General features: G+C 41.6%; 1 pseudogene; it reads left to right on the plus strand.

Moving 5' to 3' along the window:
• The first annotated feature begins 15,695 nt into the window (after nt 1–15,695).
• On the plus strand, nt 15,696–35,521 carry LOC149274281 (retinoic acid-induced protein 3 pseudogene; annotated as a pseudogene).
• Nucleotides 35,522–72,089: the final 36,568 nt, after the last annotated feature.

Here is a 72,089-nt window from a genome sequence, read left to right on the forward strand (position 1 = left end):
GATCCATGAACTTGTAACAGTTGTGGCAACTGAGAATGTTGATATAGTGGCTGTTACTGAGACATGGTATAATGAGAAAAATGACTGGGACATATCAATACCGGGGTACTCTTTATATAGAAAAGACAGAAAGGGCAAGAAAGGGGGAGTAGTGGCCCTATATGTGAAAAATAACATAAAATCTAACTTAATACAAGTTGGTGAGGAGAATTTAGAGTCGGTTTGGGTTACAGTACAATTTGGCAAAAGTAAAGTAACTCGCAAAGGTGTGATTTATAGACCCCCAGGACAAGTAGAAGAACTAGATAATCTACTAGTGGAGGAAATAACTAAAATGACAGTGAAGGGGGATGTTATAATCATGGGTGACTTTAATCTGCGTGGTGTGAGCTGGTTGTACCCGGAGTGCGGATATTCTAAACTCCTTACTGGGATTATCTTTAAAACAGGTAGTTTAGGAACCAACTCGTAAGGAGGCCATATTGGATTTAGTGTTCACAAATGGAGATTTGTTAACAGATATTTCTGTAGGTGAAAGTTTGGGATCTAGTGATCATCAGTCTATGTGGTTTAATATACGAACAGTAACTGAGTCACACCACACAAGAACAAAAGTTTTAGATTTTAGAAAAGCTGACTTTTCTAAAATGAGAATATGTATAGAGGAGTCATTATCAGACTGGGACAATTTAAATGGCGTTCAGGAGAAATGGGATTTTGTAAAAGCTGTATTATTGAAGATAACAGAAAATTGTATTAGGCTGAGTAAGAGTAAGAGTAAAAGTAAAAAATTAAAGAAACCGCTGTGGTACTCTGCAGAAGTGGCCAAAATCGTAAAAGACAAGAAGTTAGCCTTTAGTAGATACAAAAAATACCCAAAGTGAGGAAGATAGACAGATCTATAAAATTAGGCAGAAAGAGGCAAAGAAAGTTATAATATCTGCCAAATCACAAGCAGAAGAGCGAATTGCTGAGATGGAAAAATTTAGATATATAAATGAGAAAAGGAAAGTGAAACAAGGATTAGTTAGACTAAAAACAAAAGGAATATATGTAGAAGAGGATAAAGGTTTAGCTGACTGCCTCAATGAATATTTCTGTTCAGTTTTTACAGATGAAAATGAGGGATTGGGACCTCAGTTGGGAAAAAAGACTGAATCATTTGAAATATGTGAGTTTATCGAGGCGGAGGTTCTACTTCAGTTGTCTAAGGTAAAGACAAATAAGTCGATGGGGCCTGATGGGATACACCCCAAGTTATTAAAAGAGCTTGGGGGAGTACTAGCAAAACCGTTAACTGATATATTTAACGAATCATTGGTAACGGGAGTTGTCCCTGGGGATTGGAAAGTAGCGAATGTTGTGCCCATTCACAAAAAAGGCAGTAGGCAGGAGTCGGGCAACTACAGGCCAGTAAGGCTTACATCTGTAGTGGGGAAATTAATGGAAACAATGTTAAAGGAAAGGATTGTTGAACATCTGAAGTCACATGGGTTTCAAGATCAAAAACAACATGGGTTTTCCTCAGGAAGATCATGCCAAACAAATCTTATTGATTTTTTTGATTGGGTCACTAAAGTAATTGATCAAGGTGGTGCAGTAGACATTGTGTATCTGGATTTCAGTAAGGCCTTTGACACTGTCCCACATAGAAGACTTATAAATAAACTGCAATCTCTGGGTTTAGATCCCAATGTTGTTGAATGGATTAAGGAGTGGCTGAGTGACAGACAACAGAGGTTGTAGTCAATGGCGTATATTCAGAACAAGGTCTTGTTACCAGTGGGATACCTCAGGGATCTGTACTTGGACCCATTCTCTTTAATATTTTTATTAGTGATATTGCAGATGGCCTTGATGGAAAGGTATGTTTATTTGCTGAGGACACAAACATTTGCAACAGGGTTGATGTTACTGGAGGAAGAAGCCAAATGGCAAACGATCTAGGTAAACTGGAAAAATGGTCAGAGCTGTGGCAATTGGCATTTAATGTAGATAAATGCAAAGTAATGCACCTGGGGCATAAAAACCCAAGGGCAGAGTATAGAATATTTGATACTGTCCTAACCTCAACGTGTGAGGAAAGGGATTTAGGGGTAATTATTTCTGAGGATTTAAAGGTAGACAGACAATGCAGTAGAGCAGCAGGTAATGCTAGCAGAATGCTTGGTTGTATAGCAAGAGGTATTAGCAGTAGAAAGAGGGAAGTGCTCATGCCGTTGTACAGATCACTGGTGAGACCTCACTTGGAGTATTGTGTACCGTACTGGAGACTGTATCTCCAGAAGGATATAGAAATGTTGGCGAAAGTGCAGAGAAGGGCTACTAAAATGGTTTATGGATTACAAGATACCAGGACAGGTTAAAGGATCTTAACCTATATAGCCTGGAAAAAAGACGTGACAGGGGGGATATGATAGAAACATTTAAATACTTAAGGGGAATCAACAGGGTAAAGGAAGATAGTTTATTTAAAAGGAGAAATACTACCACAACAAGAGGACACCAAATATAATGGAAGCAGCAGAAGATCAATTATTAAAGCAAATAAACAAGGCAGCTAATCACGATGAGGTGGTTATTATGGGGGACTTTAACTATCCCGACATAAACTGGGAAACCGAGACCTGTGAATCTCATAAAGGAAACCGGTTTCTGACTATAAGTAAGGATAATTATCTGTCCCAAATGGTACAGGACCCGACCAGAGGGGGCGCCCTACTGGACTTAATATTAACCAACAGACCTGACAGAGTAACTAATGTGCAGGTCAGGGGACATCTAGGAAATAGTGATCACAATATGATGCATTATAACTTGTCCTTCAATAAGGGAACTCTTAGAGGAGCCACAAGAACTATGCACTTTAGGAGGGCAAAGTTTGATCAACTAAGAGAAGCCCTTAACACTGTAAATTGGGAAAATGTCCTCAAAAACAAGAGTACAGACGCTCAATGGGAGATTTTTAAGAATATCTTAAATTCTCACTGTGAAAGGTACATACCGTATGGGAATAAAAGAGTCAGGAACAAGAGAAAACCAATGTGGATAAATAAAAATGTAAAGGGGGCAATAAATGGCAAAAAAAAGGCATTTAAGCTACTAAAACAGGAAGGCAGTGAGGAAGCACTAAAAAGCTATCGGGAAAAAAATAAAATATGTAAAAATCAGATAAAAGCAGCAAAATTGGAGACAGAAAGACTCATTGCCAAAGAGAGTAAAACAAACCCCAAAATGTTCTTTAACTATATAAATAGTAAAAAGGTTAACAATGAAAGCGTTGGCCCCTTAAAAAGTAATGAAGGAGAAGTTATAGACGGGGATCAGGAAAAAGCTAATCTATTAAATATATTCTTCTCTGCTGTATTCACAGAGGAAAATGAAATGCCAGGTAATATACAGCAGGATGAGATAAATGCCCCAGTACATGTCGCCTGTCTAACCCAGGAAGAAGTGCAGTGCCGCCTAAAAAAAATCAAAATAGACAAATCACCAGGTCCAGATGGCATTCACCCCCGCGTTCTAAGGGAGTTAAGTAATGTAATAGACAGACCCCTATTTCTAATATTCAAGGACTCTATAGTGACAGGGTCTGTTCCCCAGGACTGGCGCATAGCAAATGTTGTGCCAATATTCAAAAAGGGGACAAAAAGTGACCCGGGGAATTATAGGCCTGTTAGTTTAACTTCTGTTGTGTGTAAACTGTTTGAGGGTTTCCTAAGAGATGCTATTTTGGAGTATCTCAATGAAAATAAGTGTATGACTCCATATCAGCATGGGTTTACAAGGGATCGGTCCTGTCAAACTAACCTGATCAGCTTTTATGAGGAGGTGAGCTCAAGACTGGATCGGGGTGAATCGCTGGATGTCGTATATCTTGATTTTTCCAAAGCATTTGATACGGTGCCACATAAAAGGCTCGTACATAAAATGAGAATGCTTGGGCTGGGGGAGAATGTGTGTATGTGGGTAAGTAACTGGCTCAGTGATAGGAAACAGAGGGTGGTTATTAATGGTACATACTCTGAGTGGGTGACTGTTGCTAGTGGGGTACCACAGGGGTCAGTTTTGGGTCCTATTCTTTTTAATATATTTATTAATGACCTTGTAGAGGGATTGCATAGTAAAGTATCAATCTTTGCAGACGATACTAAGCTCTGTAACGTGGTTAACACAATAGAGGACAGCGCACGATTACAAATGGATCTGCATAGGTTGGAGGCTTGGGCTGGGATGTGGCAGATGAGGTTCAACACAGATAAATGTAAGGTTATGCACATGGGGAAGAAAAATCCAGGCTGGGAATATGTATTAAATGGGAAAACACTGGGGACGACTGACATGGAAAAGGACTTAGGAGTTTTAGTTAACAGTAAATTTACCTGTAGCGACCAGTGTCAGGCAGCTGCTGTTAGGCAAATAAAATCATGGGGTGCATCAAAAGGGGCATAGATGCCCACGACAAGGAAATAATTCTACCCCTGTACAAGTCACTAGTCAGACCACACATGGAATACTGTGTACAGTACTGGGCACCAGTGTACAAGAAAGATATAGTGGAGCTGGAGAGGGTTCAAAGACGGGCAACCAGAGTAATAAGGGGAATGGGAGGACTACAGTACCCAGAAAGATTATCAGAATTGGGGTTATTTAGTTTGGAAAAAAGACGGCTTAGGGGGGACTTAATAACTATGTATAAATATATAAGGGGACAGTACAGAGATCACTCCCAGGACCTATTTATACCCAGGACTGTATCTATAACAAGGGGACATCCTCTACGGCTGGAGGAAAGAAGGTTTCTACACCAGCACAGACGGGGGTTCTTTACAGTAAGAGCGGTGAGATTATGGAACTCTCTGCCAGAGGAAGTGGTGATGGTAAACTCAATAAAAGAGTTCAAAAGGAGCCTGGACGTGTTTCTTGAAAGCAATAATATTACAAGTTATGGATATTAGATTAATAGGGACAGAACGTTGATCCAGGGATTTATTCTGATTGCCATATTTGGAGTCGGGAAGGAATTTTCCCCCTGGTATGGGGCAATTGGCATCTGCTTCATAAGGGTTTTTTGCCTTCCTCTGGATCAACACAGTAGGGACACAATATGTATATAGGTTGAACTTGATGGACTTTGGTCTTTTTTCAACCTTATGAACTATGTTACTATGTTACTATGTTACTATGACATAACCATAAACTAGAGGGGCAAAGGTTTAATGGTAACATCAGAAAATATTACTTTACGACAAGGGTAGTGGACGCATGGAATAGCCTTCCAGCAGAAGTGGTAGATGTTAATACAGTAAAGTCATGTAAGCAAGCATGGGATAGGCATAAGGCCAAGCAAGATATAGGATAAGGGCAAGTACTAAAGGAAAGTACTCAGAGGTTGGGCAGACTGGATGGGCCTACTGGTTCTTATCTGCCGTCACTTTCTATGTTTCTATGGGTAAAACGTTGCGTCAGAATTTCTGGGGCACTACCAGCTGACACTTGGGCCCACTGTTGTCGTCTGAGTCATCAGAACAGAGGTATAGTAACACCTTCTCCCACTCCACTCTTGTCTTCCCTAACCCTCCGGGGTCAGTCTCTGCCCTATCCCAGTACACTTGCAAGGTCAGATCGGTCAGATCTCCTGAGCAAAGTCAGTTGGGGATAGCCATGAGGGGGTAGGGAAATCTGGTATCGGGGTTCGGTTCTGAGGTATCAATACTTGCCTGGGTCTCGTCCTCGTGGGTCCTTTCTACTTTCCATGCACCTGATAGGCAGAGGTCAGGTGGCCCAAATAATTTTGAAGCAGCACTTGGATTACCCCCACTACTACATCACAAGCTCCAACACCCCAATCCAAGTTAACATGAGCAGTAGGAATTTTCAGTTCTTTGCCTCCAGTGACTGGTGTGCTCTCCCATGGACATCTGTGGCTGGTCCAGAGTGATAGTAGCTCCGGTGTCCCATAATCCTTGGGTCGACATGCGATGCACCCACTCCATAAAAGGCTGTCCTTCCTGCCAGTGTAAACCTCAGAATTTTAACCAGTGGACTTCTGTGGTGATGCTGTATCGTGCTTCCGGGAAAGCCTCATACACCTCGAGTGCCCTCTCCGATAATCGACTCACCAGGAGCGTGACTTTTTACCTATACTTTTAAGGGGTTTTTTTACAGATTTTACAAGGAAATATCTTATGGCCTCAATAACAATCCCATGTGGTAATTCTAAGAATTTTCAGTAAATTATAAAAAGTTTCAGTAGTTGAAATAACTGTAAGAATACATTTGTATTGATTATCTGTAATGAATCCCAAGTAAATGTGTATGATGCTGGGAGATATATTTTATAGTGGGATCCCCAGACAACACTTTATAATGATGAGTGTCTTTAAAATGCTGAATCACAACAGAAGTTTGGTCTGATACTTCTATCAGGGCTTGGAGTTTGAAATGCGTTAATTTAAGTCCCATATTTTGATTTTTTTCAATTTCAGAAGTAACTAATTGGAGAAATAAATCTACTTCTAAAGATTCTGACATTAATGGTGTATTCCAGATTGTTCGGCTAGACCTGAAGGACCTAATAATCATCCTAAATTATTCCTAGGTATTTCACCAAAGAAGTTTATGGGCAAAGAAATGCAAATCCTTAACCCATTTAAATGTAGGGCATGGGACACTTGAGATAAGTGTTTTGTCAACAGTGAGATATGTGATTTTTTTTTTTTTAAGGAGAAAAAATTATAAATTATGAATTTTGTGAAATTGCATTAATTGTCTTTGTTCACAGCCTTTTTTTCCATGATGGTGTAGGTGAATGGCTGACCTGGTCTCGCTGACCATTTGTTTCGAAAACAGGAACATATTTAAATGTATTTTTAAAATAGGTGTAGGATCCAAATCATGATCTGACTCTGATGTATAATTAGAGATAGTCTTTTTCGACCCAAATTTTGGTGTTGAAGTATATGAACATTTTCTAACTGGATACGTACATTTTCTATAAATCTGTCCTTTCATAAAAAAATGTATGGTCCCATAACAATTTATTATGTTTGGGTTCCTTTAATTGATGTTTAACATTCTCAATATGCTTCAATAGATTATTTTCACATAAGAAAATTATCCTCTGGTCTTAACCTTTTTATTCCTCAGAAGATTTATCTAGACATTCTCTTTAATGACTTTCAATGTTTTGTTCTTCCAGGGAAACTAAGTCTATAAGACAAAAGGAGCAATCCAACGTATAGTCTCCCATTCTTTTTCAAAACTTTCACTGCCTATATGATGAGGTGGACAAATATAAACCTCCGGGTACAATGTTGTGCTTATAATAGCTGTCCAAACTACAATCTCCCGCTATGTAGGTAGATATTTCATATGGAGTTTTTTTTATTCTTAAGATGTAATATGACATCATTAGAGGTAGAGTCCACAACATCTGAATAGACATGGGGTAACCCGTGAAATAAAATAAAAAAACAAAGTTGATTGGACTCTCTGTGCTAAATGTAATTTTTAATAAATTAAAACCTCTAATAGATTACACAAAATATATATCCGCTATAAACAATTAGTATAATAAACAGATGCAAGCATAAAAATTATTAAAACCACACTGGTATAAACTAAAATGGGTATCTAACTAAAGGACTGCCACCTCCATCTAGTGAGTTACAATAATTAAGGGATTTCTACACTCACTATTAGCAAAAGTGAAAAATAAATAATCCACAAGTGAACCTAAAAGAGAGGCACAGTAGACACTCTTTCCCAAAAGGAAGGGGGAAAGACTGCCTACCACAGCTGCACTGCAACAAAGCAATGTGCGATATTGGTGTTCAAGAAAGTTCCACAGATAAGACAAACAAGGGGCTAATGCTCGGGGGAAAAAAACCAAAAAACTTGTATGTAGACCCATATACTAATGCTCACACACCCATACTTACACACTCACGCAAGCACACACATACAACACTTATGAAAGGGTAGAAGCACAGTATATTTACATTTAAGACAGTAAAGGTTGTCTCCAATGATTCCCTATGAATGGAGAAAATAAAGAGGAAGAAAAATAAGAAATTCAAGCTACAGATGAAAATCTGAAAAAGTGGTAACCACCTGCTTTTTTAAGATGCATTCCATATTAGTACATAATAATATAAAATCTAAGAATGTTGGGAAAAAATTACTATGTGGAACAACACTTTTAAATGGAACACAAACAAGAAAAATTATTATATATAGATGTAAGCTTTAGTATAGGAATAATCTGGAATGAGTTCCTCTTCGAGCAGAGCTGCGCACTGTACATCTCTTTCTATTGTGATCCTTGCTTATGCTTCTTGGTCCTGTTTACAAATTATAATGTATTTCCTAATATTTTAAGGAGCTGTTATACAGGTTAAGGTGTGTTTCTGCCCTTCCCTCCTATCATATTTATAAAACACTCCCTCTGTATCACTGAAACTTATACGCCTCTGTCTACAGTTGACATCTTTGTTCAGAAAACACAAGCAAAAGCAAGGTAAGACAAGATTAAAACTAAGAGATGTTTAATTTTAAAAAATGTAGACAAATCTTACATTTACTTTACATATAGTTCATTGTCCTTTTTATTCGGATGAAAACCGGCAATGGTGTTAACTCTATTTGAAAATTTTAAAAGAAACATACATCAGTCAAGTGAGTAAGATTTAAATATTTGGTGTCTTTCTGCTAATGCACCAAAAATGCACATTATAAATGTTTTCAATAAAATGTTTTACAAATATTTTAAGAAATACAAAAATAGAAGACTAGACTCACATTGTTTTTTAGCACAATAAAGTAACCCTTTTAAGTACATGACAATTTTGTAAAGATTTTCAATGAAATAACATGTGGTTACTTGAGTTTGTAATCAACTGTTAACCCTAAACATTTTAAACTACAGCAGCAACATCTGAAACTCATTCTTCTCATTAAAAAAATAACCATACTAAATAGACTAAAGATTCAAAAATCAATAATGTTTGGCAGGATCTGTTCTTCACAAAAAAATGTATCCATCATATCTGGCACATGCTGAACCCAAACACCTGGACAGCAAATTGAGTTAAGGGTTAGCAATTAACCCTTTTCTTTAATTATGGATTAAAAAAAATCCTTAATATTTTGTCTGCTTCTGTCTCACTTTGCAATACATCCAGCCAATGATTGGAGAAAGATAAAAAAAATGTCAGAGAGTATACAGGGTAATGATGATGAGATCTGTTCTGTATTCTGATATATTTATTTTTGTTGCATAATGTCTGCAATATAGAATTTATTTTATAGTGATAGTTATTATACTGTATGGATACACCTTGTAGGTAATTATACTTAGTGCTGCCAAGCTTCTGGAGGCAGAAAAGTGGGGAAGAAAAAAATCTCAGAGGATCTCTTATATAACTGTAAAGCATACTCTCTAACTAGCCTAAAATTAAAAAAGGGGAGAGATAATAAGAGGTAGAAGGGATATTGAGAAGAGGAAGAAGTGTGGAAAATATGGAGAAAGGGGAGAGATACAGTGAAATCAGAGGAGACTTAAAGAAAAATGGAAGTGATGAGATAAAAAGAGTAGATATGAGAAAAGGTGGATCAAAGAAAATAAGACATAAAAGAGAAAAGGGAGAAGTAGGGAGAAAAGGCAGAGAAAAAGAGGATGGCAATAAAGAGGAGAGAGAAAGAGTAGGGAAGACACACAGAAAGGAGAGGGAAAAGAAAAAAATGTGATGTAAAGAGGAGTGATGGAGAGAGGAAGAAAGAGAAAGGGGAGAGACAAATAGGATGAGCGATAAAGAGTAAGGTATAAACATAAAGAGACCAAAAAGAAACAAATTAAGTAAAGAGAAAAGAGGAAGCATGATAAAGAGGAAGGGGGTGAGCTGAGGTAGAAATAAATGTTAGAGACAATGAGAACGAGGAGGATTAAAAGGAGACCTGAGACTCTGAGAGGAGACCACTGTAGGTGCAATCTTGGTGCTGGGGCACACTGTTATGCTCTTAAATAGATATGGCCCAATTGATCATTAGGACATTAGTACAGACTAAAATTATTGCATTGTTTGAGACAGCATTAATTGATTTTGGTTGTGGCATGCTTTAACATTGCTTCAATGTTCACGCATTTTTTCCCGGCCATATCAAGCACTCTTGAGAGGAGCAGAGGTCCCAGGGAGTCTCTGCTTTTATTAATAAGGCCCCATTTCTTGAATTATTAAGAAGAGTAGGGAAAATGAGGAGAGGTTAAAATTAAAGGGGTAGACCAACAGACTAAAATGCAGGGACTTGCAAGTTGGCTAAATATGTGAATTTGCAGCAGCCAAAAGTTGAACTCTCCTGTAAAATGTGATATTATGTAATGGATATGTCAGTGTCAATGTAACCAAAAAAAATGTGAAAAATAAATATATATATGTGTGTGTATATTTTTTTTGTGGCTGTTTCAAATTACATAGTAACATAGTAACATAGTTCATAAGGTTGAAAAAAGACCAAAGTACATCAAGTTCAACCTATATACATATTGTGTCCCTACTGTGTTGACACTGATATCATCCATTACATGATTGATATATATATATACCGTATTGGCTCGAATATAGGCCGCACTTTTTCCCCCCACTTTAAGTCTTTAAAGTGGGGGTGCGGCCTATATTCGGGGTCTAGCGCCCTACGCCCGGGACATGCAGTCCCGGGCGCCGGGCAGGCAGTGGGGTTAGGATACAGATCCCCCGCAGCGGTGCAGGGGACCTGCATCCTACTCTCTGATATGCTCAGACAGCCTCCCCTGCCAGCACTTCCCACGGGGGCGGTGCCGGCACGGGAGGTTGTCTAAGCGCATCGTGCGGACGGTCACCGGCTGCGGAGGCTGTTTACCCGCATCGCCGCAGCCGGTGACCGTCCGCATGATGCGTTTTACCTCTGCCCCCAAGACTTACCAGAGCAGACTCCCGGGTGTCTTGCGGGGCTGGCGGGGGACATCTACGCAATACGCGTATACAATTTCCGGCACATCCGCTTATTTTAAAGCCTTGGTCTAGTCTCAGGATATTTTTTCCCTGGTTCCAACACATGGGCAATTTTGACTTAGCTGCCGAATGCCAGAATGTTGCATTTGCAACGTGACTTGCATCTAGGCATCTATTTACAACCAGATGAGCCTGTTTTGGTTATTTGGGTATGTGATTTACCTGTCATTGATATTACATCATTTGACACTGTCCTAAGTTTACCCTTAGAACTTTTTAGAATATTTAGGATGTTGCAGCTGCTGGGGATAGAGCTCTATGAGCCTCGCATCCCTTAACTTTGAACTGCTGCTGGGAATATGCTACTGGCACCTTGCATTCCTGCACCTCCAACAGCCATTGGGGATGAGGCTATTCTGCCCCACATCCCTGCTCCTCAGACAACTTGTGAAGAAGGGGCTTTTCTGTCTTGCATCTCTTCAGGAGTAAGATTTGGCCCATAGGTGAGCCCAACAACCTCCAGCTGAATGCATCAATACATTGTGGGTGAAGTCCAACCATTGGTGATTGCCACCAGTGTAAGGGGAATGAGGGCGACCAAACCATCCCTGGCCAGTATTGCCACTTTCCTGATACCGAAAGTGTTTATTGGAACAGCCAAAAAGCTACATAGAAACAGAGAAAGGGACTGCAGATAAGAACCATTAGGCCCATCCAGTCTGCCCAACCTCTGAGTACTTTCCTTAGTAGCTGGCCTTATCCTATATCTTGCTTGGCCTTATGCCTATCCCATGCTTGCTTAAATGTCTCTACTGTATTAACATCTACCACTTCTGCTGGGAGGCTATTCCATGCGTCCACTATCCTTTCCATAAAGTAATATTTTCTGATGTTACCATTAAACCTTTGCCCCTCTAGTTTATGGTTATGTCCTCTTGTTGTGGTAGTATTTCTCCTTTTAAGTAAACTCTCTTCCTTTATCTTGTTGGTTCCCTTTAACCCCTTTAACCCCAAGGTTTTTTGGTACCTCAAGTCCCGGAGCACTTTTGCCATTTCTGTGCTATGTCGGTTCAGCGATTATTCTCTTTTCCTGTGAATAGTGTACCCATGTAAACTATATATTGTTTTTTCAAGGAGAGATTTTCCATACTTTCCCAGCACTTGAAATTTTTATGGTTATGGCTTAACGGGTTTGGGGGTTGTGAACTGGGGCAGGAGGGTTATGCTGGGTAGATGTGGTGTTAGGGCAATGGGATATAAGTTTTTTTTTTTCTTCTTTTTTTCTTATTCTTTTTTTATATATATATTTTTTTATTTTATTTTTTGATATATATATATATTTTTTAAAACAATGGTTAGAGGTCTTCTTAGGGACCTCTTGAACATGTTATTAATGCCAGTGATGTCACAGTGACATCACTTAGCTCAGTTTATTGTTTTTTTTAATTATTATTTATTGTTGTTTTTTTTTAAATCACTAACCTTTTTTTTTTTTTTTCTCCGTTTCATTTTTCAGCATGGGAGGAGAGGAGGGTGAGAAACATGGTGTGCGATTTCCCCCTGCACACTTTGATCTCTATGCAAGTCCCCACAGACGCATGGTGTAAGTGCTGGCAGCAGCTGAGGTTACCAGACAGGAGGATCCAGGTCCCCTGCAGCACTGCGGGGGATCTGGATCTTAGTCTCATAGTCAGACCTCATTTGAGGTCTGATTAGAAGACGACCTCGATTATAAGACAAGGGGTATTTTTCTTCTGCTTGATGAACGCAGACAACCCCCGCTACTGCTTGTACTTCCGCCTTAGCTTCTATGACGCAGCACCGGCGTTACATGACCTTCCGGTGCTCATAGAAGTTCCGGTGGAACACCTGCTGCCCCCACCAGACACCAGGGAGTGTTGTATGGGTGGCATAAGGCTTTTCTGGAGGCAGAGTGCCCCATGATATGCCTTTTAACCCCTGTATGCCACTCTGCCTCCAGAAATTCCCTTTAACTCCCTATATGCCAATCTGCCTCCAGAAATGCCTTATACCCCCTTATATGCCACTCTGTCCCATGATATGCCTTTTAACCCCTATATGCTATCGGAGCAGTGCACGCCCACCAACATCAGCATGTCATCTCCTCCCACAGACCATCACCAGACAATTTTTGGTGTCCCACATTGCCAGGTTGTTGCATCTGTGTCCAATACAAGATTCCACAGACCAAGCCTTAAGGTATGCTTCACGCCCCTACCAGTACCTGGACTTCTCTATCTGTAAATTTATTTATTAATCTTCAGCAATCTACTCACAATACAATAATGATGTAGTGGTGGTTGTACACAGGTTTTCCAAACAAGTGCATTTCACCATCTTGCCCAAACTCCCCTCTGCATCTAGCATCTGTTTTTTTATTCTATTGTCCGACATTATGCTTTGCCCAAACAAAGTGTATTTGGACATGATTATCAATTTGTACCACACGTCTGCATATATAATATATATAATGCCAGTAATAACAACATGGCTTCCACCTCCTCTACGATCATGGCCACATATGACTTTCTTCACATCCATTTTAGCTTTAGACTTCACCAATGCTGTTATTACACAACAAAAATGGAAGGCAGCCCTCTAGTGCACTTTATTTTTACAAATCTTTGTACATATCACTACAAGGGACCAGGAACCAGACAGACACAAAAAGGTAAAATGCAAAACACCTTTATTAAGCTACCAGGCAGAATAGCAGAATCTTGAACCAAAAGCAAAGTCCAAATGACAAGCCGGAGTCAGTAACAAGAGACAGTAATTAGATGAGCCCAGTCAGGAATACGGAGGTCAACAAAGTCAGGGTGCAGAAGCCAGGAGAGTAGTCTTACGAAGCTGGGAACGCGGGAACATGCATTGGAAACAAACACAAAGTCTTTTTGACTTTGTGTTTGTTTCCAATGCATGTTCCCGTGTTCTAGCAGCTAAAATAGCCTGTAAGGAGTTGCCTCATAATAATCAGGTGAGTAACAGGTGGTAACCGAGAAGTCAGCTCGCTAATCAACAGCTGAGTCACCCTAACACAAACAAGTCTGCTTGTTTAGTCCTTGGCTAAGGAACCATGACAGTTAGTCTCTCTTTATCCACACAGAACTGTAGTAGTATATTTAATTATATTTAATGGGGACTGCCTTAATATCTTACATTGTTCAATGTATACCTAGCACTATATGTCCTTCTGAGGCAGTATCCCAAGCCACCCATCAAGACCTACCTAAGCAGCGCCTGTACTCTTTGACAAATAGCAGACAAAGCAGGCTGTGCCTCAGAAGGACAGTGCCGGGTATATATAGTGAAAGGTGTAAGATATTGAGAATGTGCCAAGTAGCATAAACCTTCATAATGTATATGGGATAGTTACCAGTGAAGCTGCAATACGTAAATAGCTGCACAGTGGAATTATTTTTTCAATAATCATTATGATAACATTATAATCACTGTTTCTCTTACCTGCTGAACAAGGCCTGATTCATCTATTTATCTGAGTTATACTTCTGGTTTACGTTGCCAAAAGATCTCAGGATAGTTATCCTTCCTGATGGCAGCCTGTCCAGATTTAAAAGCTTGGTCCACATTTATTGGTAATTTGACCTATTCATATTCAGCAATGGAAACTATAGGGTATTACATTATGAATCTCAATAAAATCACTTTTTTAATTTCTACTCACACGGTTTCTATATTGTTGATACAACTAAAATAATCTAAATATTTTTACTGGGCAGCAAATATAGGTTTCCCATATAACAATAGGGAAACACGATGCCATAAAGTCTGCACTTATAATTACATCTAATTCCATAAATTCCTTAAAGAAAAGCAGCAATTAAAAATCCTTTCAAATATGTACAATTTAAGGGTTATGGCTACCAAAAAAAGCCCAATGGGAAAAGAGAGGTGACCCACAGTCAAGAGTGGCTGGGGAGTCACAGTGAGACAGTGTGCAGTTATTTGGGTTCTTGAAAGAAGTGTAGAGCAGGTAGAAATAGGGGAGGTTAGGTTGGATTTGATGCCCTGTGAAAATGGAAGGAGAAGAATACAGATAAAAGGTTGTAGTGGAAGTTACTGTTTCTATGTGAGTTTGATAAAGCGTAGAGAAAAAGGAAGAGGAAGTTGGGGTAAGTTGGGTGATGTAAAAAAAAAGATTCATCATAAGGACACAGGAGGGTTTTTATGATGGAAGTAATCACTTGTAGATTTGAGGAGAAAGGGGGGACAAAAAAACAATAGATAGGAAACAGTGTTAGAAGGTTAAAGCTACTAAAATATCGTAAGTAATACTTGGCGATACCAAAGGGCGAATGTTTTCCAGTTTTCTGATTTTTTTTTTTTTTTTTTCCCTCCAGTTTAAATTAATTTGTTCTCAGGTCTTTTGCTTTATGCAGTTTCTATTTTAATGTTTGTTGTCAACGACCTCTGGGTTTTTTTCATTAACACCTTTCTTTCATTATAGCGTTTCTTTAATTAGTGTTTAATAAAAGTGAATTTTTATTACGTAATAGTTATATCTCCTACATTTTACATTTTAAGGTACATTAGGAAATACCCATTTCTAAACTGCAAAGCTTTTATCATGATCTTGTAATAAATTGTACATAGTGTCTTGGAATTTATATTGTATTTAAAACATATTTTCTTGACAGGTTTGTTCTACCTTGGACAATAATCAGCATGTCTTGTAATGTTGCCCCAAACTTTACATTTCTATGTGATGCACAAGCGGCTTGGGGAATCATAATGGAGACATTGGCTGCAGCTGGGGCTATCTTCACCATCATGCTTATGTTAGCACTTGTCGTTATGGTACCTCGCATCTGTGACAGTGCCAAGAGGGCTCTAGTTCCCATCCAGCTTATCTTTCTCCTCGGTACACTGGGGATTTTCGGCCTGACATTTGCCTTCATCATTCAACTGAATTCACAGACCTGTCCTACACGCTTTTTCCTGTTTGGAGTCCTGTTTGCAATTTGCTTCTCCTGCCTTTTAGTTCACGCAAGCAAATTGGTGAGACTGGTTCGAGGTGGCCTTGGAATGTCATGGTGGGTCATGCTTGCCACCGTCATTGTTCTGTCACTTGTTCAGATAATTATTGCTATTCTGTATGTAGCAATCTATCTGACAAGAAATGCAAGTAACTGCGCAGGAAATAGTAAGCACAATACTGATTTTGTGCTCATATTGATATACGTCTTTGTGCTCATGGCAATTACTTTTACAGTGTCGATGTTCAGTTTGTGTGGTCCTTTCAGCTACTGGAAGAGGCATGGTCTCCATATATATATAACAATATTTATTTCTATGGGCATTTGGGTAGCCTGGATTGTTATGCTGCTAAACGGCAATATAACTTTAGGTAACCCACAAACATGGGATGACCCAGTTAGAGCCATAGCATTGGTAGCAAACGGTTGGGTCTTTCTGATTCTATACATTGTGCCAGAGCTTTGCCTTTTAACCAGATGCCAACCTAACCATTCCAAAGATGTGAGCCAAGACCAACCACGCCTTCTTCGACAAACTGTTGGAGTGGACAACCAAGTATTTGCTCAAGAAGACTCTAACCTTGGTAAGTTTCTATACGTGCATATATATTATAGACCTGCCATAATTTGTTTTTACATGAATTTTATTTTTTTCTTTTGCTTAAAAACACGTTTATTTCAGGAACATAATTTAGAATCCACAGGACGCTAAACAAATTTAAAAGAAAACTGTAAAAAAAAAAAAACACCCTGCACAGTCAAGTTCAAACAAAGGTATGTTAGGTTAACCCTTTCACTGACAACATATGGCCTGCAGCATACAAAAAGTCACAAAATTAGACATACTCCAAAATCTTGTGGTACGCCTTCCCAGAAGAATGGGATTGGGGAGCTGCTTTTAAATGCTCTAAGTTTTAGAATAGGAGGTCCAACAAGATCATTTAGGTATGAGGTGGTCAGATAGTGTAGATTTGAGTGCTACCTGCACGGAAGGGTTAGTTGAAGCCAAAGGGTTATATACAGTAGGTTGCCCTAGGCATACAGTATACTGTATACAGTATATAGTGAGAAGAGAAGAGACAGAAACCTGGGAAAAACAGCTGTTAGCATTTAACACAGCGAAAGACCATTAACAAACATAGGACATAAACCACGAGTGAGCCAGAGTGTGAATGTCAAGAGACTGCAAGCGGAAGATTTGGTCAATGGTATCAAATGCAGAAGACAGATCAAGGAAGATGAGAAGAGATAAATGCTATTTGTTTTGTTTTTTTGCTGTATGGAGATTTTTGTAGCATAGGGCAAGCCTATTTACATTGTCAATATTAATGAGTTTCTATTCAAATGTCTCAGTGAGAAGTGTTAATCTACTCCAAGGCTGACCACTCTTCACTACTGTTGTGACCCTGCAAGATTTACATTGGAATGCTTACCTTCCAATGCAGAACCAGAGGCATATCTATACTTGGTTTCCCTGGCCCTTGTTTTGTGAAAGAGATCACTTAATACTTTAGTAAAGACATTTTAAGTTGAGAAGGTGGTGAGAAAACCAAATAGCACTGGGTCCTAGAGAGGATGCAATCTAAGTTGGTAAGAAGGTGAGAGTAGACTAGGTGCTCAAGAAGCTTAAAGGTAAATAGTAATGGTGATACAGGTCAGTTACTGAAGAGAGATATGTTATAAATTACATTAAATAATTTAATAGCAAAATTAATTATACGCTTAATTGTGTTTTACTTGATTGGTGAGTTAATTAGAACTGCATTTACCAAAATGTGGGAACAAATAACTATTTTCATGATTCAACCATAATAGCCAATCAATTAATGAAATAGATTGTATCAAAAAAATCACCAAATCACTATTTGTATCTATCAAAAACATTTAAACTGGTTAACCAATGTCACCAAAAACCACCTAGGATCCTGCTCAACCTATACTAACCACAATGAAAAAAAAGAGGAAAAAATGAAAATCAAGGGGAATCTCACTCAAAAACTAAAACTAATATTCTAATACGCAAATTTCAATGTGGTAGCGCCACTTCAAAACAACAGTTCATCAGTGCAGAGTTAATTAATTCCTTTGTTAATTCATAAAGCACATTTGCTTTAGGTTGTGTCAGTGTTGCATGAAGACTGCATAAGTCTCAAACTGTGTCAGACTGAGCCACACGCGTAACAGAAATCTCAGAGAAGTGTAAAATACTGCATTACCAGTCCCATTTGCCCACCAACAAAATTTTTTAAAAAGCTGCAGTGTCACTGTGAGTCTCATCAGGGAGCATCCAAAATTCATTGATGCAGGGAATGATCTCACCTAAGAAGCCAGTTCACTTGGTATGTGGAAGACATTAGAGATCCTATTGCGTGTTGTTCTATCTGAGTCATTATCATACCTGGGAACTCTCTGGGTTTTGCCTGGAGACTCTGAGTAAAGGGCCACTTCTCCAAGTCACTATGGGGAAATGCGGGATCAAAAGAGCACGTTGTAGCACACCCCACTACATGCCCACTTCCCCTTCAGCAATGGCATGTGTCCCACAACATCAGTGGGACTTCCCATTTCCCAGGAATGGTCAGGATGCAATCACTGTATAAATGAATAACAATTATGCTTCCCAACAGTAGGGAGATAGGTGGCAATGCTGTCATTCGTAGGCCCCCTAATCGTGCTATGTGATTCCGCTACGTTCCTGCTTTCCAAAATTTTAATAGTAGATGAGGGAAATGTTTTCTCTCTCTGTAAAATTGTATGTTTACTACTCTAACAGTTTTGCCACTCATAGTGAATTAGAGTTGTATGTGGAATGGTGCTAAAAATGATGCAGGTGTAAATTAGCTGACCTAGTGTTCTTAGTGTTAGCTGACTTATGAGAAGAATGTTTATTTGAGTAATACACAAATGTTTTGTTAGTAATGAAAAAAACTAGATATTGGTGTGACTCAGACAGACACACCTAACCATTCAGGCTTATCCAGTTTAACCTTGTATTTTTAAACAGGCAGGGACCTGCAATATTGTAATTTTAGTGTCATACCTGATGTGCAAGATCTACTATTTAAGAATATGTATCTGTTTAAATCACATTTCCGATTGTGGGTATACAATTAGGCAACTTCCAACTTAGTCTGGAAAAAAAAATTTAACCCTTTAAACCAAGACCAAGGCTGTTTTACATGTTTTTACACTTAAGGACCAAATCATGTACACTGGAGTACACAAGTAACACTAACCCTAACACTAAAAGTCCTTTCTAAGTAACGCTAACTCTAAAAAACTAAATAAAAAAAACTTTTAAGGGTAAAAAAATGAACACAAGGTTAAAAATGAACCCTTAAGGGTGAACAAAATCAGTAGTCTAAACATTACTGATAAGATCAATGTGATCATTAAAAAATATATTATTTTTTTTTGTGTGTTGTGTGTACCTTTTTACTTACACTGACTTTCTCCAGTCCCTTTCCAGCTCATGACAGAGAGTGTCAGAGATTAGAGACATTGCTCCTTAGTGCTGCCTTTGTCTGTGGAGGATTTTCTGTGCATGTTATTGGTTAAAAAATGATTGTATGTGCAGAGCTTCCTCATAGTAAGGACTTGCTTTTCTGTAAGTGACTTGCTTTCTGTAAGTGGCCGGTTTGAGCGCTGCAGCAAGGTAAGCTAGATATAATTTCAATAAATAGTCACGTCCCTCCATAAAGTATGAGCAAGCTTGGAGATCTCACTCCATGTATGCATGCTTGGAACAGCAGTTCCTGGGTCCATATCGCTGTGGCAAGTGTAAGCAATTGGTCTCTCAGGAAGCTGAGATTGGAGCTCTGAAGAGGCATATTGAAACACTGAGAGAGACTGCCAATCTTGAGAGGAGTCTCTTGCTCACTAAGCAGAGTTTAGATGGGGTCCCTAGCAACGAGGGAGGAGATCAGTCCGAAGGGAGCCAGGCACATAGCTGGGTGACAGACGTGGATACAGTGGGGGAGGGAAGAGGAAGAGGGAAGCCAGTGTACAGGGGATCCAGAATGAAGGGAAGCCCAGGCAGGTCATGGTTGTAGGGGATTCTATAATTAAGGGGACAGACAGGGTAATCTGTGGCTCTGATCGCAGCAACGGAATGGTTTGCTGTCTCCCAGGTGCCCAGGTTCGGTATGTTGCAGACAGTGGATAGATTAGTGGGTGTGAGGATCCAGCTGTCTTGGTGCACATCGGCACCAATGACATAGTAAGAAGAAGATGGAGAGTCCTAAATGGTAATTTTAGGGAGTAAGATAAAAAAAGGACCTCCAAGGTAGTATTCTATGAGATATTATTTGTGCCAAGAGCTACACCAGAAAGCGGGAAATTAGGCCGCTAAATGCATGGCTGAAGTCTTTGTGTAAGAAAGAGGGCTTTGGGTTTTTAGAGCACTGGGCTGATTTTGCCTTGGGGTACGATCTCATAATCGCTATGGCTTGCACCTGAATGTGCTTGGGGAGAAAATTACTAGACGGTTGGAGGAGATTTTAAACTAGGAATGGGGAAGGGGGAATACCGTATTTGCTCGATAATAAGACGACCCTGAATATAAGACTACCCTATAGGAAAAAAGTTTTACTAGTAAATATTAATTCATGTAAACAATTTTTTCTTATTTAATAAATGCTATGATTGAAAAAAATATATATTTTTTATTTGCCAACCTGCCCCCCCCCAGTTATGCACATCTGCCCCCAGGCTTGCCACTCTTCCCCCAGAAATGCCTTATACCCCCTTATTTGCCACTCTGCCCCATGATGTGCCTTTTAACCCTCTATATGCCACTTTGCCTCCAGAAATGTCTTATACCCCCTTATTTGCCACTCTGCCCCATGATATGCCTTTTAACCCCCTATATGCCCCTCTGCCCCAGAGTGGCATATAGGGGGTTAAAAGGCATATCATGGGGCTGAGTGGTATATAGGGGGTTAAAATGCATTTCTGGAGTTATATATATATATAACTGCTAACAGCAATCACACTCCTATCAAGCCAAGGCAGCCAGTACATGCTGGAACCTGGGGATGATAGTAGTGTGATTACAGCCTCCCTATGCCATGCTACCATCACCACACCCCTTACACATCCATGCTATCACACACACACTCATTCACAAACATTTAAATACTCATTCATTCCATTAATCACACATACTTGCTCAAAAACCCTCCCCCACCCCCTTACCTGAACTGCAGATCTCCCACTCGCAGACTTCTGCAGGGGCCCGGCTGTGCGAGCAACTTCTCTGGCCCCGCCCCCAGAGGAAGGAGGGGGGAGGTAGATTATTTGAGGAGTTATGTGCTAGCTTCCTGTTCTGCTGCTGCTAGTAGCAGAGACGCTGCTCGTGACCAAAACCCGGTAAGCAGCATGGCCCCAGCAGACATTTTTTTGATGTCTGATTAGAAGACGACCTTGATTATAAGACGATGGGTATTTTTCAGAGCATTTGCTCTGGAAAAACCTCGTCTTATAATCAAGCAAATACGGTAAATACCGGGCTAGACAGTATAGAAAGGAAAAGTGCTTTAGTTAGTAACCAGGTGGGTGGACCTGGGGCTTGGTTTGTACATATAATAGGAAGAACCATATATTCTGTCCCCCGAGACAAGGACAGAAAGCACTTGCAGCATGTGTAAATAACAAGCTAAAGGTCATGTCTATAAATGCTCACAGTTAAGGGAATAATATCCATGAACTTGTAACAGTAGTGGCAACTGAGAATGTTGATATAGTGGCTGTTACTGAGACATGGTATAATGAGAAAAAATGACTGGGGAATCGCAATACCGGGGTAGTACTTATATAGAAAAGACAGAAAGGTCAAGAAAGGGGGAGGGGTGGCCCTATATGTGAAAAATGACATAAAATCTAACCTAACACAAGTTGGTGAGGAGACCATAGAGTAAGTTTGGGTTACATTACAATTAGGTAAAAGTACAGTAACTTGTGTAGGTGCGATTTATAGACCCCCAGGACAAGTACAAGAACTAGATAATCTATTTATTGAGGACATGGCTAAAAAGTAAAGGGAAAGTTATAATCATGGGTGACTTTAATCTTCCTGATATGAACTGAAAAACCAAAGTAGCTGGTTGTGCCCGGAGTGCAGATCCTCTAAACTCCCTGATGGGACTTTTTCTAAAATGTGAATATGTCCTAAGGGAGTCTCAGACTGGTGCCATTTAAATGGAGTCCAGGAAAAATGGGATTATTTAAAAATTGAATTATTGTAGATAACAAAAAACTGTAGTAGGCTGATCAGTAAAAGCAAACAATTAAAGAAACCACTGTAGTTCTCCGCAGAAGAGGCCAAAATAGTAAAAGACAAGAAGTTAGCCTTTAGTAAATACAAAAAAATACAAAGAGTGAGGAAGATAGACATATCTGTAAAATTAGGCAGAAAGAAGCAAAGCAAGTTATAAGAGCTGCTAAATCACACGCAGAAGAGAGATTACCCTGTTGGTAAAAAAAAAGGGAGATAAAACATTTAGATCTATATATATGAGAAAAGGAAAGCAAAACAAGGAGTGGTAAGATTAAAAACAAAAGAAGGAAGGTATGTAGAAGAGGATAAAAGTCTAGCTGACTGTCTCAACAAATATTTCTGTTCAGTTTTTACAGATGAAATTAAAGGAAAGGAACCTCAGTTAGGAAAAAAGTGTCATTTGATACATGTGAGTTTATCAATGCGGAGGTTCTATTTCAGTTGTCTAAGGTAAAGACAAATAAGTAGATGGGGCCTGATGGGATACATCCCAAGTTATGACAAGAGCTTGGTGGTATACTAGCAAAACCACTAATGGATTTATGTAAAAAATTATATGTAACGGGAGTCATCCCATTGGATTGGAAATTAGCAAATGTTGTGCCCATTCACAAAAAAAGGCAGTTGTTAGGAGTCAGGCAACTGCAGGCCAGTAAGTCTTTCCTCTGTAGTGGGGAAATTAATGGAAACTATGTTAAAGGACAGGATTATTATTATTATTTATTGTTTTATATAGTGCCATCCAATTCCGTAGCGCTGTACAATGGGTAGACAGGACATAACAAGTAGTATGTAATTTAACAAATTGATTTACACAGACAACAGGTGAGGAGTGCCCTGCTCAAACGAGTTTACAATCTAGAGGGATTTAGGGCGTATTACACAACAGATAAAAGGTAAAAGTGCCAAAGTAAGGGATGGACCAGCCACACTAGTTTAAGTATTGCATTAGAGGGACTAGGAGAGGTGAGCTAAGGGAATATGGGGGGGGGTTAATGTGCAATATTATAAGTGTCCTTAAAGAAGTGGGTCTTGAGGGATTTTTTGAAGGACCAAAGGCAGGGGGAGAGACGGATAGACTGGGGGAGGACATTCCAGAGGATAGGGGCAGCCCTGGAGAAATCTTGTAAGCGTGCATGAGAACTAGAAATCAGAGGAGAGGATAGAAGGAGATCACTGGATGAGCGGAGATACCGGTTAGGAGTGTATTTAGAGAGTGAGGAGATGTAGGTAGGGGAACCGCTGTGAAGGGCTTTGAAAGTAAGAGTAAGGCTTTTGAAATGAATCCTGAAGTGCACAGGCAGCCAGTGAGAAGACTAATAATCAGGGCATGGACAAGAGCCTTAGTGGCATGCTGTTTTAGGAAGGGACGGATGCGGGCAATGTTTTTAAGATGGAGACGACAGTTTTTAGGTGACACCAAGACAGCGTGCATGAGTAGACGGGGAGATGATGGCACCATTAACAATGAGGGAACTTGATGGGGGGAATCCTAGCATTGGAGGGAGGGAAGATGAGAAGTTCTGTTTTGGAGAGGTTAAGTTTCAAGAAACGTGCAGACATCCAGGTAGAGACGCAATGCAGTTAGTTACACAGTTAAGACGGAGGGAGAGAGATCAGGGGAGGATAGATAGATAGATAGATAGATAGATAGATAGATCTGGGTGTCATCAGCATACAGGTGGTATTGGAAGCTAAAGGATGAGATCAGTTTGTCAAGTGAGGAAGTGTAAAGAGAGAACAGAAGGGGTCCTAGAACAGAGCCTTGGGGTACCCCAACTGAGAGAGGGAGGGGAAGTGTTACTGGAGACGGAGACGCTGAAGGTACGATAAGAGAGGTAGGAAGTAAACCAGGAGAGAGCAGTGTCATGGAGGCCGATATCATGAAGCAAGGAGAAGAGGGTGGTCCACAGTGTCAAAAGCAGCAGAAAGGTCCAGTAGGATTAGCATTGAGTAGTGGCCCAGTGATTTAGCAGTGAGTAACTCTTAGTAACTGTCACGGACCGGGTTATCAGGTCTGATAGAAGCCCAGGTGCAGGGGATACGAGGGGCTCTGTCTGTACCTGTCATAAATCAACTCACCCTCTCCCCGGTTCCAGCATCGGCAGGTCTCGGCGTCGGGTTTCCTTTCAGCCTCTGCTCGCTGACACAGACACGAGCAGAGGCTGCGTGCAGGCACGCCCCCTCCACTGCCGGCAGAGAGCAGCAGGGAGGAGGACGCGGTCCCAGGTTGCTATGGAGACGCGTCCACTCCCTGCTACTGCTGATAGACGCCGGCAACGTAGGAGTTGTGTCTCTCAGTATGACGTCATTTTGGCGCCAAATTCAAATTATAAAAGCCCCTTCCACTGAGAGATCATTGCTCAAGTATCAAGCTATTACTGCCTCTGTACCTAAGCGGTCCTGATTGATTCTACTAGTGTACCAGATCCTTCCTTCTGATTTTTGACCTACGTTCCTTGCTGCCTGCCTCGACCATTGCGTGTGACCTGACCTTGTTTTTGGATTATCGTTTTTGTACCTCGCCACGGACTTTGTGGTTGCCATCTGCTATTAGGAACCATCTACCTTTTCGGCTCACGGGTCAGCCGTGATAGTACCCCACAATGCATGATGGCTTGGGGTTGGTATAGACAGGTGCAGGAAATAAATCACAGACTGAAGATGCTGACAATAGTTGTATTGCAGATGGTACAACAACATATAAACAAGGAAAGTCTCTTGGCTGGAAGCCCTCTGGATGGGGCCCACATGGCTGGAAGCCCTCTGGATGGGGCACACACGGCAGGTTGCCCACTTGCAGGGCACTCGACTTGGGAGTCCACTAGTGGGGCGCTGGCCACAACTCAGGATCAATACAGGAACCAAAACAGGAGCAGATCAGGAACCAAAACAGGCAGTCCGCTAACATTAATGTCAAGGCCCAGACTGAAGGGCTGGGCAGGTTTATAAAGGCTGTGATCTCCAGGTGCACCTTGTTTCCTGGTTATGGCAATCAGGTCTGAGTGCAGCTGGACCTGATAATCAGTCTGAGTGGTTCAGAGTGACAAGGGTGGCCACTAGTGGTTGGAAACGGAAATGAGCAACTCAAAGTTTGAACAAGTCCAGCAAGCGAAGGGTGAAACGTTACAGTAACTTTAGTGAGGGCGGTCTCAGTAGAGTGTCAAGGGTGAAAACCAGATTGAAGAGGGTCAAGCAGGGAGTTGGAATAGAGAGATGGGATGGTAATTGGAGAGATCAGTTAGGTCAAGGGAGGACTTTTTCAAGATAGGAGTAATGGTAGCATGCTTGAAGGAGGATGGGACAGATCCAGTAGTGAAGGAGCAGTTGAAGATATGAGCTAGAGTAGGGGCAAGGGTAGATGAAAGAGACTGGGTGAGATGGGAAGGGATCGGGTCAATAGGGCATGTGGTTGGACAAGACAGCAGAGAAATTAGTTAATGTAGTGAAAGGAGAAGAGGTCAGCGGGTAGGGGGACGCGTAGTCAGAGGAAGGGTGAGGGCATGGCGGTGAATGTGCAGATATGTTTGAATTTTATTATTGAAGTATGTGGCAAGGTCAGATGCATTAAGGTTAGTGGAAGGGATAGTTGGGATTTGAAAGTATTAAAGAGTCATTTAGGGTTAGACAGGGAGGAGATGAGGGAGGTGAAGTAGGTTTCTTTAGCAAGGTTAAGAGCAGAGTAGTAGGAACGTAGCATTAATTTATAGTGCAGAAAGTCGGACATGGTATGAGACTTGTAGGTGTTGGGTTACAGTCTTGTGCCAGGTTTGGAAGCATGAACGTTGTGAGGAGCGAGTAGTAACTGGTGCTACATGCTCAAGAGAGTGGAGTTATAGACAGAGGTAGCGTTGTTAGGGCACGTCATGTTTGACATAGGAGAGAGGAGAGGGAGTAAATTGATTGAGAAGTTCTGAAGGTTAATAGAGCTGAGGTCTCTGGTTATGCAGGGTTGGGGTGCAATGAAGTGAGTAGGAGGCAAGGTTAAATAGCAGGAAATCAAATGGTGGTCAGAGAGGAAGGGGAATTAGAAAGGTTAGTGAGAGAGCACATGGTAGAAAAAATAAGGTCCAAGGTTTGACCATCATCATGAGTAGGGGAGTTAATACATCAAAAGAGGAGGTAATTGAAAGAAATTTTTAAGCCATGGGACTCAATGAGATGTCATCTGGGATGTTGAAATCCCCAAGGACAACAGAAGGAATATGAGAGGAGAGGAAGACATGAGGAGAAGTGATCAAGAAAGATGTTAGCCGGGCCAGGGGGCGGTATATAACAGCAATACGTATAGAGATGGGATGAAATAGTCGGATAGCATGGATTTCTAATGAAGAGAAAGAGAGTGATGGGGCCCTGTCATCAGGTTTGGGAGTGTGAGTGAGGTGTAGGCCAGCATAGGAGAGAGCAGCAGTGTTAGAAGGGGATATCCAGGTTTCAGTTAGAGCAAGGAGGTGTAAGGAACTAGAGACAAAGTGGTCATGTAGGGCTGTTAGTTTGTTACAGACAGAACGTGCATTCCAGAGTGCAAAGGTAAATGTGGGGTAGGAGGAGCGGCAGGGTATGTGGACAAGATTATTGAGGTTTCTGGAATGCTGACTGGGAGAGGATGGGGGAGAGAGCAACAAATGAGGCCCAGGGTTTGGGGAAATATCACCAGCTGCTAAAAGAAGTAGAAGAGAGAGTGAGAGGAGGTAGGAATAGGACTTGTGTGAACGGAGAGATTGCAGGGAGTGAGGGGAGGTGGGGGAAAGGAAGGTGGTGATGTTGAAAAGTGCTTGGGATGTGAGAAGGGGAGAAGAAAGTAATGATGGTGCAATACAGACATAGTGTGGGGGTGCTGGTGGCTGGAGAGAGATAACTGATTTACTAACAAAAGAGAAAGGAGGAACAAGAGGATTGTGAACATGGTATGTGGCGAAGAATGGTGATGGGAATGGAATGGAGGTGGAGCAAACACAATAAGCAGCAAAACTTGACAGTTAAGACAGTTCAATGGAATATTGCTTGCAGGGAGTCTCCCAGGTCTTCTCCATCCTTCCTTGGTGACCTCCCTTGGTCAACTCCCAGTTAGTGGCACTTAGTAAAAATTGCCACACAGATGGAAAGTGGCACACACGTGGAATGTGGCCTGTGCCTCTAAAAGGCTTGTGTCTCCAATGTCACTACTGATATAGGGATGACAAACAAAGGGATGATACAGATGCAAAGAGTGGAATACCTGAACAAATAATTAAACAGGGCAGTCAGCAGTGGCGTCTCCAGGTTTCATATTTAGGGGGGGCACATGGGGGGCCAGGGACCAAAGTAGGGGGGCCAATTATAAAACGGTACATATACACTAATATATATATATATATATATATATACACACACACACACACGTTAGACGTGCATTTTTAACTACATAATATGCACTTATCTCTTTGAAGTAAAGACTGTGATTAAAATATGATTTCAAAATAACAGCTAAAGTGACAGTTATTTTTCATTCTTTAATATTAGCCCCTGCTGACAATATATATAAATAGACCCTGCTGCAGATATATAGAAATATTACACCCTGCTTCCGATATATATTAATATTAACCCCTGCTGTGGATATATATTAATATTAGCCCCTGCTGCGGATACATACTTATATTATACCCTGCTGCCGATATACATAGAAATTATACCCTGCTGCCAACATATATTAATATTAGCCCCTACTGCCGATATATAGTATTAGTCCCTGCAGCCAATATATATAAATATTAGCCCCTGCAGCCAATATTTATTGATAATAGGCCCTGCAGCCAATATATATTAATATTAGACCCTGCTGCCAATATATTTGCCACACTGACTGCAGATCAGGGGAAGACAGTGAGAGTCAGTGCAGTGTTCCCTCCTTCTGACTGCACCATGACATTGAGAGGTCCTCTCCCCTGTAATCATCCCCAGAGTCCCTTTGTCCCCTCATTCACTAAACCATAGCGCTCTTTTACTTACACCCTGTAGTTCAGGTATAGATCAAATAAACAACACATGGAAACAGCACATGCAACTGAATGAGATTAAAAAAAAACTTGTATTTGCAGGTATACATAAATAATGTATGGAAACATAGCATTGCAGGTATAAAAAAACAGAACACACAAACCCAGCATTGCAGGTATATATCAACTGGAAATCACATGTACACTCAGCACTGAAGGTTTAGATCAAATAATCAACACATGGAAACAGCACTCCAGGTATTGATCAACTGAATAAGACATGCAAATCCTATATTTGCAGGTAAACATTAATAATGTATGGAAATATAGCCGATACAGATGAACAGAATGACACAAAACCCAGCTTTGCAGATATAAATCAATTGGAAATTACATATAAACTCTGCATTAAAGGTATAGATAAAACCCCCTAAATCACAGGCATAGATCACTGGTCACACACCCCAAAGCCAGCCCTGGTGTCCACACTGCCCACATAGAACCTGACCAGCACCTAAGTTACACATTATGTCAACTTTGTCCCCAAACAGCTGAACGTACGCCGTTTTTGTCCCATAAAGACCTCTCCCTCCCAATCTATCCTATCTACCCCCTCTCCCTCCCAATCTATCCTATCTACCACATCTGCCTCTCTATCTACCACATCTGCCTCCCAATCTATCCTATGTACCCCCCTCTCCCTCCCAATCTATCCTATGTACCCCCCTCTCCCTCCCAATCAATCCTAACTATCCCCTCTCCCTCCCAATCTATCCCATCCACCCCCCTCTCCCTCCCAATCTATCCCATCCACCCCCCTCTCCCTCTCCCTCCCAATCTATCCCATCTACCCCCCTCTCCCTCTCCCTCCCAATCTATCCCATCTACCCCCCTCTCCCTCCCAATCTATCCCATCTACCCCCCTCTCCCTCCCAATCTATCCCATCTACCCCCCTCTCCCTCCCAATCTATCCTATCTACCCCCTCTCCCTCCCAATCTATCCTTATCTACCCCTTCTCACTTCCTATCTACCCCTTCTCACTTCCTATCTACCTCTTCTGACTCTCTAACCCCCTCCTAACTTTCTAACCCCCCCTTTGAAGTTCACTTACCTTGGGCTTGTCCAGCGGTGAGATCGCGAGGTCTCTGTATCCCTGGTTCTGCCGGCTTCACTGCTGGGCGCTGGATATGACGACATATACCGGCGCTCGGCTTGAAATGCCGGCACTGTGAACCAGGAAGAGGCCTCGCGGTCGCGGAGAAGAGTGAGAGGCGCCGAACGGTTGCTGAGAACTTATTCCTCAGCAACCGCTCGGCGCCTCTCACTCTCTCCTCCGGGTCTATTAAAAAAAAAGAAAAAAAGACGGCGTTTCAATTGGGGGGGCACACCGGGGGGCACAGCATGATGTAGGGGGGGCCATGGCCCCCTCTGGCCCCCCCCGCCGACACCACTGGCAGTCAGCAATGAGGGTGATTACAGACAGGGTAAGGCAAAAAGTGGAATACCTGAACAAATGAATTAAACAGGGCAGTCAGCAATGAGGGTGATCACTAGACTTGGGCGCCAGCAAAGTCTTCGTGTTTGTTTTGGTGTTCATCTTCGGGGGAAAAAAAATCTTCGTATTCTACGAATACCCAACCGTTCCTGTCTTCTGTTCGGGCAAATATTTGTGGACATTCTTCTTGTTTGTTTTTATCTTCATTTTCTCCCAGTTTCCTAGCAGGGGTTAATACGGGGTTAAGAAACACATTGCAGCAGCAGCAGCAGCCTTGGCGCCATGATTTAAAGGTCTGTGTGTGCAACTGTATTGGTCGCCAGCAGGGGGCTCATCTGGCATCAACGAATGAAGTGCAGAACTCCAGATGCACTTCATTCGTTGATGACAGGCGAGGTCCCTGCCGAGGACCAATACAGTCGCACACATGGACCTTAGTTTAAATCATGGTGCAATCCGAGGTTCCCCCGAAGTGTACATTGCCCTACTGAAATCCCTGTTCCTCCCAGGCCAAGTTGCTTAGAGCAGTTGTCTGAAACTTAGACAAACGCTCTGAGCAACTTGGCCTTGGAGAAACAGGGATTATTTATTTATCATATAACATCAATAGATATATTGCCAAGTTCCTCAAGTCTCAGACAACTGCTCGGAGCAACTTGGCCCTCAGTTTAGGGCAATGTGTATTGTGTACACCTCGGATTGCACCATGAAGGTACGTGTGTGCGACTGTATTGGTCGTTTCGGCAGGGGGCTCGCCTGCCATCAACGAATTAAGTGCATTCTACGGTTCTGCAATTCATTAATTGATGCCAGACAAGCCCCCTGCCGGCGACCAATACAGTCGCACACACTTACCTTCATGGCGCCAAAGCATCTGCTGCTGCTCCGATATGTTTCTTAACCCCGTATTAACCCCTGCTACGAAACCGGGAGAAATGAAGATAAAACGAGCATGAAGAATGTCCACGAATATTCGCCCCAAGAGAAGACAGGACCAGGCGAATATTCGCGGAATACAAAGATTTCTTTTTTTCGAAGACGAAGACCCCCCCGGCGCCCAAGTCTATTTTAGACCACTTTTACATACTTGCCTAAGATTTGCTACTTATTTACAATGGCATACCTTCCAACAAACCAAATTTGACGGGACAGGACCGGAAAAAAACAGGACTGTCCCGAAAAGTAGGGTCTATTGGCAGGTATGCGGATGGAAAAATGTGGGACAAGAACTAAAAATAGCTTAGGGTTAATGTACGGTTATGTTTAAGAGTAGTAGTAGTGCACTGGTTTGGTTAAAGATGTATTTTTTCTAAATAATAATGTAATTTTAAATTGAATGGGTGTTATTAAAAATAAGAGGTACATTTCTTATATTTATTTTATTATATTATAAAACTTGTTTTATTTTATTTATTTTTACCTACATTTGCATACTTACCCACAAGGACATACTTGCTTTTCAAAGTTGACGGGATGCAAACAACAGGATTGTAGGGAAATTTGAAACTGTTGGAAGGTATTTGTTAGAAGAAAGAGGACCAAAAAACTCCAAATATCATCTTAGGGTTATAGGGTGAAGTGTGAGTTATAGTGTTAATTGTAGACTAGTGAGTGTAGAAGTAAAGATCAGGGCAAATAACAGGAAAGAGCCTTGTGAATTGTGTATATGTGTGTGTAATGTTTGGTTGGTTGTGAATCAGATGGAAAAATATGAAATGAAAGGAATGAAAAGGCTTGATTTGCTGAGAAAAAGTAGATGATTGAAAAATGGAAAAGGTAAATGAGTGGGCAATTGGCGACCCACTCACCTGTTTCACCCCAGAGCAAAGCATCCAAACACTGTCAGTCAGGCCACACACTCTTCTTTTCATCCGATTAGGTAAGAGCACTACTCTCCTTTCTGTTGCTAGCTCTCTCAGATGGTCCAACTCATCCCAAAACGCAGCTGCTCCACTCAGCTGCGTTGTGCTGCTTGTGGCACTGCTGCTGATGCTGCTGCTAGGAGTAGCAGACAACATAATTTCTTCCTCCTCCTGCACCTCTCCTCGGACAGCATTCCCATTTTATGCTGCCAGTCACGCACCCTTTGAACCAATTGCTCACGGTAGCTACTGAGAACATTGGATTTGATTGCTATCTTTCCCTTAATCGTTGGATCGCAAAGACATTCTAGCATAATTTCATGCGTTTGCGAAGGCGTACTTTTAGCAGATCCTTCAGCTTCCTGACTATGGCTGCTACATCAGGATGTAGAGTGCCACCTTGAACAGCCTCACGGTTTTCAAGGAACATATTCATCTTGCTGTCTAGATGCGAGAACACTGGGATTACCTGGGCCAGACTGGCAGTGTATAGCTTAAATTTTCTGTGGCATCCCTGAATGGTTTAAGGACTGCCACTAGCTAGGCAATCACTGTCCAATCCTCCCTATTCAATGGAGATGTAATCCCAATATTGTGCTCTGAGGCAAGATTATGGATTGCCCTCTGCTGCTCCAAAATCCTCTCCAGCATCTCTAAAGTGGAGTTCCACCGCGTACTGACATCTTCTCGTAGGCAGTGTACGGGAAGACCTGCCCTCTCTTGCTCTTCCCTCAAAAGTTGGCTAGCCTTAACACTGTGGTGGAAGTGCCCAGTGATCTTTCTGCAGCGTGACAGAACTACTGCTGCTACATTAGTTCATTCTGACATTGCTGCCTTGACTACAAGATGGATGATGTGGGCTGCACAGCGCACACCAACAATATGACCATCTTGCAGCTCTTTCACCATGTTTGCACCTCTGTCAGTTACCACAAAACCAACTTCAACACTGGTGCCCGCCTCTGCTCCCACCCAAAGGCAAAACATTTTCCTTATTGCATGCAGAATATTTTCATCACTTCTGCATAGAGAAGGAATGATCATCAGCCTGCTGCAGCAGCTTCCTTAGACACACAGGGCTGCCACCAGTGTGCTGTCAAAGAAAGAAAGGCATGCTGCCCGCTAGGTACACTCCACAAATCTGTTGTGAAATGTACACACTGACGAGCAGCCTTGGAAAGCTCCTCTTTCACTGCTGAAACACAGGACCGATACAGTGAGGGGACAATGTTCCTACTGAAAGTGGAACGTGAAGGAACTGTGTACTGTGGAGCCACAGCCGCCATCAACTGTTTGAAAGGCTCCCCTTCAATCATGGAGGAGGATTCTTATGCTCCTCTGGTACCTTGCTAGGTGGAGTTCCACTACGTGTAGCCCTCTCTCTAACTGTCTTTACAAAAATATTGTAAGGACTTGGTGGCTTGCTAGAGGTGGTGCTAGGAGGAAATGGCGTGGCGGTACCGGTGGGAACAACAGGCGCAGCACTAGTGGTGGTAGAGGTGGTGGTCTTGGGAGGCAGATTTTTTTCTACAAAAAGCTTCTGTGCGAAAGAAGTGTTTAAAACTAGGGGGACAAGTTAAATAAATGTATTAAGAAAAAAAGAATTTAAAAAAAAAATACAGAAAAAATAAATAAATGGAAACCACAAAAAATTAGAGAGTTTCACTTAAGTGCTACTGCTGAAAAACTATGCACAACTGCACTGTGCTGTTGTGTGCAATCTGCAAAAGTGCTCAAGTTATTTAAAAATTAGTTAACTAAAGCCAGTAAATGGTGTTATTAACTCAAGTTTAACTATAATACACTAACTAGTAAAACTACTAGCAGTATTTTATTTTTATTTTAAATTTACATGGGCCTAAGATCCTACTACTATGCTAAAGCTATATTTTCTTACTATTCTAAGTCTACCTCAAGGCAAAGGCAGACGATCTCAAGCCCACTAAGCTAAAGTGGGATTATATCAGTATATTATTTATTTATTAATATTAATTATTTATATTATATTAATAGAGTATAAATTACAATTACTTATTATATTATGGGGATAAACAACTTTAAATCAGATACAGAAGCAGACAGATATAGTTGTCCTACTTCTGCTAAATCTACAAAAATGTGCTAAATTATTTTCTTTTTTTATAGTACTACAGCTACCTTGAAGCTTTGCTTAGTACAGTTGTTGTCGAACAGTCAATCTTTCTTGAAAAGAAATTAGAAAATACAATTTAACAGCAAAACAGTTAGCTTCACTGCTTGCTGAACAAAAAACACACAGCACTAAGTGCTGTGTGTTTACTTCACTGATGGACTGAGGTGAGCAAAACAAATGAAATGAAATTTACCTGACAGACTGTCTCAAGCAACAAAAGCTAATATATAGCTAATTAATTATTAAGCTAGCTAAAATGAATTATAATTATAATTTTATATTTATTATATATTATTTATGATTATATTAAATTTATAAATTCTATTATTTAATAATTCAAACAGTTCAGCTTAAAAAGTTAAACTAAGTGAAGACAGGGCAGGCAGTAGTCACTGCCAGCCCAGGGCAAGGGCACCCCACTGTGTGCAAACTGTCAACTCAACAGCACTACACAGTTGACAGATAGAAGCACTGAAAAAAAAAAATTACTAAATTAATTCAGTAGAACTGAAGAAGAGTCAGTACACTGTGAGAAATGGCAGGTTGAGGCTTACCAGTCTCACACAGAACAATCTCTCTCTGTAACTCTCGGATACAGCGCAGCAGTGTTGCCAAAGCAGTCACAGCGAAAAAGAATAGATCTCTCAGGCAAGCTCTGGTCTTATAAGGCTAGGTTTCCACTTGGGTTTTTGTCCTGCGTTTTTTTTCTTGATGAAAAACGCCAGGAAAAACGCCAAGAAAACTGCCACTGCATTTACCTGCGTTTTGGCGTTTTTTCTGGCGTTTTAGCCTTTCTGTGGAAATTGCTTTTTTTGACCTTAGGCAGTTTTTCCAGCCTTTACAAGTTAGAAGTTTCACCCAGCTAAAAGGGATTAGGATAAATGGCAAGTATCTGCCCCATCCTGATGCCATTTACTTGGTAGAGTTCTACTTAAACACCCCGGCGGACCCTTTTGTCTCTTTTCTGTGGTTTGTAAGGCATGCTTTATTCCGAATGTCTGCTCCTCTAGGAAGATTGGCCCCAAATGATGCTGCAAATTGTTTGCTGTTGCTTTTGGCACGCAGGATCCAGTTGGTTTGTTTGTAATGGCATGTTTGTTCCAAATGGTGTAAAATTCAATATGAACTTTGTTTTGTGTGAAACTGTTTGTTTCCAGCCTATTTCTCATAGGACACACAGATACTGGGTCCATCCTCTGCATTGTAACTGTGGAAAAAAACGCCATAAAAAACGCCAAGGCAAAAAACCCACATGGCTTTTTCATGGCGTTTTTTCTCTCCCATTCACTTCTATTGGAGAAAAACGCCAAGATTTCCTTGCAAAAAACGCCAGTGTCAACATGCTGCGATTTTGAAAAACTGCCACAGAGCTCAAAAAAGCAGAAAAACGCCAGAGAGGACTGAAAAAACGCCAAACAAAAAAACGCCAAGTGGATATGGCATTCTGCGATTTCCTATTGAAGAACAGCTAACATCTGGCTGCAGCGTTTTTTCACTAAAAAAACGCCAGGTGGTGCTATTGGCGTTTTTATGGGCGTTTTTAGCAAAAAAAAACCAAGTGGAAACCTAGCCTAAAGGCGGTTTATGATTTTAAAAAAAGCAGCACAGGCACTGGACGAGGCCCTCAGCATGACGTCACAAGAGCAATCTGATTGGACAAATGAGGATCAGCTCACTCAATCTGTCTCCTCCTCCTGCTCCTCTTTGAAAGTTTGGCGGGCGTACCGCAAAAATGAAGACGATCACTAAGAAGATTCTTTATTTTGTGAGTCTTCGTCTATGTTTTACTGCCACTATCTTCTCTTCTATGTTTCTTCGGAACGAAAACACACTCTTCGTGTTCGTTTTCATGTTCGCCCGAAGATTAATTCACAAGTCTAGTGATTAGAGACAGGGTAAGGCAAAAAGTGGAATACCTCTAAGGATTGTTGAACATCTGACGTCACATGGGTTTCAAGATCAAAAACAATATGGGTTTACCTCAGGAAGATCATGCCAAAGGAATCTTATTGATTTTCTTGAATGGATTAGGGAGTGACATAAAACAGAGGGTTGTAGTCAATGGTGTATATTCGGAGCAAGGTCTTGTTACCAGTGGGGTACCTCAGGGATCTGTACTCAGTGGCATCTCCAGCTTTCATATGGACCAAAGTAGGGGGGCCATTTATAAAATGCTACATATACAATATATAGATATAGATATATATATGCATTAGACATCCATCTTTCACTACATAATATGTGCTTATCTCTTTGAAGTAAAGACCGTGATTGAAATATGATTTCAAAATAACAGCTGAACTTTTTCATTCTTTAATATTAGACCCTGCTGCCAATATACATATAAATATTACCCTCTGCTGCCGATATATATTAATATTAGCCCCTGCTGCCGATACATACTTATATTATACCCTGCTGCCGATATATATTAATATTAGACCCTGCTGGCGATATATACTGATAACCCTACTGCCAATATATATAAATAGTAGCCCCTGCTGCCGATATATATCATTAGCCCCTGCAGCCAATATATATAAATATTAGACCCTGCAGCCAATATTTATTGATAATTGCCCCTGCAGCCAATAAATATATTAATATTACCCCTGCTGCCGATATATATAAATATTAGACCCTGCTGCCGATATATATACCATATTAGCCCCTGCAGCCAATATATACATAAATATTAGACCCTGTTGCCAATATATTTTATAGTGAAAAAACTGGACCCGACCCAAGCATTTTCTTGGGCCCCGCGCCACGCTCCCTAGCATGCAATCACTCCCTCCGCTACCACACACACACAAAAAAAATATTTGCCACACTGGCAGATCAGGGGAAGACTGTGAGAGTCGGTGCAGTCTTCCCCCCTTCTGACTGCACCGTGACATTGAGAGGTCCTCACCTCGTAATCACCCCCAGAGTCCCTTTGTCCCCTCATTCACTTAACCACACCTCTCTTTTACTTACTCCCTGTAGTTCAGGTATAGATCAAATAAACAACACATGGAAACAGCACGTGCAACTGAATAAGACATAAAAACCCTGTATTGGCAGGTATACATAAATAATGTATGGAAACATAGTAGGGGCACAATATGTATATAGGTTGAACTTGATGGACTTTGGTCTTTTTTCAACCTTATGAACTATGTTACTATGTTACTATGTTACTATAGCATTGCAGGTATAAATCAACAGAACACACAAACCCAGCATTGCAGGTATAGATCAACTGGAAATCACATGTAAACTCAGCACTGAAGGTATAGATCAAATAAACAACACATGGAAACAGCACTCCAGCGGACGGGAACGGAGGCCCACTGGCAGGGAGGACGGGAACGGAGGCCCACTGGCAGGGAGGACGGGAACGGAGGCCCACTGGCAGGGTGGACGGGAACGGAGGCCCACTGGCAGGGTGGACGAGAACGGATGCCCACTGGCAGGGTGGACGGGAACGGAGGCCCACTGGCGGGGCGGACAGGAACGGAGTACTACCGGGCCAGGCACGTGTACAGGATCATGCATTGGTACAGGCTTATGCTCGGGTACTGGATCATGCACGAGTACAGACTCAGGCAGGAACAGGCACGGGTTTGGGCACAGGAGCAAGCTCAGGTACAGGAAGCGGCTCAGAGCAAGGCAGTCCTACAACTTCAATGCCAATGCCCTATCTGAAGGGCAAGGCAGGTCTTTTAAAGGCAGGGCTTCACACAGTTCATGAGGCGCAGCTGTACCTGATAATCAGGTTCTGATCACGCCAGAGGGAGGAGGGTGGCCACTAGTGGTAACTGAAGTATTAGCCTGAAGTATAATTCAGCCATGGTTCAGGCAGCAGAGAGTGGATCCTGACACCTATCTACCCATTCTCACTCCCTTCTGTCCTATCTATCCCTTCTCACTCCCTTCTGTCCTATCTACCCCCTTCTGCCCTATCTATCCCCTTCTCACTCCCTTCTGCCCTATCTATCCCCTTCTCACTCCCTTCTGCCCTATCTATCCCCTTCTCACTCCCTTCTGTCCTATCTGCCCCTTCTCACTCCCTTCTGCCCTGTCTACCCCCTTCTGCCCTATCTACCCCACAATATGTATATAGGTTGAACTTGATGGACTTTGGTCTTTTTTCAACCTTATGAACTATGTTACTATGTTACTATGTTACCCCCTTCTCACTCCCTTCTGCCCTATCTATTCCCTTCTGCCCTATCTACCCCTTCTCACTCCCTTCTCCCTTTCTAACCCCTATCCTAGCCTCTGTCTCCCAGCTCTGACGCGATGCGCGTGGCTTATATGACATCATATATGACATCATATACCGGCGCTCGGCATGAAATGCCAGCACCGTGACAAGACAGAAGCCTCGCGGAGGAGAGTGAGAGGCGCTCAATCCTCGTCTATCACAGCTGCGGGAAAACAAAAACAAAAAATGGCAGTTCAACTGGGGGGGCACACGGAGGGGCACAGCATGATGTAGGGGGGGGGCATATATTCCTACAGCATACCTCACAACATTTCAAAATGTGAAAGAGGGACACTTTTTTTAAATCTCGCGGAACTCATCAATATAAGCAATTGCACTTTACAATGTCGCCCTTGCATCACCAAGGCTCATCCAGACATACTACTTCCGTGATGCTGGCTGAGTGTCATGGGAATTGCAGCAACAGTAAAGCTGCAGATGCTAGCTGTAAACAAAAATTATCATTGGAAGAGTAGGCGGTATTTTGGGGGTTAATACCCGTTTTGTACGGGGCTCTGCTGCAGGCAGACCAGCAACAGCAAAAAGCCCTTTGATCACTCCTGTAGGCATGGAAGCTATTCTGTATTGATTCTATGAATATGGAACAATTTTTGTTTGAAATGTTATTAATTACATTTCCTTGCTGAGTTTTAACCCCTTAACGACCTTTGACGGTTCAGGGCCGTCACGCAAAAACGGTCTGTTAACAACCTTTGACGGTCTTGAACCGTCATTAAATTAAATAAGCTTATCAACGATCACTTTCCTCGCTCGATGTCGAGGCATTCAGTAGCACCGAGATCGGCATCAGAGGCCATGTCTTGGCCCCTCTCCGGAGCATCAGCATCCCCATACACTGTATAAGCGATCATCTCCTAAACCTCAATGGCGTCGCTGAAATACCTCGATAGAGAGGCATTCAGCGACACCAAACACCCACCCCAGGATTCTGCCACTCGCAAGATGGCGGCGCCCTTTAAAAAAAACAAAGAAGTTGAAAAGTATCCTCAGAACAGATTTTGAAAAAAGGTTTGGAAACCATAAAATGCTACTTGTACTTATTGCCCTATAACAGGGGCGTCCAACATGCGGCCCGCGGGCCAAATGCCGCCCGCGGGACCTCCAGGTGCAGCCTGCGTGAGATCGGCAGCCAGGATCACAAGAGCCCTGTGGGAGGGTCTATTGTACTGCACAGAGGAAACGGCTCCTCTGTGCAGTACAAGAGAAGGCAGAGGGAGGCCACGCCCCCTGCTGAAGTCTGTGAGCGGCATCGAGGGATGCAGTGCAGGTAAAAGGGGGTGTGGAGGGTGTTTGAATGAGTATGCGTGATTGAGGGAATGAATCTGTGAATGAATGAATTTGTGTGTGTGTGATAGCATGGATGTGTAAGTGCTGGAACCTAGGCATGATTGGACTGTGATTGCTGTTAGCAATCACACTCCTGTCATGCCAAGTCAGCCAGTACATGCTGAAACCTGGCTAGCTGCCCCCTTGTGTATTGATGCTGCCAGCAGTATGGGGTCTGCACTTACAGCCACCCTGTACCAGCATGTACTGGCTGGCTTGGGATGATAGGAGTGTGATTGCTAACCGCAATCACAGTCCCATCATGCCTAGGTTCCAGCATTTACGGGTTGCCTGGGTATTATAGCAGTGTTATTGCTGTTAGCAATCACACTCCTATCATGCCTAGTCATATTGTTGATTTTTTTTTGTCCAATTGTGGTGTGTTACTTTTAATAAAAGTGTGGTTAACACACCAAAATTGGACAAAAAATACAATAACAACATTATTACATTTTTTTGTACAATTTTGGTGTGTAATTTACTTTTATTAAAAGTGTGGGATTTTTTATTATATATTTGGTGGTACTTTATTTTAATCTGCATAAATTATTAAAGGCCATATTTTCTCACAGTGAAAAATGAGTGCGGCCCTCGCACGTATACAATTCTGATGAAGCGGCCCACTGCAGAAAAAACTTGGACACCCCTGCCCTATAACTTACAAAAAAACAGCAAAAAACACATAAAAACATTGGGTATTTCTAAACTCAGGACAAATAATAGAATCTATTTAGCTAGTTTTTTTTACTTCCTTTTGTAGGTGAGTAAAAGATTTTTCAAAGAAAAACCATAAAAGGTGTGTTTTGTTTTCAAATTTTCACCATGTTTTATTATTTGTTTTTATCTTGTCCTGAAAAAAACAATATATAATGTGTGTGGGTACACTAAATGGGTGAGGAGAAAATTACAGCTGAACACGAGCACCACAAAAGTGTTAAAACAGCCTCGGTCCCAAAGGGTACAAAAAGAGAAAATAAACCCGGCCCTTAAGGGCATAAACCAGATTACATCTGAGACTACATTGGCAACAGTCGAGAGTGCTATAATGTTGTAAGCCTCTGAGGGCTAAATACTTACTCAGCCTCTGTTATGGATAAAATAGTTTACCACCTTAGCAAATGCACCTCCCCCGGGTTAGCCCCCCCATATTAAATTTTTTTACAAAAGATCATGGCATTTGTTAGATTTTTGTTAGATCAGGTTTGATCAACTGTTTTTTTCGTTAGATCTACTCTAAAATAGGCAATATTAACAATCTTTTTCAGGGGGGGGCTAACCCGTAGCCAGCCCCCCCTCAACAAAAATTTCAACAAAATGTTACTGATTATGATAGCTCTGCGTTAGATCAGGTTTGATCAGACAAAATTTTTGTTAGATCTAGTCTAATTACTGAGATATTGCATATTTAATGAGGGGGGCTGGCCCCCCCTCAACTGAAATTTGGATTTTTGTTTATGGATCTTGGTAGATATTCGTTAGATCAGGTTAGATCAACTGTTTTTTTTGTTAGATCTACCACGCAGGAGGCGGTATTCACAATCCTATTTTGTGTGCGGGGGATGGGTATACATACGGTCTGACCCCCCCTCAACTGAAATTTGGATTTTTTTTAATGGATCTTGGTAGATATTCGTTAGATCAGGTTAGATCAACTGTTTTTTTCATTAGATCTACCACGCAGGAGGCGGTATTCACAATCCTATTTTGTGTGCGGGGGATGGGTACACATAGGGTCTGGCCCCCCCTCAACTGAAATTTGGATTTTTTTTAATGGATCTTGGTAGATATTCGTTAGATCAGGTTAGATCAACAGTTTTTCTCGTTAGATCTACCACGCAGGAGGCGGTATTCACAATCCTATTTTGTGTGCGGGTAATGGGTATACATAGGGTCTGGCCCCCCCTCAACTGAAATTTGGATTTTTTTTAATGGATCTTGGTAGATATTCGTTAGATCAGGTTAGATCAACAGTTTTTTTCGTTAGATCTACCACGCAGGAGGCGGTATTCACAATCCTATTTTGTGTGCGGGGGATGGGTATACATACGGTCTGGCCCTCCCCTCAACTGAAATTTGGAATTTTTTTTATGGATCTTGGTAGATATTCGTTAGATCAGGTTAGATCAACTGTTTTTTTCGTTAGATCTACCACGCAGGAGGCGGTATTCACAATCCTATTTTGTGTGCGGGGGATGGGTACACATAGGGTCTGGCCCCCCCTCAACTGAAATTTTGATTTTTTTTAATGGATCTTGGTAGATATTCGTTAGATCAGGTTAGATCAACAGTTTTTTTCGTTAGATCTACCACGCAGGAGGCGGTATTCACAATCCTATTTTGTGTGCGGGGGATGGGTATACATACGGTCTGGCCCCCCCTCAACTGAAATTTGGATTTTTTTTTATGGATCTTGGTAGATATTCGTTAGATCAGGTTAGATCAACTGTTTTTTTCGTTAGATCTACCACGCAGGAGGCGGTATTCACAATCCTATTTTGTGTGCGGGGGATGGGTACACATAGGGTCTGGCCCCCCCTCAACTGAAATTTGGATTTTTTTTAATGGATCTTGGTAGATATTCGTTAGATCAGGTTAGATCAACAGTTTTTCTCGTTAGATCTACCACGCAGGAGGCGGTATTCACAATCCTATTTTGTGTGCGGGTAATGGGTATACATAGGGTCTGGCCCCCCCTCAACTGAAATTTGGATTTTTTTTAATGGATCTTGGTAGATATTCGTTAGATCAGGTTAGATCAACTGGTTTTTTTGTTAGATCTACCACGCAGGAGGCGGTATTCACAATCCTATTTTGTGTGCGGGGGATGGGTACACATACGGTCTGGCCCCCCCTCAACTGAAATTTGGATTTTTTTTAATGGATCTTGGTAGATATTCGTTAGATCAGGTTAGATCAACAGTTTTTTTTCGTTAGATCTACCACGCATGACATATGCTGACCTCAGCCAGGTTAGTTCACCAATATTAAAGCAACTGTATCACCTAAACATTGCTTATACTGTGAATGCAGAGAATAAAAAAATATTGAAAGTTATCTATACATTGTGTTAGGCAAACTGCAAGAAAATGCCTAAATTCGGAGAAAAATGTGTTTTAAATGTGTCTGTGGAGTCTGTTATTTATGACATCACCTCATACCTTCCAACATCTCGGCAAATTGGGACGCTGGCGCGCATGTGCATTGCTGCCATCACTCTTCCTAAACTGTGAAGATCAGAGTGTCAGCGTTACCGCGCATGCGCGCTAGTGCTGTCACTGAAGCTGGCAGTGTTACTGCGCATGCGTACAATGCTGAGCATGTCCAGTAGTCGTTTTCTGGTGACCCAGGCACCAGAGAACACGATCAGGACCCGCAGGATTCTGAATCCCGAATTCCATGGAACAGAGGTAGAGCTCAGCGGGACAGAGCCTCCAAATCGTGACTGTACTGCATTAATCGAGACAGTTGAGAGGTATGCACCTGTGGCTTGATGTGCAAATGAACAGGCATGGATATGTAAAATCAAAAGAAGAGTAGATAGATCTAACGAAAAAAACTGTTGATCTAACCTGATCTAACGAATATCTACCAAAATCCATAAAAAAAAAAATCCAAATTTCAGTTGAGGGGGGGCCAGACCGTATGTGTACCCATCCCCCGCACACAAAATAGAATTGTGAATACCGCCTCCTGCGTGGTAGATCTAACGAAAAAAACAGTTGATCTAACCTGATCTAACGAATATCTACCAAGATCCATTAAAAAAAATCCAAATTTCAGTTGAGGGAGGGCCAGACCCTATGTATACCCATTACCCGCACACAAAATAGGATTGTGAATACCGCCTCCTGCGTGGTAGATCTAACGAGAAAAACTGTGTATCTAACCTGATCTAACGAATATCTACCAAGATCCATTAAAAAAAAATCCAAATTTCAGTTGAGGGGGGGCCAGACACTATGTGTACCCATCCCCCGCACACAAAATAGGATTGTGAATACCGCCTCCTGCGTGGTAGATCTAACGAAAAAAACAGTTGATCTAACCTGATCTAACGAATATCTACCAAGATCCATTAAAAAAAATCCAAATTTCAGTTGAGGGGGGGTCAGACCGTATGTATACCCATCCCCCGCACACAAAATAGGATTGTGAATACCGCCTCCTGCGTGGTAGATCTAACAAAAAAAACAGTTGATCTAACCTGATCTAACGAATATCTACCAAGATCCATAAACAAAAATCCAAATTTCAGTTGAGGGGGGGCCAGCCCCCCCTCATTAAATATGCAATATCTCAGTAATTAGACTAGATCTAACAAAAATTTTGTCTGATCAAACCTGATCTAACGTAGAGCTATCATAATCAGTAACATTTTGTTGAAATTTTTGTTGAGGGGGGGCTGGCTACGGGTTAGCCCCCCCTGAAAAAGATTGTTAATATTGCCTATTTTAGAGTAGATCTAACGAAAAAAACAGTTGATCAAACCTGATCTAACAAAGATCTAACAAATGCCATGATCTTTTGTAAAAAAATTTAATATGGGGGGGCTAACCCGGGGGAGGTAGCAAATGCACAGTGAAAACCATGGACTTCTAAACATTTGCATAAAAAAGACATTGCTCAAAAGAAGCTGGATGAGAAAATGAGGCAGCAGACGCAGTATCCTGTCTGCTCTTCTTGTTAACAGCTGATGAATCTGACCCCAGGGAAAGTCCAGATTTTGTTAAAAAGGTATATGAATGTATATATGTGTTAGCATGACCACGTAATTGGGTGAGTGTTAGTATAAGCATGTCTTAGTGTGTGTGTTAGTGTGAGTATGTGTAACTGTGTGTTAGTGTAAGTATGTGTTAATGTGAATATGTATATGTGTGTTAGAATGTGTGTGTTAAATTGAGTGTGTAAGTTTGTGTAAATGAGAGAGTATGTGTTAAAATTTGAGTGCATGTGTTACCAGGGGTAAGGGGCCACGTGGCTTTACCAGCCAAAGTGGTAAGACAGTAGCTTATAAAGAAAATGTTTTTTAAAGCATCAGTAGTTTAAATTGTTTAAAGTGTCTATGTTTTCATGATTTATGTACTTTACTATTTTATTTGTATAAACTGATTTTTAGTAAGGAATTTTATGTTATATCCTATTTGCAAACAGATTTACTAAGATATAAATTGTTTACGAAAGCAGGCGTGGGCATGCAAATTTAATATGCAAGGTCATATGTCCTCCTAAGAAACTCAAAGTTTAAACCCTTTCCCTGCAACATTAAGTAAAGATAAAATGAATAAGTATCAATTAAAGAAACAGCCCAGAGGAGAATTTTTTTAACCCCCCCCTCGATTCCTCTGAGAATGGGATGAGGAGAGTGTAAAACACAGCTTGGGGTTTATGTATTCCACTGTGGGTTTTTTTAAATTAATAATATACCAGCTCAGGTACATTTCTTTATTTATTTTTCCCTCAAATGGCAGGCAGCCCCATATTTTGTAAGTATCAGAACAAGACATGCACATGTATTTTCCTAACATTAATTAACCAGAACATGAACTACATGTAAACAATGCAAAAATTACTAAAAATAGTAATGAGTCATTTGATACCAGTGTGCATAAATCTCTTTTAGGCTCAAACTCTGGAAGAAGTTCACCTTATTCTCCGCCACGATTTGATGCAACTCTTGCTTTGAGGGTAAGAGCTATATGCAAGTATTGAAACAGGGATTACATAGAAATTGTAGAATAATTTATTTCCATACACTGTTATCGTCACATAAGAAACATTGCTTTAATCCTGCTGCAATATTAGTGCTCTCTACAAAGGTATGCCTACTTATCCTGTTGCTCTTACACAGAAATACATGTATTGTAATAATGCCTCTTCATTAAAGGGTTGCTTAACTCCAGTTATGAAAACACAGAAACTAAACTACATCTATTTTGCTTTTAACCCCTTAAAGACAAAGCCCATACATGTACGGGCCGCTGTTAAACAGCTGCATTGCCGCGAAAATGGCGTGATCGGCGGCTTTGCAGCATCCACGGAAGCCTCACAAGTGAGGCTGACTGTGGAACCGGTTAGGAAAGCCCTCCCCGCAAGAAAAATGGCTGCTGCACCGATCATCAAAGATTGCAGCGGCAGCAGGCTAAAACAGCTTGTAGCAACACAACCCCCCTACCCTGATAGCATTGTGATTGCTCCTAAGAAAAATGTGCAGAAAAAAGCAAAAAAACATGAAAACGTTGGGCATTTCTAAACTCAGGACAAATAGTAAAATCTATTTAGCAGGTTTTTTTCATCAGTTTTTGCAGATGAGTAAAAGTTTTTTTTTTTAAGTGAGAAAAAGTTATTTTTTAACAAAAAATCACCATATTTTATCATTTTTTTTTATAGTAAATTAGATGATATGGTAAAAATAATGGTATCTAAAGAAAGCCCTGTTTGTCCTGAAAAAAACAATATATATGTAGGAAATCACAGCTAAACAGCAACACTGAAAAATGTTAAAAGGGCCATTGTCCCACAATGTACTACGAGTAAGAAACAGTCTTGTCATTAAGGGGTTAAGTATACTGCCCCTGCTCCAGTGGCCCCAAGAGGTCAGAGAATGTATTGTATCTTCTATTGACATTAGGATGACAGTATTAGCTGACACAGGGTGGGTCAGATACATTGGAGAGGTTTTACTCACACATTAAGCAAATTCTCTCTTTCACGGGAAAGGCAATAAAACAGTACTTTTTTTCTAGTAGCAAGAAAAATAGGGGAAGCTATGCCTAGTCAGGTAGGGCTAGAAAACTCCCCCATTCACCCCAGGAAAATAAAAAGCTGATTGAAGATCTCCTGCCAAATTTGGTGCTTTCAGAGAGGACCACATTGAAATGATAATGCCTGGTAAATGTATGTTGGGTCGCCCTTTATGTAGCTCCATGGATTTGAACAGTGGAAATACTATCTCTCTCTGCCCAAGATGCCAAAATAACCCAAGTGGACCCAAGAGCAGGTTCTTCTTCAGCAGTCATACAGACATCATTGATACTCAACTCAATTACTTGGGCAATATAGTGGTCTTGGAAACTGTGTGCCTTTTCCTGGAGATTATAAAGACCACAAATTAAGAGAACCTTCCAATCTGCTGTTTTGGACAAGTAGATCTGAAAACTTCTAGTGAATGTGAATTTGACATTTTATTTTTGGAATTAGAACAGAAAATAAGTAAAGCAATCCTTTGCCTTAACTGCTTTGAAGAACTCGAGGTAGGGGTCCTTCATGGATAGAGCTTGAATATCCTATATTCTCCAGGCAGATGGAAGGGACCAGCAAGAGAGTCTAAAAAATAAAAACAAATGTTTCAGACAAGATATCTTAGAACATACTGCAGACATAAAACAAGGCATCCAAGGATGAAATATCAGCTGCTGGTTGGGGAACACTTGACTTGTCCTTGAATACTCAAGAAGGTGCCACACAAAAGGCTCTTGTAGGCATTGTCAGCATGTTATAAGACACAAGACTCTTCAGGACACTGCCACCAAGGCCTATGCACTAGTATCCATATGTACTGATTCCACATTTTCATTATTTTTTATTGCCAGGTCATCTTCCTTCTGCAAATCAAGGCTTTAATATCACAGTAGCTGCACCTGATGTCTTCTGACATATTATATTATTTTAGAAGTCCTCCAATATAGCAGCCTATATGGGGGCTACCACTACTTCAGGTTAAGTTTATGCACCAGAAATGTCTTCTGTCCCTAACACGCTGCTGGAAAGTGCTATCAAACTTATTTTTTACCTTGCCCTCCTTCATCTTTAAAGACCACTGTGGCTGCTCTTATATCCGCTTCATGCATTGGAAAGGAAAATGTTCCTTCTGACGCCTCCCATTCTTCTTCAAATGAAAGTGCCTCATAGGAAAACCTTTCTGGTTTTGGCATGAACTATCAGAAATTCTCTCAAAATGAAAACATTGACAGATGGAGTCTACAAGGTATAATGCAGAAGACACACAGAAGCCCAAAAAAGCTAAAGGTTATAAAACTGTTCAAACGTAGCTTTGCAACTCTTAAAAATGTATTCCCTGAAGTCTGCACCAGACTTCTCTTTCACTCTAATATGGGCAGAGCATAACTTCCTGCTGAGATCAAACTTTTACAGTTATGGATAGCCTGGTTTTTATGAAGATGTAGCTTTAGACATTCTCGTCTCAATAGGCCCCTGAGAAATGTGTAGACCGTAATGTTAGATTTTGTAAAACACAAACAAGTCTGCTCCAAAACAAGTCTTAAAGCTATAGCAGACTAAAATCAGCAACACAGGGCGAATAGGAGGGACAGAGAACCAAATAGCACCTTCAGTCCTCCAAAACAGAATGTATACATACCAGGTTGACAACACCAGCAGAAAGCATATTTCAGTATTCTGATAACTTGCGTGTTGTCTGCCACCCTGGCAAGCTATACTGGAGCAATGACCACCTAGTTGCGCAGCTAAGCAGGAACCTTAACATGTGCAGGAAGAATATCTCTGGCATGGCATGCATAAACTGCTCCAGACACAAGGGTCAGCTGAGTTCTCTGCCAAAGTGTGACAGCCGCAGTGTCACTGATCCGACTCCCGGCGTTGGTGGGCCGATCTGCCGCTCGCAGATGTCGGGCGCCCGATAACCTGGCACCCGGCTCCGGCGGGCGGATCGCCGCTCGCGGATGTCGGGTTCTCGATCCCTCCCCGGAGCTCCGTTGCCGGCGGCCGTAATATCCGCCACCGGCACGGAACTCAAGGGATGGAGTCTGAGGTCCCCCCGGCCTCCATACTTATCTCCTCCTCTGGCGGCTACCGCGGGAACTCTAGGGGCGCGGCTATGCCGCGTGGCTGGCATCGAGGTGGTGACGGACGGCTGAGGGCTCGGCCATGACGTCAGCTTGGAGGCGGGGTTTTAGGTTGGCGCCGGCTTGAAAAAGCCGGAAATCCGTTTCTCCTGCACCCTGTTGCGGTCCTATACCTTGTATATTGCTGAACTCCTGATCATCGTTATTTTGACCCTCTGCCTGCCTGTTTACTCTTTTGGATTGCGTTTCTGTACCTCTGCTCAGTGATTTGTGTACCAGTTTGGCTCGTCTGACTACCCGCTCCGTGTCTCGACTCCTGGCTTGTTTGACTACCTGCTCCGTGTACCAGTTTGGCTCGTCTGACTACCCGCTCCGTGTCTTGACTCCTGGCTTGTGTGACTACCTGCTCTGTGTAGGCTTGTCCGGAGATTCCTTCACCTGTTTACTCAGTACCTATATCCCGTACTAGGCCTCCTTACTGTTGGGATCCTCTAAGTCCTGGTTCTCTGTTACTTGGGGCTTTGTATCAGGGGACTGGGCAGAATAACTCCTGCGGTAAGTTCATTGTACGGGTAGTCCTGACATTACAACAGGGTCATGGATCCTTCTGAAATGAACAAGGTGCTGTCTTCCCATGATCAGCTTTTGGAATCTCATGAAGTTCGCTTTCGGAACATTCAAGATACTCTTGATCAGCTGGCTCGGGCCATGCAAGTCTTAGTCGCCAGGTCTGACTCTGGACCGGGAGCTGCGGCTTCCATGCAACCTTCCTCCACCACGTCTACTCCTAATCCTTCGTATGCAACTTCCAATTCAAGTTCGGTTCCTGTAAAACTTCCGGCTCCTATGCGCTACAATGGTGAACCCGAATCCTGCCGGGGATTTCTTAATCAATGCTCTTAAATTTTCTTAAACCAATTTGAACTCGTTCCCCAGATGTTTTCTTCAGAGAAGGCCAAGGCCGGAGATTTGATTTCTTTATTGTCTGGCAAGGCCCTGGCCTGGGCTTCTCCACGGTGGGAAAAGGACTCTCCTTTGATCTACAATTATGCTTCATTTGTTACTGCATTTCGTAAGACCTTCGATGTTCCTGCTAAAGCCGCTGCTGCTTCCCTAACCTTGTTGCACACCACTCAAGGTACTCGTTCTGTAGCTGATTACGCCATCAAATTTAAGACTGTTGCCGCGGAGGTCAGCTGGACCAGTGAAGCCCTGATTGCTGCCTTCTATGATGGACTGTCTGAGCGTTTAAAAGATGAACTTTCCACTCGTGATCAGCCTCCGGATTTGGAAGAATTTATTTCTTTGGCCTTGAAACTCGACAACCGCATCCGTGAGCGACAGTTACAGAGAGCCAAAAAACGTTGCAGAATTTTTTTTCGATCTACTTCTCCTGGTGCTCCCTCTGGATTCTCTGCCTCTCCCGTGGTTTCTACTGAGGAACCTATGCAGCTGTGGGTTACCAAATTATCTTCTGCCGAGAGGGACCGTCGTAGGTCTGAAGGTTTATGCTTCTATTGCGGTCTGAATGGTCATTTTGTGCGCTCATGTCCTAAAAGATCGGGAAACTACTGCAGCCAGTCCAAGTGAAGGAGCCTTGTCTGGGTGAAGCTTCCACTGCTCCTAAGCTCATGAATTGTTTTCTAGTCCCCATTTCCTTGGAATGGTCTGGGATGAAGGTTTCTACTTCCGCCATGCTGGATTCAGGGGCCGCAGGCTCCTTCATTGACTATTCATTTGCCGTTCAACATCGAATTCCTCTTTCCAAATTGTTTCCTCCAATCGTTATTTCTGCTATTGATGGCCATCCGTTGCATCCTTCCTACATCACTCAGCAGTCGTTGCCTTTGTTATTGTCTGTGGGAATCCTGCATCAAGAATCTATTTCCTTCCATGTGATATCGTCTCCTTCTTGCCCTATCGTCTTAGGACTTCCGTGGCTCAGATTGCACAATCCTTCTATCAACTGGCTTTCGGGAGACATCCTTGGATGGGGTAATACGTGTCATAATCGTTGTATTTCTAATTTTTTCTACGCGCACCTCCATTTCTTCACTATCTCCTCCACTTATACCTTGGGCTTACCATGAATTTCGGGACGTTTTTGATAAAAAACACGCAGAGGTCCTGCCTCCCCACAGACCTTATGATTGCCCAATCGATCTCCTACCTGGTACTATGCCTCCTAGAGGAAGAGTATATCCCTTGTTGATTCCTGAATCCCGAGCATTAGAGGATTACATCAAAGACAATCTAAAGAAAGGCTTTATCCGCAAGTCCTCCTCTCCTGCTGGCGCTGGATTTTTTTTTGTTGCCCAAAAAGATGGCGATTTGCGACCTTGTATTGATTATCGTGGATTAAATGCTATTACCATCAAGAATAAGTATCCACTGCCTTTGATTCCTGAGTTGTTCGATCGTCTAAGAGGTGCTTCTATTTTTACTAAATTGGACTTACGTGGTGCCTACAATTTAGTTCGTCATGCCTTTTGGACTGTGCAATGCTCGTGCTGTTTTTTAAGAATTTGTTAATGACATTTTTCATGATATTTCTCTTCAGTTTGTAATAGTCTACTTGGATGATATCCTAATTCATTCTTCCAATCTCCAGTCCCATCGTCAACACGTTCGTATTGTCCTTCAACAGCTTTGTCAAAATCATCTTTACGCTAAACTGGAGAAGTGTCTGTTTGAAGTTTCCCAAGTGTCGTTTCTTGGTTACATTATCTCGGTTCAAGGATTTGAGATGGACCCCAAGAAACTCTCCGCTATCTCTGATTGACCTCAACTGTGTACTTTAAAACCCCTTCAAAGATTCCTTGGTTTTGCCAATTATTATAGAAAATGTATTAAAGATTTTTCTAAAATTGTTGTACCTCTCACCCAAATGACCAAGAAAGGTTCGGACTGTAAAAACTGGTCTCAAGGTGCTATTCATGCTTTCGTTCTCCTTAAACAAGCTTTTGCTTCAGCCCCTGTGCTTCGTCATCCGGACATTTCCAAGCCTTTTATCATTGAAGTCGATGCCTCTGAGGTTGGGGTTGGCGCAGTGCTTTCACAAAGAAAAGAATTCCGTGACAAGCTCCATCCTTGTGCGTATTTTTCTAAAAAAATTTCTCCTTCTGAAATCAACTACGACGTTGGCAATCGTGAACTTCTCGGTGTTATCATGGCTCTGCAGGAATGGAGGCATCTCTTGGAAGGTGCTAGGAACCCGGTTACCATCCTCACTGATCATAAAAACTTGGGAGTATCTCAGCAAGGCCAAGAGACTTAATCCCAGGCAAGCTAGATGGGCTCTATTTCTCTCGAGGTTCCAGTTTTTCATCTCCTTCCGTCCTGGTTCTAAAAATGTCAAGGCCGATGCTTTTTCTCGTCAGTTTGTCTCAGAATCCGATGACAAGCCTCCTCCTCAACCCATTGTGCCTCCTTCACAGATCATTGCTGCAGTTAGTACCTGTGATACCTGCCGTGTCCGCCGCGGTCCCTCGCCGGTCTGCCGCTGGTGGGCGGCGCTTGCGCGATGACGCGCTCCCGTCCTCTCAGTGTGACGTGCCCGCGGCACGTACACAGAGAGGACGTGCCGCGCGCACGTCTTCTCGGTGTACTGTGCGTGCGGCACGAGCACAGAGGGAGGGTCGCGTCGATGTGGCGCGCTCACGACGGACGCATGATAACATGCGAGCCGCCGTGGCATGCCCACGACGCACCCGTAGTAATGAGCGAGCCGCCGCGACGAGTCGGCGGCACTCGCAGGGTTATGAGCGGGTTGCCGCGACTCGTTTGCGGGGCTCGACTTATACTGCATCTGCCTGGTGTGGCACACCCGCGGCGCTCGCGGGTGTAGCACACGCAGATGCCGTTTTGTTTATTGTTTTTGTTATCGCGCCGACGCCATTAGTGTGCGCCGGTCGCGATGACGTCTCGCACATTTGTTTCTTTTTGGTTTCTATGGTTTTTCCCGCCCTTCTTCCTATTTAAACCTCCTGTCCCATTAGTGCAGTGCCCGTTCAAAGAGTCACTGGTGTGTATCTCTGGGTTATTGTGATTTACTTTATTCTGATTGATCTATGTGTACCTGACCTTGGCTTTGTTTCCTGACTTCGATTCTGTGCTGCCTGCCCCGACCTTGGCTTGTTTCTCGTCTCGTGATCCTGTGCTGCCTGCCCCGACTTTGGCTTGTATACCGACTTTGCTCCTGTGCTGCCTGCCTCGACCGTGGAACTTCCTATACCCGCTGTGCTACGCTACCGTCTCTGCATTGTGGGTGCATTATCCGTGTTGTCCTAGGTCCCGCATAACACTACCCATCTGCACTCTCCTTTGTTCTCTCGTATCCTAGCTGCCCAGTCTACTGTTTGCGTCCACAGTCGCTGGCCTGTCGGTTCCCTATTTGTTCCTGAAACTGACCGTCCCGACGTTTTAGCTTGGGCTCATGCATCTCTGCCTGCTGGTCACCCTTGTTCTCGCCGTACCTGCGACATTTTGCGTAGACACTTCTGGTGGCCTACTATGGTCCGTGACTGTGATGACTTTGTTGCTGCCTGTGTTCCGTGTGCTGTGTCTAAATCCTCTCATTCTAAACCTGTAGGTCTACTACTTCCTTTGCCTATTCCCTCCCGTCCATGGACTCTTCTGGTCATGGACTTCATTGTCGAACTTCCTCCTTCGCGCGGCTTCACTGTTATTTTTGTCGTTGGCGATCGATTTTCTAAAATGGCTCATTTTGTTCCCTTGCCCAAATTACCCTCCGCTCCGGATTTGGTCCCTGTATTCGTTTGGGAACACCATGGAGACGAATGATCTCCCTAACAGATTGTCTCTGACCGTGGGGTTCAATTTACGGCATCGTTTTGGAAATCGTTCTGTAAATCTTTTGGTGTTTCTCTTAATTTTTCCTCCGCATATCATCCCCAATCTAATGGTATCCCGGAGAGGACTAATCAGTCTTTAGAACAATACCTACGTTTGTTTGTGAACGATCACCAGGATGATTGGTCGTCGCTTTTGCCCTGGGCTGAATTTGCCCGCAATAAGGCAAACCCATGACGCCTCCAAGTCTTCTCCTTTTTTTTGTAATTATGGGTTTCATCCTTCTGCGACCCCTGTCCTATTGCAAGACTCGCCCGTTCCGGCCGTTGATTCCTACGTTCGCCGTTTGCGTTCCCTCTGGGCTCAAGTTCGTTGTTATCTGACCGATGCTTCTCGTGTCTATAAAAAACATGCTGATCGTCGTCGGCTTGTTCCGTCCTATTCTAGGGGTGACCGTGTGTGGTTGTCTACCAAACATATTAGGCTTAAAGTGCCCTCTATGAAGCTCACTCCTCGTTTCATTGGTCCTTTTCGTATTGCTCGTAAAATTAATCCTGTTTCCTATAAACTCGTTCTTCCCTCCTCTCGCCGAATGTCTAGAACCTTTCATGTTTCCTTGCCTAAACCGCTCACTTGTAATCGTTTCTCTAAATTTACTCCTCGTCCTGGGGCTCTCCTTGTCGACTCTCATGATGAATATGAAGTACAGGCTATCCTTGATTCCAAGATCGTTCGTCGTTCTGTGTTTTACTTTGTGCACTAGAAGGGTAATGGTCCTGAAGAGAGGTCTTGGATCCCTTCTAAGAATGTCCATGCTCCCGCCTTAATTTCAAGTGAAATTTCCCGATAAACCAGGATGTTTTCGGCCTTCGGCCGGCCCTCGAAGTGGGGGTAAGAAGTGGCGTTGGCGGGCGGACCGCCGCTCGCAGATGTCGGGCGCCCGATAACCCGGCACCCGGCTCCGGCGGGCGGATCGCCGCTCGCGGACGTCGGGTTCTCGATCCCTAAGTTCCCGGTACCGGAGGACGGGCTACCGTCCGCGGTAACCGGGAGTTCGAGATCCCTCCCCGGAGCTCCGTTGCCGGCGGCCGTAATATCCACCGCGGGCACGGAACTCAAGGGATTGAGTCTGAGGTCCCCCTGGCCTCCATACTTACCTCCTCCTCTGGCGGCTACCGCAGGAACTCTGGGGGCGCGGCTATGCCGCGTGGCTGGCATCGGGGTGGTGAGGGACGGCTGAGGGCTCGGCCGTGACGTCAGCTTGGAGCATGGTTTTAGGTTGGCGCCGGCTTTAAAAAGCCGGAAATCCGTTTCTCCTGCACCCTGTTGTGGTCCTATACCTCGTATATTGCTGAACTCCTGATCTTCGTTATTTTGACCCTCTGCCTGCCTGTTTACTCTTTTGGATTGTGTTTCTGTACCTCTGCTCGGTGATTTGTGTACCAGTGTACCCGCTCCGTGTCTCGACTCCTGGCTTGTGTGACTACCTGCTTTGTGTACCAGTTTGGCTCGTCCGGAGATTCCTTCACCTGTTTACTCAGTACCTAAATCTACCTGCCCGTACTAGGCCTCCTTACTGTTGGGATCCTCTAAGTCCTGGTTCTCTGTTACTTGGGGCTTCTCCCTTTGTATCAGGGGACTGGGCAGAATAACTCCTGTGGTAAGTGCCATTGTACGGGTAGTCCTGACACGCAGACTGCTCAAGAGGTGCTGCCATACCAGCCAAGTATGCCTAAGAACTCACAATATGGGTCCTTGGTAGACATTAGACATGGTTCAGAAGCTCTCAAAAGTCTCAAAAAAATAGCAAACATGTAGATGATACACCTACCCAGAGTAAGGCAAGAAAATAGTTTTTCTAACTACCTGCATACTCTTCTTACTATTGGGAATCACATGGAATTATAAATTAGACATATGAATGCATAGGTCACTGTCACATATTGATTACAACAGAAGAGACAAAGAAGAAATGCTGAAGTTGATCTGGTTATTATCCACATGTATTGTACAGAAAATAAATAAGTGTTTTTTAACATAACTGTGTTGCATGATCACTTCAGTTTGTGTATAAAAAAAAAAGTTTGTTTTCTCTCTCGTTTCAGGATATGGAATCCCCAAAGGAGTTCACAATACCTCGCCCACAACAGTGCCAAAACTCATTTATGCACTATAGATCTCATGATCTTAGTGATATGTAGCTAAGAATCTATTTGAGAGATCTACTAGCTTCTGCCTTCTGCCTTCCAATACTCCAGCATAATAACCTTTTAACAAGAACATGGACAGTAGATTTTGCTTATTGTGCCTCTTGCATTGGGCATCTAGCACCCTGTGTGTATGTGTATAAGCATTATATATATATAAATATATATATATATATTATGACCTGTGCATTAGCACATGCACAAAGGAATCATGCAATCCTCCTGTAAGCCAAGTGTCGCTGGTTAAAGTGCCCATTTAAAAAAGATAAATCCTTAGAATGTTAAAGTGCACCATGGTCTTATCTAAAATAGTTAATTTTCACAAATGCCAATTGCTTTATATTTCCATCTCCAACTTTATATAGCCGCTTCTCCAGGTCGCTGTAGATAAACCCTGGGTCCCATGACCAGCATTAAAGCATGCCCCACTCACCCATTTTATGGGTTTTGGCCCAGACCCACACACAAATCAGAGGGACCCGCCCTGAAGTCCGCCCATATGCCAAAAAGGGAGCGCTTGGTTAAGTTTATGTGTCTGGGTGGGTGTACTACTGTGGGTCTCTGTGGGTCAGTATGAGTTTTTGTGTGCATGTGTGTTAATGTAAGTGTCTGTGTTTTAGTGTGTGTGTGTGTGTGTGACTGGTGTGTGTGTGTACATGTGGGTGTCTGTGGGTTAGTATGTTAGTGTATGTGTGGGTATGTTAGTGTATGTTAGCATGAATGTTGGTATCTTAGTGTGGATATGTTATTGTGTGCATCTATGTGTGTTTGTTGTTGAGTGTCTGGTTGTGTTATTGTCAATGTCTGGGTGCGTTAATGTCACGCCCCACCTAAGATCAGGCTCTGTTTTCACCCCTACAATAGTCTTCATGATCCCTGTCCCTATTTTCTCTCTAAAATCAGCCAATTAGGATTGAGGTGCTTGGGGGGGCAGGCATTAACAGAGGCTGTGGGTAAACGTTAACCCCTTCAGAGCAACTTCCATGATTAGATTTGCAGTCAACTGTGGGTGGATTGCTAGAAATTGCATGGCCAGGTTATTATTATTCGTTGCTGTGGAACCTAACTGGTTTAGCTTGGTTAGAATGAAATTCAGCCAATTTGCCTGCTGCTTTAAATAATATTTTTTTTTTTTTAAATTTGCCACTTCTACAACACACTAACATTGTCTAGTGGGGGTTGTCTATGCTTAAATGTTGATCAGTGTCACATTCACTTAAGTGTTATACAGCCCCAGTTTATCTGCCGTTTGACCAAATCCACCTCAGGCCAAGAAAGAGCCTTTTTTTGGCAATGATCCTAAGCATTCCCCATTAAATCACCCTTTGGTAGAAGCTGTCAAAAGTGCAGGTGAGGGTGAAATAAGGTTCATTACAAGAAAGTACTGTAATTAGCTATAAAATCTTTGCTCCATGTGTAAAAAACATTAAGCTTTAACACATTACCTTGTGTATATATATATATATATATATATATATATATATATATATATATATATATATATATATATATATATATAAATATAAAGTATATATGTATATTTATATATCCCTTAATATATAAACTTTACAAGTCAAATAGAGTACAGATCTGCTATTACTTTCTGGAAACACTAGTTAAACACATAATATTCTACTATATTTAAATTTTCTTGTTACATTTATTCAGATCATAAATATATCCTGATCTCATGTGCTAAGTGATTAGAGATTTCCTATTATGGGCAAGTTCAGCTTGTGAATCTGAAACTCTGACATATGTACTGAAAAGCATTTGTTTGTAGTTCAAATAAACTTTATTTATTCCAGTGCAATGCTTTGTTTTATTCAATAACCCACTGTGCACATACCGTTCAGCTATAACATTATGACCACTGACAGGTGAAGTGAATAAATCTTGTTATCATGGCACCTGTCAGTGGGTGGGATATAATAGGCAGCAAGTACACATTCTTCCATAAGGTTGATGTGCGAGAAGCAGGAAAAAAGGGCAAGCGTAAGGATGTGAGCGACTTTGACAAGGGCCAAATTGTGATGGTCATAGTATGTCCAAAACTGCAACTCTTTAGGGATGTTCCCAGTCTGTAGTGATCAGTACCAATACAAACTGGTCAAAGGAAGTGAAAACAGTGAACCAGCGACAGGGTCATGAGCGGCCAACTTTCATTGATGCACATGGGGGGAGAAGGCTGGCCCATGTGGTCAACTCCAACAGACAAGCTACTGTAGCTCAAATTGCTAAAAAACGTTAATACTGTTTTTGACAGAATGGTGTCAGAACACACAGTGCATCTCAGTTTGTTGCGTATGGGACTGCGTAGCCGCAAACCGGTCAGGGCACCCATGCTGACCCCTGTGCACTGCTGAAAGTGCCTACAATGGGGACACAAACATAAGAACTGTCGCACCGAACAATGGAAGAAGGTGGCCTGCTTTGATGAATCACGTTTTCTTTTTACATCACGTGGATGGCTGTGTCAGAACATATGGCACCAGGATGTATTCATGGAGGTCCCACCTCACAACTTACAGGATTTAAAGGATCTGCTACCAGATGCAACGTCTTGCTTCCAGATACCACTACACACCATCAGAGGTTTAGTGGGGTCCATGACTCCACGGACAGATCAGGGCTATTTTAGCGGCGAAAGGGGGACATCGACAATATTAGGCAGGTGGTCACAGGGCCGGCCTTAGGTGTTCAGGCGACCTGTGCGAACTACTTCTCTGGCACCCCACTCGACAAAAAAGAAAGGGAAAAAATATTGTAATAAACAACTAGTTTTAATTAGAGATTATTTATGTGCAAGTGCAAACAAGTACAATAATATATAACTGGAAACACTGGTAACAATAATGTACCTTAAATACATAAAATATAGGGGAAAAAAACAGCTAACCATGCAATCTTTGTAACAAAAACAATTTCCCTTTAAATATTGAAAAATTGGACCCTAGTCAATTATTTCCTTTGCACCCCCTCCACGCACCCAAGCATGCAATCATTCCCTCCGCTCCCACACCAAAAAAATGAAATATTTGGCACACTGACTGCAGATTAGGGGAAGACGGTGAGAGTCAGTGCAGTCTTCCCTCCTTCGGACTCTGCCGTGACTTTGAAAGGTCCTCTCCCTGTAATCATCCCCAGAGTCCCTTTGTCCCCTCATTCACTAAGCCACATCTCTCTTTGCCTTCCTCCCTGTAGTTCAGGTATAGATCAAATAAACAACACATGTAAACACTTGGCGTATAGCATTGCAGGTATAGTCCAACAGATTAACACAAAACCCAGCTTTGCAGGTATAGATCAACTGGGGATCACATGTAAACTCAGCACTGAAGGTATAGATCAAATAAATAAGATATACAAACCCAGGTATACTTAACTAATGTATGGAAACATAGCATAGCAGATATAGATCAACAGAATAACACACAAATCCGGCTTTGCAGGTGCAGATCAACTGGAAATCACATTTAAACTCAGCATTAAAGGTATAGATAAAAATAAACTAAATTACAGGCATAGATCCCAGGTTTCACACCCCAAAGCCAGCGCTGGTGTCCATATAGAACTTGATCAGCACCCAGATTGTACACTCAAATTGCAGCCTAGCCTAAGCTATCTTTGTCCCCAAACAGCCCAGCGTGAGCCATTTTTGTCCCCAAACAGCCCAGTGTAAGACATCCTTGTCCCCAAACAGCCTCCTCTGTGCCATCTTTGTCCTATAAACACCCTGCCTGTGCCATCTTTGTCCCCAAAGCTCAAACACCCTGCTTGGGCCATCTTTGCCTTTCCCCAAATCACTTATACATCTATGATACACACAAAACACTTATACAGTCACTCATTCACAATTCCTTCACACAATGATTCATTCTTGTACTCATTCACACAAATCATTTACACATATTAATTAATGCATTCTCACAATCCATTCTCACCATTCATCCACACATTAATTCATGAATTCTCTAATTCATTCACATAATTCATCCACACATTGATTTGTTAATTCTCTCTCATTCACGCAATTCATCCACACATTAATTTATTCATTATCTCCCTCATTCACACAATTCATACAGACATTAATTCATTTATTATCTTACTCACTGTCACTCTCTTTCAAGATTCTTACTACCTCCCTTTCTCACAATCTACTCCCCTTCTCACTATCTACTATCTACCCCCCCCGTTCTTACTATCTTGCAGTTCACTTACCATGGTGAAGTCCTGTGGTAGGAGCACGTGGCCTCAGTCTCTCTGTCCTGCTGCGAGGTGCGTAGCTTCACCGCTGGGCGTCGGGATATGACGACCAAGGCCTCAGGGCAGCGATAGGGAGCAGAGGAAACAAAGGGGGCTGAGGGCAGTGTACCGGAGGGGGTGAGGCAGATTGCATAAATCTGGTTCGCGGGGCCTCTGGGGGCTCATCTAAAGTCTGAGGTTAAGGAGAAGATATGGAGAGGGGAATTTGTGGAGTTGTTTGCTTCCCCTGGAGGAGTGTTTGTGTAAAAAATTATTACCCTCTTACAGGGTTATTCCTTTAGGGAATATGTGACGAATAAAGCACAATTGTATATAAAAACATACTCAAAACATTTGATAATAATACAAAACAAACGGGATATTTTAAAATTAAATTAAAATGATCATGTTTGTTCTTTTAATTTCTCATTCATCCTTGGGAAATCTCTGACCTAGAGAAGCAAAAAAACACTCAAGAGGCAGCGCTTCAGTCCCAGGGGTTTTTGGTACCTCAAGTCCCTGAGCAATTTTGCCATTTTTGCAGTATGTCGCTTCAACGATTATTCTCCTTTCCTGTGAATAGTTGAATAGTGTATGTGACAGAACCCTCCATCACTGGGGCCACTGGAGAGGCCTGACAGCCAGCTTCCTCCACTATGGGCCCTGACTTTGTAAAGACTTCTGTGGCTAACCCCAGCAATATATCATCTCAATAGATTATTCCCGTCGAGGTATTCCACATAACCTCAATTCGATATGTGGTTCTATGCTAGAAGGTCCAGGAAGTTGGGACAGGCTGTCTGAGTCGAACACAAGGAAGAATATAGAGTGTCTTTTGTTTTTCTTTTTTAGGTATTTTTTATTTACGTACGTGGTGTTATATGTTGTTATATACGAAGCCCGGTATTTGTGCAGCCAAAATCTAAAATGAAATGGTACGTTTTTTAGCATTAAATACACAAGGTTTAACCCCTTCGCGACCTTTGCCGGTTCAGGACCGTCATGACAAGAAGGTCACTAAATGACCTTTGACGGCCCTGAACCGTCAAAAAATTAAATAAGCTTAGAAAGTGATCAACGATCACTTTCTTCGCTTAAACGGCGTTACTGTAATGCCTCGATGACGAGGCATTCAGTAACGCCAAGATCGGCATCGGGGGCCATGTCTGGCCCCTCCCCGGGGCGTCAACAGCCGCCCATTTTAAAAGCGTTTAGGTGGCGATCAACGATCGCCTCCTAAACTTAAATGATGTCGCTGGAATGCCTCGATCAGGAGGCATCCAGCGACACCAAACACTTACCTTTGGATGGGCGCAGCTGGCGGTGATCTTCGCCATCAGCAAGATGGCGGCGGCCCGGGAAAAAAAAACAATAAAGAAGAAAGAGTTCGCTAGATGGTCTCCAGACCCTCTAGAGAACTCTGGCTCCACTTGCAGGTTGAATACAGGTACTGCATTCAACCAAGCAAGTCAATGGAACCCAGCTTTCTAATCACTATATGATTAGTAAAATATTCAAAAAATAAATAAATAAATAAAACATGGGGGGAAAAAAAGAAAAAAAAATGTGCTAACATTTAAAAATAATTATGCAGTGATGTCACTTGATGAACCATCCAGTACCAGCAAAATGTGTAAAAAAAATATAAAAAAAGTATTAAAAAAATAAAATAAAATAAAAAAATAAAGTTTATTATTTTGAGCAAGTGCTAAAATTTCTCAAAAATCTCAACAAAGAGTTAAAATAAAAGCACTTCAAATACCCAAGGGGTGTCTAATATATAAAAAAAATGGCTGATGGGGTAAATTGGAGTGGCCGAGCTCAAAGATAGGGCATAGGTACAGACTGACCAAAATGGAGAAAAAAAGCGCACTTCCCAAATGTGGCATTTTAAATCTCAAACAACCCGACAAACCCATGCATGTCGGGTATCACTGCACTCAAGAGAAGTTCCTGAACACACATTGGGGTGTTGTTTGACAGTGACATATACCAGAACCTCTATATCTATAACTAAAGTACAATTTGTGTGAAAAAAATAAAAAAAATTACTATTACAAAGTTTGACAAAGTGTAGTTCTATAATTGGTGCATGGAAAGGGTTAAAATAACAGCATTTGGAATACCCTGGGGTGTCTAGTTTTCAAAAATATATGGTTTGAATGGGTTAAATTGAGTTAACCCGCTTCAAAGATATTCCAAAGAGGAGATGGAGGCAGAATGACCAAATGACCACCTGGATTACGCATGCCCCAAAAGTAGCCTTTTACCAGCCAAACAATCTGACAAACCCATGCATGTGGGGTATCGCTGTACTCATGAGATGTTCCTGAACACATATTGGGGGGTTGTTTGACAGTGACATATACCAGGACCCGTATATCTATAACTAAAGTACAATTTGTGTGGAAAAAAAAAATAAAAAAAATTACTATTACAAAGTTTGACAAAGTGTAGTTCTATAATTGGTGCATGGAAAGGGTTAAAATAACAGCATTTGGAATACCCTGGGGTGTCTAGTTTTCAAAAATATATGGTTTGAATGGGTTAAATTGAGTTAACCGGCTTCAAAGATATTCCAAAGAGGAGATGGAGGCAGACTGACCAGATTTGTTAAAAAAGATTTGGAAATCATAAAACGCTGCTTGTACTTATTGCCCTATAACTTACAAAAAAACAGCAAAAAAACATAAAAATATTGGGTATTTCTAAACTCAGGACAAGTAGTAGAATCTATTTAGCTAGTTTTTTTACTTGCTTTTTTAGGTGAGTAAAAGATTTTTCAAATAAAAGTCATAAAATGTTTTTTTTTTCAATTTTTCACCATGTTTTTTTTATTTTTTTTATAGTAAATAAGATGATACGATCAAAATAATGGTATCTGAAGAAAGCCCATCTTGTCCTGAAAAAAACAATATATGATTTATGTGGGTACACTAAATGGGTGAGGAGAAAGTTACAGCTGAACACAAGCACCACAAAAGTGTCAAAACAGCCTCGGTCCCACAGGGTACAAAACGAAAAATGAGGCGAAGATCACCGGCAGCTGCGGCTGTGACCGCTCTCCGGAGCAGTCACAGCCCATCCAAAGGTAAGTGTTTGGTGTCGCTGATCGTTGATCGCCTCCTAAACGCTTTTAAAACGGGCGTCCGCCGCCATACAATGTATGGCGGCTGTTGACGCCCCGGGGAGGGGCCAGACATGGCCCCCGATGCCGATCTCGGCGTTACTGAATGCCTCGACATCGAGGCATTACAGTAACGCCGTTTAAGCGAAGAAAGTGATCGTTGATCACTTTCTAAGCTTATTTAATTTTTTGACGGTTCAGGACCGTCAAAGGTCATTTAGTGACCTTCTTGTCATGACGGTCCTGAACCGGCAAAGGTCGCGAAGGGGTTAAAGGAAAAAATATAACTAAGGCGGTAGCCGCCTCTTTAGCAGATAAAAAAAAAGAGGAGTTGCTGTGCTGATTACATCCAACATTACAGTAGATACATAATCATTATTAGCATGATACCAAATTAATTATTTACTTTAATTAATTTGTATGCACCGAATAATAATCCAGTAACATTTTTAGAAAAACTAATTGTCAAGATAGAGAAATATGCTAAGGGTACAATTGTAATGGCGGGAGATTTTAACTGTATTCCTGATGTAACGATGGATAAGATGACAACGAGAGGCAAACCAGTTGATAAAAGAGTGGTTAAAACAGCTAAATTAATGACAAACTTCTTTAAAAAAAAAACAATTATTTGATATCTGGAGAATATTTAATCCTTCTGCGAAGGAGTTTACGCATTTTTCTGCCCCACAAGCGTCATACGCACGAATAGATTTGATATTGGGAAATAAGTATTTCGTTGAACGTATTAAGAAAGTGCTAATTAAAGATATTGTATGGGCGGATCACAACGCAAATACACTCAAATAAGCGATATTTCATAACAAGAGAATGGAGATTAAATCCTACTCTTATGAGACAGCAGAAACATTTAGCGTATTTGAAAGATATTACCAATCTATATTTTCAAGAAAATGATAATAAACAAATCTCACGTTCAACTCTATGGTGTGCATATAAGTGTGTTATTAGGGGGCATTTGATTAAAATAGGTGCCACGGAAAATAAAAAAAAGGGGTATGGATTTATCCTCTCTATATATACATTTAGAGGAACTTGACGCAATAAACAAAAGATCACCCACTAAGTTTAGATCTAACAAAATAAGCCAATTAAAAAAAGAATAAATGAACTGGAAATAGAGAATACTAATAAAAATTTAGAAAGATTGAAACAATATTGGTACTACAGGAATAACAGAGTTGATAAAAGTCTAACAAACAGATTAAAAAAAAAAACACGAGACCTATATGACTCCAGAAGCTATTGGAAAGATATTTAATGAATATTATAAATCATTATACAATTTAGAGGCTAGCGCAAATTCAGAAGAGATAAAAAGATATTTAGAGAAGTTACCTATCCCAAAGATTATAAGGACCAATTAACAGTATTAAACAGATCCATTGAAGAAGACGTGATTAAAGCTATTGTCACGTTTTCACCCTTCGCTGGCTGGACTTGTTCATACTTTGTGTGGCACATTCCCGTTTTCAACCACTAGTGGCCGCCCTTGCCACTCAGGACCTCTCTGGCTGATTATCATGTCCAGGTGCACCTTGCTACCTAATTATCACAGCCTTTATAAGCCTGCCCAGCCCTGCAGTCAGGGCCTTTGCATTGTAGTGTTATGACCGCTCTGCTTTGGCCTTGTACCTGAGCTACCTGCCTGTACCTGAGCTACCTGCCTGTACCCGTCAGCCCTGCCAGTGGGCCTCCGTACCCGTCAGCCCTGCCAGTGGGCCTCCGTACCCGTCAGCCCTGTCAGTGGGCCTCCGTACCCGTCAGCCCTGCCAGTGGGCCTCTATACCCGTCAACCCGGCCAGTGGGCTTCCTGCCATCAGCCCATCCAGTGGGCCTCCGTATCCGTCAGCCCTGCCAGTGGGCATCCTGCCTAGAGACTTTCTGCCTTTACTTGCTGGTCATATCACCTATATCAATACAGTACCTTTCCACGTATTCTGTTTGTACTGTGTTTTATTGCGCCTGTCCGTACCACCCCATTTACCGTCATGTATCGTGGGGTACAAACGGAACCCTTTGTATCCCCTGCTACTGGGCTCCTACCCGACCTGCTTACCTGGGTCGTGACAGCTATACAAAATCTTAAAAATCAAAGTCCTGGACCAGATATAAAAATTTGATAGGGAATATTAGCAAAATATTAACAGATATGTTTAATGAAATTAGTACACAAGGGAAAGCTCCGGAAGAACTTTTAAGAGCTAATATACTCCCAATACTAAAGAATAATAAAAATGCAGAGGATGTTAGAAGTTATAGGCCCATTTCTCTCATTAATGTAAATATGAAGATTTATGCAGCAGAGAGATTGAAACTGGTGATAACAACTATTGATATTCTATTGATATTCTGGATTTTGTAAATTTCGAGAAAATACCATTATGTTTACTAGCACTTGATGCAGAAAAGGCCTTCGACCGGGTAAACTGGGACGTTATGTTCCAATCATTATGTGCCTACGGAATTAAAGGCCAAGTTCTGTCAGCAATTCAGGCTTTGTATTCTAATCCTACAGCAAGAACAATTGGTCAAAACATTAAAGCAGACTGGTTTAATCTGAAAAATGGGACACGACAAGGTTGCCCTTTATCACCTATGCTTTATATAATATCTATAGAGATCTTAGGTATAGCTATAAGAAATAATGAGAAGATTAAAGGGCTTTGATTTTTACAGGAAGAATTAAAAATATGCACGTATGCTGACGATGTAATCATAACAGTAGAGGACCCTGATAAATCAATCAGGAATCTAATGTTAACGATAAAAAAACTATTCAGATGTTTCCAATTACAAATTAAATATAGAAAAGTCAGTAATCCTACCATTAAACTTTAAAACCCAAATTAAAAATATAATTCGACAGGATTATAACTTTAGATGGAAAGTATCAGAGCTAAACTATCTAGGATTAAAAATTACAGCGAAAGTTGAGGATATGGTAGAAAAAAATTTCTATACTCTTTTATCTGAAACCAGCCATTCATTGAAAGAATGGAAGAATATGCAATTATCCTGGACAGGAAGAATAAATGTAATTAATGCTTATATTTTCCCAAAATGGATGTATTTTTTCAGACACATACCCCTAAAAATTCCGAGACCTTCCGAGACGGCTGACAGTTTCAAAGCGGCTGTAAAACCGCCTCTGCTGGCCGCTTAATGGCTTGCCTGAATGCCGATCACTGAGGCTCTTCGTCCTGCCCCTTTGAAGATGCACCGTGATGCTCAAGGGGGCGGGCTCTTACGGAACAGTTGCTCGCCACTGCGTGACAGGGAGAAGAGCACGAGGTAGAAGAGCAGTCTGCCGTGTTACGGTGGAAGAACGAAGGCCAGCAAAAAAGTAAGTATTTTATTTTAAATAAATAGTTGAGGTGATAGACAGAAGGAGGGACATTAACAAGGGGGGGGCTGGGAAAATTAAATATTACAAAAAGATGGTGGCTGGGGACATAATTACACAACAGGGTGGTTAGAAGGATGTCACATATATCAATACACAAACGGGGGGGGGTTAATACACATGGGTATGGGGCCATTATATTAACCAGTACAAAAGGGGTTGGGGCATCAATACACAAGGGAGGGGGGCTGGCTGGGGGCATCAAATAAATCAATACACAAGGGTGTATTGCACAAATGCAAAAATGCAATAAGTGGGGTGGCTGGGGGCACAAATACACAATGGGGCAATACACACAAACAACAAAGCAATGTGGAAAGCATTTTTTATACTATTAGTAGGTTATCCCATCCTGAAGTGGGGGTCCATGTGGCAGCAAAGCCTGTCCTGGTGTATGTGTTTGGGTGTCAGTGTGGCAGAGCCTGTCCTGATATGTGTTTGGTCATCTGTTTCCTGGCACTTTACTTACTGTTGGGTTAAATAGAACTTTGTAATTTTTATTTATCCAGATTTTGTGGTCACTTCAGAGGACAAAACTTTCTAGGCCTAGAATTCAGTGAGAGGAAAAGTAAAGGTATTGTGTTATTTACTCTTTTTTCATTCTGAATATATTATTAAAAAGGAAACTTAGATGTTGGTTTGTGAAACTCAATTCTTGATTTCATTATACAGGACACTATTCCCCTTTGGTTTCACAGTCCTTCACAGACCAAGTGGTATTCAGCTTAGTTATATGCAACTGTGTGCATTTTGTTATCTGTCATGAGGTGTTCATTTGGTGATGCAGTGCTAAGATGGTTGTGTTGCATTAATTACTAAAATTTTTGTTGAAGTTTCATATTTTGTTTTCAAGAATATTGCCACAATCAACTGAAGCCCAAGCAAACCTGCATACTTTGCTACAAGCCCTCACAACCTGCAATACCCACCTTCATGTTCCCCACAATCAACTGAAGCCCAAGCAAACCTGCATACTTTGCTGCAAGCCCTCACAACCTGCAATACCCACCTTCATGTTCCCCACAATCAACTGAAGCCCAAGCAAACCTGCATACTTTGCTGCAAGCCCTCACAACCTGCAATACCCACCTTCATGTTCCCCACAATCAACTGAAGCCCAAGCAAACCTGCATACTTTGCTACAAGCCCTCACAACCTGCAATACCCACCTTCATGTTCCCCACAATCAACTGAAGCCCAAGCAAACCTGCATACTTTGCTACAAGCCCTCACAACCTGCAATACCCACCTTCATGTTCCCCACAATCAACTGAAGCCCAAGCAAAGCTGCATACTTTGCTACAAGCCCTCACAACCTGCAATACCCACCTTCATGTTCCCCACAATCAACTGAAGCCCAAGCAAACCTGCATACTTTGCTACAAGCCCTCACAACCTGCAATACCCACCTTCATGTTCCCCACAATCAACTGAAGCCCAAGCAAACCTGCATACTTTGCTACAAGCCCTCACAACCTGCAATACCCACCTTCATGTTCCCCACAATCAACTGAAGCCCAAGCAAACCTGCATACTTTGCTACAAGGTATACAGAGTGGACCAAGAGATCTCCTTTATTATCTGTTATTGTTTTCTGTATTGTTATTATCATTTTCCTGTTTCTGAGCCTGAATTGTCTATTACCCTTTTTTTTTTTTTTTCTTTTTCTGTCTATCTATGCTTTATGGCCTAGGAATGCCCTTACTGGGAGTTGCAGCATTTTTCCACTGATTGTTTTATTTGTTTTTATTTGGTAAAATTTATGTCATGCCTGTCACTACTTAAGTGTGTTATATTTTACTTTCTATCTTTCTGCTCCACTAACCCCTTATCTCCTATATCTGCCCTCTTACTGCCCCCGTCCACTTTAACACTATTTAACACTCTCTATTACAGCCCTCACAACCTGCAATACCCACCTTCATGTTCCCCACAATCAACTGAAGCCCAAGCAAACCTGCATACTTTGCTACAAGCCCTCACAACCTGCAATACCCACCTTCATGTTCCCCACAATCAACTGAAGCCCAAGCAAACCTGCATACTTTGCTACAAGGTATACAGAGTGGACCAAGAGATCTCCTTTATTATCTGTTATTGTTTTCTGTATTGTTATTATCATTTTCCTGTTTCTGAGCCTGAATTGTCTATTACCCTTTTTTTTTTTTTTTTCTTTTTCTGTCTATCTATGCTTTATGGCCTAGGAATGCCCTTACTGGGAGTTGCAGCATTTTTCCACTGATTGTTTTATTTGTTTTTATTTGGTAAAATTTATGTCATGCCTGTCACTACTTAAGTGTGTTATATTTTACTTTCTATCTTTCTGCTCCACTAACCCCTTATCTCCTATATCTGCCCTCTTACTGCCCCCGTCCACTTTAACACTATTTAACACTCTCTATTACAGCCCTCACAACCTGCAATACCCACCTTCATGTTCCCCACAATCAACTGAAGCCCAAGCAAACCTGCATACTTTGCTACAAGGTATACAGGGTGGACCAAGAGATCTCCTTTATTATCTGTTATTGTTTTCTGTATTGTTATTATCATTTTCCTGTTTCTGAGCCTGAATTGTCTATTACCCTTTTTTTTTTTTTTTTCTTTTTCTGTCTATCTATGCTTTATGGCCTAGGAATGCCCTTACTGGGAGTTGCAGCATTTTTCCACTGATTGTTTTATTTGTTTTTATTTGGTAAAATTTATGTCATGCCTGTCACTACTTAAGTGTGTTATATTTTACTTTCTATCTTTCTGCTCCACTAACCCCTTATCTCCTATATCTGCCCTCTTACTGCCCCCGTCCACTTTAACACTATTTAACACTCTCTATTACAGCCCTCACAACCTGCAATACCCACCTTCATGTTCCCCACAATCAACTGAAGCCCAAGCAAACCTGCATACTTTGCTACAAGCCCTCACAACCTGCAATACCCACCTTCATGTTCCCCACAATCAACTGAAGCCCAAGCAAACCTGCATACTTTGCTACAAGGTATACAGAGTGGACCAAGAGATCTCCTTTATTATCTGTTATTGTTTTCTGTATTGTTATTATCATTTTCCTGTTTCTGAGCCTGAATTGTCTATTACCCTTTTTTTTTTTTTTTCTTTTTCTGTCTATCTATGCTTTATGGCCTAGGAATGCCCTTACTGGGAGTTGCAGCATTTTTCCACTGATTGTTTTATTTGTTTTTATTTGGTAAAATTTATGTCATGCCTGTCACTACTTAAGTGTGTTATATTTTACTTTCTATCTTTCTGCTCCACTAACCCCTTATCTCCTATATCTGCCCTCTTACTGCCCCCGTCCACTTTAACACTATTTAACACTCTCTATTACAGCCCTCACAACCTGCAATACCCACCTTCATGTTCCCCACAATCAACTGAAGCCCAAGCAAACCTGCATACTTTGCTACAAGGTATACAGAGTGGACCAAGAGATCTCCTTTATTATCTGTTATTGTTTTCTGTATTGTTATTATCATTTTCCTGTTTCTGAGCCTGAATTGTCTATTACCCCTTTTTTTTTTTCTCTTTTTCTGTCTATCTATGCTTTATGGCCTAGGAATGCCCTTACTGGGAGTTGCAGCATTTTTCCACTGATTGTTTTATTTGTTTTTATTTGGTAAAATTTATGTCATGCCTGTCACTACTTAAGTGTGTTATATTTTACTTTCTATCTTTCTGCTCCACTAACCCCTTATCTCCTATATCTGCCCTCTTACTGCCCCCGTCCACTTTAACACTATTTAACACTCTCTATTACAGCCCTCACAACCTGCAATACCCACCTTCATGTTCCCCACAATCAACTGAAGCCCAAGCAAACCTGCATACTTTGCTACAAGGTATACAGGGTGGACCAAGAGATCTCCTTTATTATCTGTTATTGTTTTCTGTATTGTTATTATCATTTTCCTGTTTCTGAGCCTGAATTGTCTATTACCCTTTTTTTTTTTTTTTTTTTCTTTTTCTGTCTATCTATGCTTTATGGCCTAGGAATGCCCTTACTGGGAGTTGCAGCATTTTTCCACTGATTGTTTTATTTGTTTTTATTTGGTAAAATTTATGTCATGCCTGTCACTACTTAAGTGTGTTATATTTTACTTTCTATCTTTCTGCTCCACTAACCCCTTATCTCCTATATCTGCCCTCTTACTGCCCCCGTCCACTTTAACACTATTTAACACTCTCTATTACAGCCCTCACAACCTGCAATACCCACCTTCATGTTCCCCACAATCAACTGAAGCCCAAGCAAACCTGCATACTTTGCTACAAGGTATACAGGGTGGACCAAGAGATCTCCTTTATTATCTGTTATTGTTTTCTGTATTGTTATTATCATTTTCCTGTTTCTGAGCCTGAATTGTCTATTACCCTTTTTTTTTTTTTTTTCTTTTTCTGTCTATCTATGCTTTATGGCCTAGGAATGCCCTTACTGGGAGTTGCAGCATTTTTCCACTGATTGTTTTATTTGTTTTTATTTGGTAAAATTTATGTCATGCCTGTCACTACTTAAGTGTGTTATATTTTACTTTCTATCTTTCTGCTCCACTAACCCCTTATCTCCTATATCTGCCCTCTTACTGCCCCCGTCCACTTTAACACTATTTAACACTCTCTATTACAGCCCTCACAACCTGCAATACCCACCTTCATGTTCCCCACAATCAACTGAAGCCCAAGCAAACCTGCATACTTTGCTACAAGGTATACAGGGTGGACCAAGAGATCTCCTTTATTATCTGTTATTGTTTTCTGTATTGTTATTATCATTTTCCTGTTTCTGAGCCTGAATTGTCTATTACCCTTTTTTTTTTTTTTTCTTTTTCTGTCTATCTATGCTTTATGGCCTAGGAATGCCCTTACTGGGAGTTGCAGCATTTTTCCACTGATTGTTTTATTTGTTTTTATTTGGTAAAATTTATGTCATGCCTGTCACTACTTAAGTGTGTTATATTTTACTTTCTATCTTTCTGCTCCACTAACCCCTTATCTCCTATATCTGCCCTCTTACTGCCCCCGTCCACTTTAACACTATTTAACACTCTCTATTACAGCCCTCACAACCTGCAATACCCACCTTCATGTTCCCCACAATCAACTGAAGCCCAAGCAAACCTGCATACTTTGCTACAAGGTATACAGGGTGGACCAAGAGATCTCCTTTATTATCTGTTATTGTTTTCTGTATTGTTATTATCATTTTCCTGTTTCTGAGCCTGAATTGTCTATTACCCTTTTTTTTTTTTTTGCTTTTTCTGTCTATCTATGCTTTATGGCCTAGGAATGCCCTTACTGGGAGTTGCAGCATTTTTCCACTGATTGTTTTATTTGTTTTTATTTGGTAAAATTTATGTCATGCCTGTCACTACTTAAGTGTGTTATATTTTACTTTCTATCTTTCTGCTCCACTAACCCCTTATCTCCTATATCTGCCCTCTTACTGCCCCCGTCCACTTTAACACTATTTAACACTCTCTATTACAGCCCTCACAACCTGCAATACCCACCTTCATGTTCCCCACAATCAACTGAAGCCCAAGCAAACCTGCATACTTTGCTACAAGGTATACAGAGTGGACCAAGAGATCTCCTTTATTATCTGTTATTGTTTTCTGTATTGTTATTATCATTTTCCTGTTTCTGAGCCTGAATTGTCTATTACCCTTTTTTTTTTTTTCTTTTTCTGTCTATCTATGCTTTATGGCCTAGGAATGCCCTTACTGGGAGTTGCAGCATTTTTCCACTGATTGTTTTATTTGTTTTTATTTGGTAAAATTTATGTCATGCCTGTCACTACTTAAGTGTGTTATATTTTACTTTCTATCTTTCTGCTCCACTAACCCCTTATCTCCTATATCTGGCCTCTTACTGCCCCCGTCCACTTTAACACTATTTAACACTCTCTATTACAGCCCTCACAACCTGCAATACCCACCTTCATGTTCCCCACAATCAACTGAAGCCCAAGCAAACCTGCATACTTTGCTACAAGGTATACAGGGTGGACCAAGAGATCTCCTTTATTATCTGTTATTGTTTTCTGTATTGTTATTATCA

This window comes from Sceloporus occidentalis, unplaced genomic scaffold, assembly GCF_023333645.1.
Source record: "Sceloporus occidentalis isolate IW3139 unplaced genomic scaffold, rSceOcc1.0.p SCAF_340, whole genome shotgun sequence".
Taxonomy (NCBI): Eukaryota; Metazoa; Chordata; class Lepidosauria; order Squamata; family Phrynosomatidae; genus Sceloporus; species Sceloporus occidentalis.